Below are 72,089 nucleotides of genomic sequence, written 5' to 3'. Positions count from 1 at the left end.
ATGTTTTAAAAGGTTCTTTAGGGAACCAAAAGTAGTTCTTCTATGGAATCGCTCCAAAGAATCCTTTTTGGTACCCCTAATTTTAAGAGCGTAGGTATTATGAAAAAAAAAAACACACCGTTGTTTTTCCCTCTTTAGTGATCAGGTGATACCCACTCATACCTTTTCTGTCTTCTTCTAAAACAGAACAAACAGCCTGAGGACAAGAAAAAGACAGAATAATTCTTGGTTAGCATCGCCCATGGGACCTTTTCTTGTTGGCTAAACATTCTTTCCAGACTTGTTAAAGCAGGCACCAGATTTTGACAACAGTCTGGCTGGCTTCGAAGTAACACCACAGGAGTTAAGGCTCTTTTCTCCCTGAGTTTACAGTGCACTTTGTCCTGCTCGGGAATTTACTGCTGCGTGCTTCAGTGTGCAACAAGCATTAAAAAAGTAGCTCAGACAAGTGCTGATTTGTGGGGCTAGCTGGGAAGAGAGCATTGTTCTGAAGAAAAAAAAAGAGGACTGGGGGATGGAGAGGCATCTGTTGGAGCGCGGCGACACAATCGGGGACTGTGGCATGAAAGGGCAGGGAAGAGCGGGCCTGTCAGCACATCTAAATAACAATAGCCGCCCAATAGCGGCCTGGAACCCCCGGCTGCCTGGTGGCATTTGGCCAATCTCTCCTCACTCTGCAATTACAAAGAGCGGCGAGCTCTGGGTAATCGCCATTGATCTACTTTAGCTTGGCCCAACTTCATTGATCCAGTTTGGGGAAGACTCCTGGGTAAGAGGGTTAGGGCAGAAGGAAGAGCTCAGAGCTGGAATTCACTGCCTGTGGTACTCTGTCTCTTGGTATGATATCAGCTCTGGAACAGAGCGATGAGTTTGAGGTCTCTCAGCCACTCCTGCGTGGGTGAACACTTTTTTTCGCTCAGTGATTCAGTTGCCAACAAGCCTTGGGCCCTGTTTACACTTGGCTTTAAAATGATTTGTGGATGTTTACATTTAAAAGGCAAATATAACCATATTTTGATCAGAAAGGGTTCAGATTTAACTATCCTGATCCTGATTTAGTCAGGTACTCATAGTGAACAGATTTCTATATACTGTAAACCAGCATTGCCCAGAATGAGCCCTCAGGCCAAAGTTGGCCTGCAGGAACTCAGCCTAAGCCAATGAGAGGACATGCAGTTTTATAAGACATATGGCGTAATTCCATAAAATACAACCTAAAAAATGAAAGCGTACAATCGTCACTGAGTGCAATGCAGAAGTACTAATATATATGTCCCTAACAATTACAAGCTAACACAAACGAGGGGATTTAGAGACCACTGGTCTGAAGAATTTCCTTTTACTGAAAGAAACCATTCTCTACATATCGTTGCTGTCCAGTGAAAAACATGTATCTCCATTCTTTGCCATTTTTACGTTTCTGCATCATTTGAGCTCAGCAGCTGTCCTTCACATTGTGTTAAAATCTCATGATAATTGAACCATTATCATTGGACCAGTATCATTATCAAATGCTCCAAAATTGCTTAGAATAAAATCTCTTTCCATTAACTTACACTGAAAGTAAAGAAGGTTTAGGCCTTCTCCTGTGAAGTTAGTGTTTTGGAGATACTTGTTTTTCTTTGGACAGCGACACTATAGTGGCTGTGTGTGAAAACATAAAGTTAATAAGCTGCTAGGTAGTTGTTGTTGGTGTCCTTTGGTGCTGAGCTACAACATACACTTTGCCCCCCAAGTCAAAAGGTTTGACCTTCCCAGATCCAGAAGCAATGCAAACAGAAGGTGATATTTATATTCATCTGTGAGAGTTCAGCATTTGAGTATAGGGCAGACACCTAAAAATCTCATTTTTCTGCAAATTTTAGTGCACAATTTCTATTTATTTTCAGAGTCTAAAGCTGCATTATGTAAGGAGATTTGGAGACCTCTCTGGTGGAACTGTGTAATTACACACAATATGTAGAAGAACATTTTATAAAATGGGTTGCTCTTCGGACCCCTTCCCCCAGTGGATGAATCTGATAACTGCAAGTGCAAGGAAAGAGAATTCAAAGAGAACTTAGTCAAAACTTGGAGGAAGTGTCTTCTGAGGATAATGCTGATTTTGCTTTTGAGACCTGAACATCAAGCTGAACCTTCTATTTGAGCCTCTGGATGTGATGTTAATACATACGAATATTCATATTCATTTGTGAGATTTCAGCATTTGAATGCTCCCACCTGTAATATGTTTTTTAGTTGTTGGCATATGTATTCTAAAGTAGGCACATGAATGCAAAACCATTAATTGTAAAGTACACATTTTGTGCTTATACATTTATATGCTTCAGCTGTGGCCAGGCAAGGAATCAGATGGTCATTTAGTGGAATAATGCTTCAAAAGCCAATCACCAGGCCCCACTAAACCAACTACTTTTTTGCCTTTATAGTGGCAGGCAGCATAAAACAACCACGCCATGCACGCCCAACATCGATTAGCATAGTTCTGGTTTGATTGCATGCATTTTCTCCTGAATATCATGTTTTTTGAGGCATGGACATTTACTGCCCCCCTAGTTCTGGTGCTGGGCCGGCCCTGGTTGTGTCCATTAAGCGAGTATATATAACTTGTCATCTTTTCGTGCCACCATAGCTGAGAATGGCAACATGTTTTACAATGCAAACACACAACACTACAATGAGATCTATGCAGTAACTGGATACAGAAGCTACATTTGAAAAGTGTAAACATGCAGCTTCTTGACTGGGTGATGATCCGATCACCACGATCAGAGCTGGATGATCAGATGTTAATGCTAAGTGTAAACCAGGCCTTGAAGTGGTTGTTGATCTTCTGTAGTGGTGAGTAAGCAGCTCCAGGCCCTCTGCGTTGGATGAGCCATTCAGGTGGGTATTAGTGAAGTCCAAATTATTTTAAAAATGTGTTTGAAGTCACAGCACGAGCAAGGCACATCGGGTTCATCTACAGGCTGCTTTAACCAGTTATAAGAAGCATTTCCTACACATGAATCACTCTCAAGGGAAAGTTCAACTGCTCACAGTTCAAACTTTTGGGTCAGAATATATTTGACACATTTCTTCTTGCCTCTCAGAGTGATGGATAGCTAATTGCGCTGGAGCTGCCACCTAGTTAGCTTCAATCAAAAACAATAAAATACTCAAGCTTGAGTAAGCCATGGTGGTCTTACATTTTTCTGACAGTTATTTCAGAAGATATCCCACCAGTTTTTCTTTTGCTTCTAATTCTTATCACTCTTCTGTAGGCTAGTCATTAGCAAAGCCTTACAAAGGCTATGATTGCGCACAGCTGGTGAACAAACTACATAGTTCAGCTGAAAGTAGTTCCAGGGACAGATGCTTCTAAGGCTACTACAAGCTAATTACTCTTACTTGATACGGAAACATAATAAATAGCCACAGAGTGTACGAAGTGCTAACCACCCAACTCTTGAGCTGTAGGAAAGTTTATTCCACAGCATGAGAGAAAAGCCAGCCATTTCAGTAGGCCTCTGTTCATTGTGCTAGGCTAAGCACTTCTTCCCCTATCTTCAGGCTGCACGCATAGAGAAAAAGTGGTATTGATGAATTCATCTGACCCTTGGTCATTAAAAAAAAAAGAAAGGATTAATTGCTCAAATCTTGAACTAGTCTTTTAAGGGCTGATGCGCGGCACTGTGAACTCATTGAAAGCTCGCAGGAAGGGTGCTTGAAAGGGCTTTATGGAAAAAGTAATTGTCCATAATTGTCCATTTTGCTTCATAATGTACTGCCTATGCCGGGTGGATTCGGTGTTAAAAGAAGACGAAAATTAGGGCCACCTCACGTTACATAACAAATTAACTTACATTTGGAGAAAACATTTGCGATTCAGATGGAAGAAGTAATTTGATGACAATGGCCTGCCATGCACTTGGCGCTGTGATGTTTCTGCTATGGCTCTTTGGTCTTTTGAAATCTTTCTATCCGATTTATTAGGCGAAGTAGAAGTTTTCACGTTGTTCTTTGTTGGATAACATCCTTTACCATCATCCCAGTGTTTTCACACTGATAATGCTCTGTCTTTACGAGGAATGCTTGGTGACCCAATGTGAAAGGCATGCACTTTTGCCCTAATATGATGCTGTCTCCATACTCACCAATTAAGTGAATAATTAGAATGTAGAGCCCTCATTTGGATGATGACATGCCTGCAAGATAGCTGAAGGAGATTATATGTTGCCTAGCAACATTCCAATCCGTTAACCCCTTCTGCTCTCTGTCTGTTTTTCCTCAGATGAAGGCGTACAGGTTATGCCGCCCCATTTGCATTGCAAATGAATTCGAAACTATAGTTGAGAATCAATTGAATCGCTCAACAATGAACATCACATGAATAAGTTGCATTATAGATTCCTCCGACCTGTGTTCTGCAAGTTAATGGACCGATGCTTAATGATTTAGCGATAGCATTCGCTGTAAACTAACAGATATCAGGTAAACATTTTCACCCTGTAGCAAATACATAAATATGGGTGTCCTTTTCATGCTAGCATACACCTGGCGATACATTCAACTGCATATCATCATGCCATTATTACTATATATAATCATTTCTAAAGCCTAATAGGCACTCCATTTATGCCGAAGTTGTTTACCAGTGGCTTTTCAATCTGTGTAAACATGATGCCCTCACTTTCAGTGCTTTGCGTCATCCTCAGGCCCCGGAGCGCTAATGCATCTCTAGCCAGAGCTGATCCATCCGACAGTGCTAACGGACGAGTAATAAGCTCCCTCCCATTGAGCAGTTTCATGATCTGGGAAGTGATCAGAAAGCTGATATGAACACATGGCTCGTGCTGCGGTAGAAATGTCATCGAGAGATAGCCACGGTCTGAAGGAAGAGATAGTTTTTTATTCCCGGAGCTGCTGCTGACTGGTGAACTCTGCAGGTTGAAGTGCTTCAAGATAGAAAACGATGGAAATGGAAATGCTTGGTAATAACTGAGCAGAAATTTGACTGGTCTTGAAACTGATCTGCACTTTTTAAAAAAGAATTCTTCGCACAATGCCATAAAACAGGGGTCGGCAACATGAGCCACTCTCCTCCTGTTGCAGCTCCAAGGCAGAATTAGAATTAGAAAAAAACATCCTTTGTTGTAAAATAGAGCTCTGCCTATCGTTTTAACAGTTTTAACAATAAATGTTCTTAAACATTGGAGTTGAATGTATAACTGCTGATTCATCGACCTTTAACCCTGAAGGTTGGCACACAGACTGCTGGTCACCATAGCAATGTAGACAACAGTCTCGCCTAGCTAGTAGCTAACAAAAAGGCAAAGAGAAAGATTGAAGATGAAAAACAATAATTTGAAGATGAATGGACTTATTTGCATTTATAATCACTCCAGCTGGTTTCCTGACACGTTTAATCTGCAATGAGTAACTGTCAAACACTCAAAAGCCGTCACGCTGAAGTCAACTTCTTGTTCAAATTTCCCATTCCACCTTAATGGTCCAGCAGTCATATTCTGGCGCCTCAGGCACCGTTTAAGGATGAAATGGGAAAATTCGAACAAGAAGCGTCGAACGTTAAAGGATTTTTTTAATTTTACAAGAAACTGTAATTTTGTAGAAAAGTTTCCTGCTGGAGATGTGAGAAAAGCAGCTATAGCTGAGCTAAAGCTCTGTTTAAAGCTTAAAACAGAGCAAAGTAAGACTGCGTTTTCATTTATATTTTTTAGCATTTACTTGTAAATGACCACATACTGAGACATATTTACAGCCAAGATGGTAAAAGGGACATAAAATGTTGTGGCTCCCAAAGTGGTTTGGTTTTTGTAGAAAGGACAAAATGGCTTTTCTTAACATTTAGGTTGCCGACCCCTGACACAGAAGAATTGCTTTTGGTTCCCTAATGAACCTTTCTTTGGAGAACCATGTTTGAAAAAGAGATTTGTGAGTGTGAAAAACCTTGAAACTTGTGAAAGTTTGAACACCTCCAGTTAAAGAATATTTTGTTGATTTTCTAAGTGAAGATAAAGCTAAAAATCGCAATTTTTAGTAAACAATTTCTATTTATTTTCTGAGTGTAAAGCTGCCCTTTGTAAGGAGACTTGGCAACCTCTCTGATGGAAATGTGTAATTGCACACAATACATAGAAGAACATTTTATAAAATGGGTTGCACTTCGGCCCCCTTCCCCAAGTGGATGAATCTGATAACTGCCAGTGCAAGGAAAGAGAATTCAAAGAGAACTTGGAACTTTGTGAAGGACGTGTCTTCCAATGATGTAAGTGAATTTTATACTATTGTCATCATATCTTCTTCAGCATAATGCTGATTTTGCTTTTGAGACCTAAACATCGAGTGGAACCTTCTTTTTAAGCCTGTGAATGTGATGATAATACATAAAGACGTCTGACATGGTGCGGAAAACTCCCAACTCGACACCTTTGACTTTTAAATTTTTATTTCAGGCTTTACAGAGAGACTCACTAATGTTACACACTTCAAGCGTTCTTCAAGGGTTCTTTAGTAAAGAAAACAGTTCTATAGAACCATGAACACTCAAAGAACCCTTTGCATGATTAAAGAGTTCTTTGCATCATGAAAGCATTCTTCAGATTGATGGAGATTGCTCTATATGGAACCTTTTTGAAAAGGGATCTATATAGCACCAAAAGTGTTCTGCTATTGTTACAATGTTGAGCTTATAATTATAGAGGAAACTTTTTTGGTGCTATATAGTATCCTTTGCAAAATGTATATAGAACCATCTATCGCACATTCTCCATCAATCTGAAGACTGAAGAATACTTTGACCCTGCAAAGAACCCTTCAAGCATGCAAAGGGTTCTTTGAGTGTTCATAGTTCTATATAGAACTGTTCCCTTCACTAAAGAACCTATGGAGAAGTGTTTTTTTTTTTTTTACGAGTGTACTTCTTCAAGTTTTAACAAAACATAGTGCTGCTTTTTCATATTGGGAAAAAAATAAACCAAGATATGCTTTTGCACAGGCCACATTTTATGTTTTATTATTTTTTTATATGTTAAATTTAGCAAATAAACAGTAATTGTGCATTAAAATGTGCAGAAGTGTGTTCTCTGTAGAGGATGTTTCCTTTTCACTTGTGAAGGCTCCTTAAACTTAAAAAGTTCTTCACGCTCACAGATCTCTTTTTCTAACGTGGTCCTTTAGGGAACTAAATGTGGTTCGTCTATGGCAGTAGTTCCAAACCCTGGTCCTGGAGGACCCCCAGCCCTGCACATTTTTGTGCTAAAACACACCCACTTTAACTCAGGAAGGGCTTGTTAATTAGCAGATTTGCAGGGCAGTGGGTCCTCCAGGACCAGAGTTAGGGACCACTGTTCTATTGCAGCACTTTAAGAACCCTGTAGAGCCTCTTTTAAAGAACGTACCCATGCTTGGCAGCTTGACAAATGCATTCTCTTGAAGCAACTGTTGTGAGTTTGGACAAGTTTAACAGAACGTTTATTCAACTTGAATGGATTTAGGTTGGGGCTTGATTTGTTACTAAACATTATAATGTCAAAATGTAATACTGAGCTGGACATGGTGGTGGCTAATAGAATCTAAGGTTGGAAATGACAGATTTGTTAATTAATGTTAGCTTAATTACACAACAGAAAAACTTCATGTGAACTACTCTAACGCTGTGACCTTTCACCTTTCACATGCACATAAAATATTCAAAATTTATGTTCTGATTTCCGTATTATGACAACTGAGTGGTGCACTACAATTACTCATTAGGTTGAATGGGAGTTTTTCCAATGTTCTGTGCAGCTTATTAAACCTCACAACAGAAACCAAGAAAACACATTTGTGACAAATTGACACATCATTTTATTTTCCCATTTGGGGTGTGAAAAGTTGAATTCATGCAAGTCTCTCACTTCCACAGTATTACTAGTGAGAGTCTACCAGTTTCTTAGCGTCAGATCACAACGCGAGTCCAAATGATTCTAAGGCCGCTACTCTTTGCATGGTAGCCTAAGCTCAATATTGTTCCAAGTGCTGCTTTTATAGCCAGGAACTCCCATAAAGGATTCACTGCAGCCAATTTACTTACTGTTTACTTTATGGCTCATTTAACTCGCAGCAGAACCCAAAGCCTCCCTGGAGGATTGCTTCTCTGCTTTACAAAGGCAGAGACATTGCATGGCATCATGGACTGGCGAGGACCTTACTGCACCCCACTCCGATGCACAGCCACAGTAATTTCTAGGATGAATAATGAGTTGTCCTGATATAAAGCCCGATGCTGATAATTCCTCAGCAAGAGGTGACAGTGCTTTCTCCGCCTGAAATTACTTTGGAATGCCTCCATGGCCCCGGGGCCTTAAGGCTGAGCTTTTAAGGCCCCCGTTGTTTAGCTTTTGCGGTTCCACATGGTACGACTGTGGCATTCCATGAGTCTTTTGGCAGCCAGTGGTTGGTTTGTTTTGGGATAAACAAGGCTCTTAGCGAAAGAATGGGAGCTCGGCAAGGTGAGACTGCTCTTGGAATTGGCGCCCCTCAGACGTACGAGCTTTCCCACAATGGAGGAGGGCTGTAGGTGGCCTCGGGTTATCATCACGGCTGCTTTCGGGTGAGTGGAATTCCATGGGGTGGATGGAACGTATGCTGCATTCAGGGCAGGGTTATTGAAGGAGCCTCCAGTACAAAGGATCAATGGCATGACTTTGCATGTCACCCCATTCTCTGGCCTTAATGAGCCATTCTGTCGCCTGAGGGGCACAAAGAGGAGAGAGACAGAGAGGGTAATGGAAGGGACGGCAGGGTTTTCACCAACTTTCCCACAGCCTGAGGTAAGAGAAGTGAGGGTGGACCTCGCTATCTATTTACAATGCGACAGGTCTTGATGAATTTGAAAGGAGATGTCTAAAGATCACAGGGGACGTTATATAGGTGGAGTCCACTAGTTGCCTGATCTTAGTGGCCCAATGCTTATTTGGTAGCTTGAATCTTTTAGTGGCCCAATTTTTAATGGCTTGATTTCATAGCGGCCCAATGGCTAGATAATGGCTTGATCCCTTAGTGGCCAAATACTTCTCTGCTAGTTTGTTGTCTTAGTGGCCCAAAACTTTTCCAGTGGCTTATCTTTAAATGGCCCAATGTTTCTTTACTAGTTTGATCTCTTGAATGCCCAATGCTTCTCTATTGGCCTGATTTTTTAGTAGTCCAAGTGCTCTATGGCAGCTCTGTCCCTTGGTGGCTAAATAATTCTCTAATAACCTGACCTCTCAGGGGCCCGATGCTTCTCCAGTTGCTTGATCTTTTAGCGGCCCAGTAATTCTCCAGTAGTTTTATCTCTTACAGGCCAAATAATTCTCTAACAGCCTGATCTTAGTGGCCCAATGCTTCTCAAGCAGCCTGATGTCTTCATGGCCCAACCAAGTATCTCTTACCCAGAGATCTTTAATTAGCAAATTACACAGCCATTTTTCTTTCAACCCGATTATCTTTGAGTCATGTCTCTCTTGTTGAGCAGTCCCGACTCTCTCTGAGAGGCTTATCTTGGAGCCGGGTCACATGATAGTGCTGTGTGCTCTGCACCTGAGAAGGAAGGCCCACCCAGTGTCCATTCTTTTTTTGTATGCAATGTGATGAGAGATTAGAAGTAGATGAGTGAGTGGTGTGTGCGCACGGGTGAGTGAGTGAGCATGTGTAGAGGAGTAATCAGGCCGATTAGCTGCCATTGTTTGCTTGTTGTTTGCCCAGCTGCATCTTGTGCTATGAAGCATAGTTTTCCAGCTCAGTTTGTCCAAAACCTCTTTTTTGACATTTGCAATTTGAAGTTATAATGTTAACAGCACAGATAGTTAGATATTAGCGATTTCATTCATTGATGAGAGTCAAAAACACAAATGTGATATCCTATGAATGTGATATTCTATTGCCACTGAGGTGGAATGAAATGGAAAGTGCAATCTTGTCTTTTAAATGATATGATGAATCTTGTTTAATATTAGTAAGGGCATGAACTTTAGTGCTACATAACATTTCAATATTTTGGACCATTTCTATTGGTCTATTTGCCATGTGGTGTTCACACAATGCAGTTTACAGTAACTTTAGAACAGTATTCACCATTGTAGTCCTAGGGGGTCCAAGCACCACACGGTCTTTCCCTGCATTAGTATCACAGTTTAAGCCCATGAAGGACTAGATAATGAGCTAGTGAGTTGAATTTGCTGTGTTGGAGCAGATATCCAGAGAAGCGATTTCATTCATTGATGAGAGTCAAAAACACAAATGTGATATCTATTAATGTGATATTCTATTGCCACCGTGGTGGAATGAAATGGAAAGTGCAATTCAATGACAGAATTGTAATCGAGCATCAGTTACATATAAAATTCTGCTTTACTGTTTTCTGGGTTATTTTGGGCTTAGAGTTTATTTGAACAAGTTAACATCACATTTGCCACATCTCAACCGCCACTTAAGCTTTTTGGCTGCTTAAAATCTTCTTTTCCAAAGAGCTACACATGAAGTGGACAAACCAGATGAGTTGATTACAGCAAGAAATAACGATATTCACAGAAGGACCAACATGAGCAACAACAGTTAGTGGAGAGAAGAGGCTGCATAATGACTATTTCAGCTGAATTAGGACATAATTGGGGAAACCACTGAATGAGCCCTGCAACAGATGTTCAACATGGCAGTGACTGCAATGGCGTAACCCAGTTTTATGCTGAGGAAATTTAACGTAGAATGGTTTCTGGTGAAATTCTTGCTTTGTTTTAGTTATTACAACTTGTTCTGTCCAATGTATCACTTGGTGTCATATGAGGCTAATTTACATCACCTATTGATGAACTATAGAATTTGAAAGAATGCAGTAAAAAAAGTCTGAACTAAGAACTCTTATGTAAGATTTAATGAGAATCTAAAACCAAATCACATTTTTACACACTTTAATGTGTTTCTGAGTGAAATGCAATATCAGGGAGGGTCTCTGAGTTAGCAGATCGTTTTCTCTCGATGATGGGGTGGTGGTGGTGGGACAGGTAGGTTAAATATGGAATATGGTATTACTTGTTAATAACACCACCTCCCCCCAACTGGTACATGGTGACATAATCAAAATCAGAAAATGAAACTTGTCTTTTAAATGATATGATGAATCATGTTTAATATTAGTAAGGACATGAACTTTAGTGCTACATATTATTCCAATATTTTGGACCATTTCTATTGGTCCTTTTGTCATGTTATGTTCACACAATGCGTTTTACAGTAACTTTAGAACAGTATTCGCCATTCTATTCCTAGGGGTCCAAGCACCACATGGTCTTTCCCTGGTTCAACGAATGAAGGAATAGATAATGAGCTAGTGAGTTAAATTTGCTGTGTTGGAGCAGAGGTCAGGGAAAGCATTAAACTGTGCAGTGGACCTGAGTGAACTGGGACAGAGGAATGTCAGTTTCAAAAATTAGCATCCTATTTGAATAACACTGCTCTAATGGCAGTAGGGACCACCATTAACTTACTCCCAAAATGAAACAAAACCAAATATCAAACCATTTCCTGACTGATTAAATCAAGTGTTTAAAGAACAGTATGTCCACTCCATACCTAACCAGTAGGGTTGGTGTTATATGATTATCCATCACAATGTGCTGCAGTTGATTTTCTCTTTATAATGATTATATATCTGTGCATAATCTATTAAGCACAGCATTTTGAAGTTCACACCCCATAGCTGATGCATAATGTAGAAGTTCAAACCTAATAACACTCAGCATTAGTACCAATCCTTATGACAAAACCCAGCTTGTGCACACATAATGAGATGAACAGTAGGACACCAAGTGCTCTTTTAATTATGTATCTTTTTTTATAATATATTATGCGTAAGTAGATCATTTGGTCCAATACTGAACCTAGGCCAAGCTTCACGGCTATACATTCTCTGTTTTGAATCATATGTGAACTTACAAAGAACTTCCTCAACGTTTGCAGTAACGGTTGTGGAAATGGGGAAGATGTTTATGGTAATGTGGAGGATTTAAGTCCATGTGAGTGACAGTCTAATGATTTGTTGACGCAGCCAACAAAATAACTTACTATTTTCATTGATCTTGTTATTGACTTATTGTAAATAGCTATTGATCTTATTTCACCAAATCCTGACACAAGAGACTGGATCCAATAGACTGGTTTTTAGAAAAATCTAAACTTGAGTGCATATATTTCATTATGAACATTAGCAGGAACACTTTATTTATTATACTATAATCATGCCATAAAGATGTCATCGCACATGTCTGTCAAGACAGACATATTCAGTCATCTAACAGCGTCACTTTACCATTACTCTTCATTTTCATGACAGTTATCATGTGAGATGTTATGACAGCTTATGTCACATGCTAATTTTTGCTAAGTGTACTCCAAGTGTTAGCATCACAAAGGCAATCTTTCATGGCAATAAATGGTAATCTAACATGGCACTGTTTTACTACTGAACAAAATCTGGCATGACGACTCATGACATCATATGACATATGTTAATAACATGGTTATGTCAATGCTATGAAGAAGGGTTCAGGTAAAGCATTATCTCATTAGCCTACATACTGATTTAAAGGCAACCTGAAATCAAAATTGAAAGATTTTGAAAATTTTTTTTAAAGAAATGTGTCAGCTGGATGCTGGACCCACAGCTGACTCCCTAGACCCTCTTAGCTACATGCCATGACATTCAGTGAGCACAACAAAGAAGGTCAAGTAAAAAAAGTACACAGCACTGACATTGTAGTTCTAATTATAGTTTAAATGTGTAAATAAGGTCTTTCTATGCCATTTTTACATATTTATGTAGCTTATCAACATAATTCGAAGCAAAAATACGAAATGTTTGTGTTTTTGTGAAAACAATTAGAGAGACTATTGACTTTTTAGCTTAGGAGCTCCAGTTCTAACTTAAAGAAGCAAAATTTTGACACTAAACATGTATCTGCTAATTGACTGCATATGGGGTAACTGGAAAATCACTAAAATCAGGTAAACTATTCCTTAAACATGTTTCCCCCCCATTTATGTTGCCATTTCAGAGATGCAAGGTTTTGTCACGACAGCGACAACATGGTCGTCACATTGCTAAGGTATGTATTGGTGCACGGCAAGAAAATGGGTGTCATCTGTTTTCCCTCTCAAGCAGAATCTTGGTGCTGTACGTGTCCCATTTATATGACTGCAGTAAATTATTCATCAGAGGAGAAGCAGTTTTGCAAAGATGCCCTGAAATGACAATTTATGTGACTGGGTTAATTGTACGGGACAATGCACTCTCGCGCTTTCCATCTCCTTCACAAACACCCACCGTAATGCTGTAAACACCAAACGAGCCTGTTTGTCTATACCTGCACATGTTTATCTTCTCTCGCATGCAAAATGAAACAGACTAAACCAGGTCATCGTTTTGATATTGCACAAATGGGAATCTTTGGCCATAATCTCGATTAGAGAACGCAATGTCCAAAGCATTAAAAATTCATGCCACTTCTCATGCAAGCGGCATTCTCCGACTGGGAATTTGGTGATGTTTATTAATTGGGAGAAAGAAAGTTTTCATCGTTTTATTTTAAACTCCAATAATCTCTGACCTTAGGGAGTTGGCTCAGCTGTGCATGCAGACTTCATAAACTAGAAAGTTCTTCTTTTGTAAGAAACACATAAATTCAGCATAGAAGTACCTCACCCGACCTTGCAAAAGGAATCCTGGGGAGTGTTATGAAAGGTGATTTTATATGATTTTCCAATCAATTGAGTATTCTATAGAGTGCATGTCAGCCCAATTTAAAGCATTCTGATTATAAACACCGATGAGGCATAACATTATGACCACCTCCTTGTTTCTACACTCATTGTCCATTTTATCAGCTCCACTTACTATATAGGTGCACTTTGTAGTTCTACAATTACAGACTGTAGTCCATCTGTTTCTCTGTATACTTTGTTAGCCCCCTTTTACCCTGTTCTTCAGTGGTCAGGACCCCCATGAACCCTCACAGAGCAGGTACTATTTGTTACCAATGTAGCCACAAGTGCAAATGTACTTTGTGGCTGCAATAATATGGTACAATGTTGTTTAGACACATCTAGGCCACTTGTAGTACAGTACTCTGAAAAAAAACCCTTCTTATTTAATTTGTAGTCAAAACAGCCATTAAGTGCAATTTATTCATTTTTCAATGTCAAGAAAAAAAGCAGAAAACATTTAACAGAAAATTACAGAGACGCCTCAACAACTAAACAGACTTGCTCTGAGTTTTTCAAAGAAATCTTCAGGGATATTTTTCTTAGTTAAGTTTTAGAAGTTGGTTGAATTTTCTGTTTTTCAGGGTTCAACTAATCCCAAACATATGGAATAATGTTGAGATCTGGACTCTGGGTGGTCAGTCCACTGATATCTGAACACAACTGCTATCTAATGGGGACAGTTTTGGTGGTCTACCCGATCTTGAACAGACTTAATGAATCCCATTTTCTCTGTATCTTTTAATGTTTTTGAACTTCAGAGTTTTTTCACTTGCTCACTTTTGACTTTCATTTTAATCCTCATGCAAGTGGATTATCTTATATCTAATCTCTTTTGAAACATCTGATATTTGAAAATGAATAACTTGTATCTAATGGTCGTTTTGACTGGAAATTAATTCAATTAAAGTGTTGGTGTTTGACTTTTGGACAGCACTGCATTCCCACACAATTTAAAGATTTAATTCTGTTTATGTATATTAGTTACATTATAGAAATTTCAGACTCATTTGTTGATAACTGGCGGTACCAATGTGTCCACAAGTGCAAATCTCCTTTGTGGCTGGGACACTACATGGTACAACATTGTCTAGACACCTCGGCCACCTGCTGAGCCACTTTCTCGTGTTTGCGCATGACCGAATGCGTAGTATATTGTTATGGATTACATGGTTTGCTGGTTTACTGATTGTCGCTATAAAAGAAGCTCATGTTGAATGAGTAGCAAAACAGCAAGAAACAATTCGGCTTTTGGTTCATACACTGGCTAATATGATAAATCTTTGAAGCAAGAAATCACGGTGCTCCCTTTGCGGATGACCACTGTGTTCTGAAACCAATAAAAGCTAAACACGTAAAAACCAGCTGGAAGCAAATTCCTGTTGCGCGAGTGCCGTATTTGTCTTTTCGCATAATGCCATGTGCGCATCCTCCTGCGGTGCAGAAATAATATTCACACTTAATTCCATATGGACCTGCGCTGAAGATATGAACAGCTGAGCTTCTGCGTGATGCTGCCTTATATAGTGCTATGTGTCTTCTGTCTTTGGCATAATAATTCGGCAACCCAAATGTTAAGAAGAGCCACTTTGTCCTCTCAACAAAAATAAAACCACAAGATTTTGTGTCCATTTTACCATCTTGGCTGTAAATATGCTTTAATATGTGCTAATGTACTAGTATATGCTAAAAATTAGAATATAAACAAAAATCCAGCTATATCCAGCTAAAATATAGTCGCTTTTCTCACATCTCTTGCAGGAAACGTTTCCTCAAAAACAGTTTTTTTGTAAAATGTCTCTCGACATTCAACATTTTAAGAAGCTGAAGTCGCTTCTCATTCACCAGCTTCTTGTTCGAAATTTCACATTCCACCTTAAATGGTGCCTGAGGCGCCAGACTATAACTGCTACACCATTTAAGGTGGAACAGAAAAATTTGAACAAGAAGCTGGCGAATGAGAAGCTGACTTCAGCTGACTTTTAGTGTTTGACAGGTTCTCGATGCAGATTAAACATATCAGGAAACCAGTTGGAGTGATTATAAATGCAAATAAGTCCATTTGTCTTCAAATTATCGATGTTCGTCTTAAATCTTTCTCTTTGCCGTTTTGTTAGCTACTAGCTAGGCGAGACTGTTGTCTGCATTGCTATAGCGACCAGCAGTCCGCGCGCCAACCTTCAGGGTTTAAGGGTGAATTAGCAATTATACACAGTTATACAACTCAAGCGTTTAAGACTATTTATGGTTAAAACTCTGTTGGAATGATCAGCAGAGCTTTGTTTTATTGCAAAGGATGATTATTTTATTTTTTTCTAAAAATCTAATTTTGGAGCTAAAGCCGTCAAAAAGCCGCATGCAGCTCCAGAGCCGACCCCTGATCTAGATGCGTGTTTAAAGATAATGGAGAGTAACAAAGCTACTTTAGGCTACTTTTATCATTAATGTTCATGACTGTTCGCTGAATTATTCTCCATTTGGCATTGATGCATCTATTGGTACTGAGTTATAGTCATTTGCAAAAGTTTGAACACCCCCAGTTGTATTACATGTTTGTTAATTTTCCAAGTGAAAATAAGTTAACACATCCTTTACAGGGAACATATCACTTTTCTGCAAATTTTAGTGCACAATTTTTATTGATTTGCTGATTTTAACAAATTAGAAGAAAAACATCTAAAATATAAAATGTGCCAAAACCTTTGCACAGGCCACATTTTGTGTCTTTTACCCCAATATGTTAAATTCAGCTAATAACCAGTGATTGTGCATTAAAATGTGCACAAATGTGCACTTAAACATTTGCACATGACTGCATGTGCACACATGATTTAAACCAAATTAAACCCCATTCTTACTTGCTAACTTATAAATAGTCCCAAAAATGCATGCACATGTACAAACCACGCAATGCAACTCACACTTCTTTTGAGCAACATGTTCAGCTGAAAGAGCCGAATCCCAAGAAGCTCACAATGTCATTGTTTTTTTGGGGTTTTTTTTCGTCCTTGTCGTCATTTTTAATACCTTAAGTGAAAAAGCAAATAGGATTTGAAGCCCTGCGAACATGAATGCTCTCCGGGACTTTGCTTTGTCACTTTACGTTAGCCACACTCAAATGGATTTCCTCTAACATATAACAGTGCTGAGCTGCACGTTGTATACCTCCATGGAGTCACTTGATTATTTCACTGCTCTGTAACACAGAAAAGCAGTGTTCACTACTCTATACGTGCTGTACCGGTTAGATCCAAAACTGCTGAATGCAATTCAGTTTCAGGTGGTGATAAATACACTGCCTGTCAAAATTTTAGAGACACCAAGCCCTTCCAAACAGTTTTAATACAAATGTTGCTTTTCTTTTGCACAATTTCTGCGAATATTCAGTCACTGAAATATAAGCAAACTCATTCCGAGCAGTTTGACTGTGAAGCAGTTCACTGTAGAGACATTTACTGACTCTATCTGCAACACAAGCATAGTCATTTCACTTGTTACCAAAAATGACCACTGAACCTACACGTTTTATGATCTTTTTTGTTTGTATGTAATGTTGATTGTAAAATAGTAGTAAATCTGAAAGAACTATTAAACTACAAAAACTATCTACAAATAGTTGGTTCTTCCAGGGTTCCTTAGTAAACCATCTCATGGTTAAATGGTTCTTTGCATGGTGAAATTGTTCTTCAGATAGTTGGAGAATGTGTTGTGTATGTTTTGAAAAAAGTTCTATATAGCACCCAAAAGGGTTCTGCTATTGTTATAATCTCAAGCTTGTAACGATGGAAGAACCCTTTTTGGTGCTGTATAGAACCATTTTTTTTAAAAAGGTTCTATATAGAACACATTCTCCATCAATCTGAACAACAACTTTATGTGATCATGGAATTCCCCTTTCATATATTTTCATATATTTTTTTTTAAGGGAAAGCAATATCACCCCATTTTATCCCCTTGTTATGTTTGTAAACGCTCAAGCCTTTCAGGAGTTTAAAGCAGCTTTGGGCCAAAAGAGTTTAACAATAGTTTGGAAAAGAAATCATTGAGTGCGTTTACATGCACCGATAACTGCAGAAAGTCTGATTTTTTCAGTAATCTGATCAATGTGTTTATACGCACTTGAGTAATCAGGTAATGGGGAAACTTCAGGTCTGCATGAGTCAGACAGTAATCAGATTTATGCTTTGCAACTGGCCAATAAAATCACAGAAGAAGACATGACGTAAACGTGAACAATAATAGTGAAAATCTGGCAGAGAACTCCATCAATCTGGAGAACTCTTTCATGATCCAAAGAACCCTTTAATCATGCAAGGGTTCTTTGAGTGTTCATGGTTCCATATAGAACCATTTTCTTTACTAAAGAACCCTTGAAGCACCATCTTTTTTAAGAGTGTAGGTTTTACTAACATCTGAGTGACAAATTACTCCAAATCAAAAACCGCCAAATTGAGTCTCGGCCTAGGAAAGGAGTATTTTGTCCATTGGTCTTTCTCTTGAATGTCGTTTTCATGGCAGTGGAGAATCAGAAATCCCACACTCATCAATCAGCTGTCCACAATCTCAGATTGCTTCCTGTAAATAGGATCTTAGACACTGTTGGGGACATTTGACCTTATTAAAGTTTGGCCTTATTGATCTCTAGTCACCCCAGGCTTTCTTTTAGAAGGTACCCAGAAATGGTTGGATATTGCTTGTAATATACCAGTCTGGGGAAGTCCACCTGAGTGCTGGAGAGTTTTAGCTCCTGCAGAAACTCTGATGCTGATATATTCCTTAAAGGGCCCATATTCTACATTTTTAAACGCATTTTAAATTTTTTCCAACTGAGGTCCTTATTTGCACCAAAAACAGTAATAATTTATTTTTACATGATAATAAAGAATGAAACAGGATGTTTTTGTTACTGTGCTTTTAAGAACTTTTAAGCTTTTAAGTGCCTGACTTCTACGATACGGTGGTGAATTTTTAGACGTTATAATTAGCCGTTTTAAGCACACAACTAAAAATCTGTCAAAATTAGAATTGTGTCAAATAGAGAGTAATACTTTCACTATAGCATTAAATCAGACTTGTAAGATCAATTATATCTTGATTCTCTCTTACATGTGATACACCACAGGATTCAGTGCTTTAACTGATATTGTTATTGTAGTTATTAGCTACGCTCTGTCAATATTAGCCTTCAATTACTTCTAACATTTCAGATACTGACATTAATGAGTTGAGAAATCTAAAAAAAACTACCTCAGATCTCTCAAAAAAACTCACCTCCTTAGTCACTAAACGTACCAAAGATAATCTGTAGGGCCCTTATCAAGGAAAGCAAACTTAAAAAAAAATAATAATAATAATAATAATAATCATAATAATAATAGGGCTTGATAATGTACATAAACACTGTTTAAAAAAAACATATGAGTTCATACAGTGCATATATGAAAAGTAAGCTGCCAATGTTGAATTAATTATTTTTGTAATGTCACAGGAACCGATGCATTTACTTACAAAGGCATTTATATACATCAATTCGGCCTATAGCATTTTAGCCCTGTCCATTCACGCTGAAGTTAAACTATGCACGATTTTTACATAGTTAAATGGTTTATGTAAACAAAGTCATTCAGAGAGGTTTGGTGTGAAAAACTCTGTTCTAGAGACATTTACAGAGTCAGAATTGTTCACAGTGGTGGTGATAGGAACCAGACGTCCACCTGTAAAAGCTCCCTCAGAGAAAGTTATTACTTTATATGATTATGAAGATGCTGCCGCTGTCTAAGATCTTGTTTTACAATAGGTTTGTGATGATGTTCTGATCTGAAACACATTTTAATCAACTTATTTTAATCCATTTATGGTGGAGGGATACATGAACGGTGTTCTTGGGGCACAATATTCCCCCAAAGTAAACTTATTTTTTCAGATTTATGACCACCATCATCTACATATAAAAACATAAAGACACATGTCGGTTCACTGGTGGTTGCAAATAAAATGGCTATATTTGTGTTGTAGTCATGGCGACCCCTGGTTCCTTTCACCACCACTGTAAAGAACTCTGAGTCTGTACGTTTCTCTACAATGAATCATTTCAAATCAAACTACACTGAGTGCCTTTGTTTACATCTGAATGACTGAATTATACAGGAATTTTGAAAAATCGGTGGAGTTCCCCTTTAATAAGGACCGTTTCGGTGGCTTTTTGAATGAGACGCGAACAGGTCAGCGAATCAGAACAGAGGTCATTTGCATATATCAGTCTTAAAGGCACAGCACCAAAAACAGCCTGGTAAGGACAGTTGGAAAATGGTCTGGTTAAACGGAATTTTGGTACATAAAAGCCACACAAACGGGGGTCTAAAAGGAAAAAATACAAGAAAATGCAGATGTTCCCTTTAACATTTATATATGCACTTTAATGGGTTGAAAATATTAGTCTCAAACATGTAAAAAATCAAGCGCCTAGTCGTTTCACTCAAACCCAGCCAGCTCGTTTACAATCTGATTTCAGACAAACCTGCAAACCTACACGAGCGCCTGAGTGGGCGGAGTGAGGGAGAAACCCCCGCCTCTTCGCCCCTCAGAGGGGCCGAGTGACTTCACGGTATATTCAAAGCCCAGCTGCCTCGGTTAGCATTAGCCTGCTGGCGGAGGAGCTGAAAAGCTGAGGAATTACTCTGTAAGAAAAAAACTCACAGTTTATCAGAATAAGCTCCGGTGCGTTGGCGAGCGCAGGACGGGGCTCTGCTCGTGTAAACCACGTCATGTGACTGTCCTGATTTTGCAGCGTTTAGTTTCTTTTTTCTTTTTTTGTCTCCTTTAATTTGGTTTTCTTCGTCATATACAGTCAAAGTAGGACTTGTAATCGAGCAGTCAAGCGCTCCCTGACTTTCTGTGAACGGTGGATTTGCTCTCTGGTGGAAAAAGAAAGTGCTGCAGAAAAAAAAAAGCCAACGGAGTTAAGGCAGTGAAATTGAAAGAAGGCTACCTCAAGAAAACCACGGTGACGGTCACGGCACTGTCGACACGTTTTTACTCGTCGCTGGATGTTTTATCTCGCAGAGAGGACACGCAGAAGGGATGTTTATCAAGTTTGAGGAACGGTTAGTCCATTTTTTTCCATCTCCTGAAAACGTCGTGAATGTTGTGAGAAGGAAACGTCTTTGACTTGTGTTAGCCCTCCAGATTTACGTTCCACTCTTGGCTCGACTAGTCCAGACTGAAGACTCAGTGAAAGTGCTCGGTTTTTCGTAGCTTTAGACGGAGGAGAGAAAACTGAAGGAGAGGAGGGCGAGTTGAGGTTGTTTCGCCTCCCCTCAGTCGGATACACGAGCTGTGTTAGCAGCGGTAGTGTCGGGCAGGGAGGTGTGAAAGAAAGCGACAACAGCGTCTTAGCCCGACAGACATAAATATAGAAACTGTTCTAGCTAAAATGTGAGTCCGGACGATATGGGGGGGATGAGGTAAGAAGCTGAGTTACTACACCGGGCTTGTGCTTTACTCTTGTGGCCAGCGTGGTATCTGTTGTCTTTATTTAGCTTTCAAGCCAGCTGTCTCTCTCTCTGCTCGATGTCTGTCCGCTAGCGAAGCTAGCTAGCACCGCAAAGCTCAGCCCAGGTTCACGAACAGAACAGGTGTTACGTTAGCACGTTAGCTAGCTTGACGAGCCGACGACGCGGTTTTAAAACCGCCGTTTGGAAGATTGTTGTCGTCTGTTTTGAACCGTGTCATTGTAGGGTACACACACTATTCTGCTAGTGTCCCTGTGGCGAGGCTGAATTTGGGTTCGAATTTTCCGTTCCACCTTAAACGGTGCAGCAGTTGCGCCTGTATTTAAGGTGGAACGGAGGACAACTTCAGTCTCGCGTGCTGAAATTAACGTTAGCTGGCTATGAGGTGTAATCATGTCTCGTCTATACGTTAACCTAGCTAGCCGTGTGGGCGACCCGGGTTGAGGTCAATCGCCCGGTAATGTCAGTTATCTAGCCGAGTTATGAGATTTGAAATCAGTGAAACGGTTTGAAATAACAACGTCGGCCAAGCTCGAGCAAACGGCGTTCAAACGGCTGGGTGAGTTATTAACGTTATAAAGTTGATTTTCTCGTCAGGTTAGCTACTTTTAGTCAGCAGTGTAGCGTTAGCAAGGTTAGTCAACGTACTGTTGGCTAACTTGGTCGTCTCCTCGCTGTCCAGAAACATTCCTTGATACGCTTCGTGTGTTGTTTTTTCCTCTTTTTGTTTCTCTTCTGCGTCGGTGTAACGTTAAATGCGTTCAAATGCGCCCGCTTGAGACTTCTAACCTAGGTTAGCGTTTCCAGCCTGCGTGGTAGCGCCCTTTCCCGTTTTTGGCTTGACATTTAGATATTTTACGGTCGGAGCAGTGGCCTGTGAGACGAGTATGTCAGTGTCAGTGAGAGGAGGAACAGCATAATCGGGGGCTACTTAGTCCAAACTGATCGGAGAGCCCAGCCTTAACGTCCGTAAGCTATGTGACAACGGCTCCAATTCAAATCGTAAGTGAGAGTTACCACAGTAGTCCGTAGTGTTGACGCGGACGGAGCGGTTTGTTTGCTTATTATTGTTATTATTGTTGTTTTCAGTGTTTATCATGTTTATCACGTCCGGCTCTCCATGGAGACGTTTTTAAAACCCCTTTTCTTGTGAGGCGAGGCAGCAGCAGCCTCTTCCGAGTAAACGGGTGTCCTTAAATCTGCTAGCTAAATGTCACCGCGCTGATTTAGTTGTTGCTGGCAAGTTGGCGGAAGGTTGGTGCTTTCAGCGCTGTCCTCTTGTATGAATGACTTGAATTATTCGCTGTGAACTCGTTAGCCTTCATTTTTTTTCGTGTGGGAGCGAACAAGCCTTGGGGAGACTGAAGAACGCATCGGGAACAAGTGTTTTAATCAGATAGGCCGACGTTTTTGAGATGCTAATGCAGATCCGCGCGTCTTCAGCTCTTCCTATGTTCTTCGCTTGCTTTGCATTTGTTCGGATTAACAAAAGTGAAAGTCTCTGTTTTGAATGTACGAGTGTTGTCTGTCACTTAACATCTTCGACCTGCTAGGCCCAGATGTGTTAATTACAGTAAAAAGAAATACTCTGAGTAAGATCACCTCTTAATCTTATTTACTTTTCCCGTAGGTGGTTAAGTTCAACTCTCAGTGATTTCAGATTGAGCATTTTTCTCCTGTGTCTCAAATCTTCTGTGAAACAACCTTGGATTTTCTAAATATTATATAATTACACGTTATGTTAACTGTTGTAGGTATAATACTATCTGTTAGCTTCTCGGATTGGAAGTAAGCCTGATCCTGGCCTACACAGCATTTTCAATAGAGATTCCCATTGAAAACAACAAATATAGTGCAAGAATATATCCCTGATTAAATCCCTGTCTGGGAACCCGACCCTTTATGCTATAAAACATACAACTCTCTGCTACATCTCAGAAATCTTTCATCAGTTCATCGGGTTAGAAGAAGACGCTCTTACAAAACATCCTCCAATTGCTTTTAATAATCTCCTCTTTTCTTCTAATTTAGGAGAAAGAATCCTGAAATCTCTGATCCTTCATTTGTACAGTATTGAAATCTGCTTTATTTCACTTGAGACAAAGTAAAGCTCTTAAGAAAGACATTTTTCCAATGTAATGGATACTGTAACTGGAGGAAGAAACCATTGAGAAGAGCAGCATCTATTGTTTTATGCCACTGCCTGTAGGCGACGTTGGCCTGGCCTGCATGTTACTGTGCAGTGGTTCTGTCTTGGCATGTAGGCTGCTCTATGTTGGCATGCACACGGGCTATTTTCTGCCAACTCCCTCTTCCCCCTCAGGGGAAAAACTAGAGGAGGTGGGATAAAATTAGAAGACAGGCATAAGTTTCCTAATGTCTTCTTCTTTTCTCCCTCCTGCGCTCAGGTCTATGACGCCACTCCAGATTGTGTTTCACATATTGAACATGCTTTCTCAGTTGCTTAAAATGCCCTGCACAGGTTGTATTCTTTGGCATGGGCTGCTTCATGCACCAACACCCCAACAAGCTGTTAAAGGTAGTGAATGAGCCTAATTTGCCTCTGGTGTCCTCAGTATAATTACAACGGTGGGGGTGTGTGTGTGTTGGGGGGGGATATATTGTTGTAGCTCTTGAAACTGTCGCCTTGCAAGGCTGTTTTGGTGTATTGTATTGTAGTATATATTTAGTGATATTGATTGTTTTTGTCCTGAGAGCCACCGTCTTCTCTCTGTAATTGCATGCTCGTTCATGGTTTTCCCTTTTTATTTCTATTAGCTCTGTGATGCATTTGGCATCTAGCACCAAATTATGAATCAGCCCAGTTGTGTGAAATGATACCATATAGTATCAACAGTAAGATATAGCCTGCTGTTAATTTCTTAATTCCCTCACGTTATGTGAGAAATTCAGTGATTCAGCGAAAATTGATATGCATGCACTTTTTCCCCTTGTGATGTGTAGCCTCTTTCCATTCAGCTCTGATAGTGACACACCGTTCGACTAGCACACAGCTTGAGGCAATGCAAGGGAACGGATAGGCTAAAGACGATCATTATTTGCAGCTGCATCATCACACTGTATTTATTATGCCACAGTGTGGTTTGTAAGAGTTTGGGCTGTCAGTTTTTCTCGTTTTGGCCAGGAACTCCACCACACTGGATTTGAAATTAAACAGTGGCTGTGAGCTGAAAGTGCAGCTTTAATTAATGGATATTTAGGTCTGTATTAGGTGGAGCGTATAGGAATCGTGAGCCTTGTATACCTAGACCTCCCATTTTCAGACGTTACTAGTTAGACAGAATAACAATTGTAAATAAATTTTATTTTTGGTTGAAGTTTGTTTTATAGTCAGCGCCTACCAGAAGTCTGTGGCATATAGACATCACCAAGTGCTGGATGTCTTTCCTGGTGCTTCTAATGCAGCCATTTTCTGTTCCTGCTTGTTGAAGGGGGCCTTGCCTTTTTGTTTTGTGTTCAGTAACTGTACTGCTGCTCAGTAAAGGTGTAATAATTAAAATACAGTATTGGAAAAATTTAAAAGCTTGAAATTCAAAACTGTATGCATCCCTTGTATGCAAGGTCTCTGATTTACTGTCTTTCATAGGAACCAGTCAGTGATCAAACTAGGCATCTGCTTCTGTCCTGTCAATATTCATATAGTGTTTAAACAATATCAGATGCTTTGTTTTATAAGATCACCATTTTGCACGGACATGCGACCTAGCAATCTTTAGTTGTGAAAAGTTCATATTTTTCAGAGCCCAACCAAACGGTGGAGTGTGTGTGTGTGTGTGTGTGTGTGTGTGTGTGTGTGTGTGTGTGTGTGTGTGGCAACATTTTTACACAAAATATCAAAACCATTTACTGCTCAGTGTGTTCAGGTCATGTGACTGAATTCACCAGGTCAGGCCATTCCACTTTGGTCCTGAAAACTCCTTTGTTGCCTTAGTAGTAGTTTTGTGGCATTGTCCTGCTGCAAGATGAAGTACCATCCACTGATTGGTTGAGGCAGTTTGTTGGGCCTAAGCAGTGAGGATACTTCAGGATTTATCATACTGCTACCATCAGCGATCACGTCATCAGTAAAGGCATGTCCAGTTTCACTGCCTATGCCACTGTGTTTCAGATGAAGTGGTTTGCTTTGAGTCAGCCTTTTCTTTCCCTTCTTCCTTCATGCTTTCTTCATTCCATCACTCTGGCCTTCCCTTTTTCTCTTTGAGTCTTATCAGTGGTTCGCATTTTGTGGTGAACCTTATGTTCTTGCTGTTGTGTTTGTTTCTAAATGGTAATCTTTGACTCATGTTTTTGAGGTTTTCCTTTTAAGTCCTTTTAAGAGTGATGTCATTTTTGCTCATCCATAACTGTTTTCTTCTTGGTTGTTTGCCATTGCTAAGTTTTCCCACTTAATGGGTCGAACAGATAACTGTAGACACAGTCAGATTAGTGTTTGTGTATTGGCACGTCTAGAATCAACTTCAGCTTTTGTTAGCTTTGTTGTGTATAAAATAATGATACAGCAGAGCTGGCTAAAAATTAACTGAGTGTTCATTTAGTTGTGGTTCCCCAAACAGGAAGATGTTGAGTTAAATCTGACTTACTAGAATTTTACCTGTCTTTTTCCTTGTCGACCACACTATATTTCAGGTGCTAAACATTAAATGAATAATTGCTACTGTGGTGCCTATTTCCCATAGAAAATAAAAATATTTAGTATTAGTTTGAGTGGGCCAATTTATTACATGCATAGCTTCCAAGTGAACATTTTATTGTACAGTTGATCTGACTCAGAAGCATACGATGCAATGCAGGAGGGTGTTGGCAGTCAGTGACCCTTTTATTTTTTTATTTATTTATTTATTTTTTTCCCCAAAGAGATCCAATGTTAGCCATGTGGCTTTGCCTCACTTGCTTTTAAAAATAGAAAGAAAAAACAATGAGCCACTATTTCCTGCAGGTGACATATGAGCTAGTTTTGTGATGGCATGCCACAGCCGTAAGTCTTCAATGTAGCATGAACCCACAGAAATTAAGTCCTTCAACTCAGATTATCATTTTGACCTAGAGGCAAGGTCCTCTAAAATTCCATAGCCGGGCAGCGTACTTCCGCACGGAGTCATATCCACCTCCACTTAACGCAGCTTTCTTGTATCGTAATCAAACGTGTAAGCTGGGTTCATGATTGGATTTGAGATTAGACGGCGCGGGTGGGCAAACACAAGTTGCGGTGCGTGGCGGTATCTGCGTGCTCGCAGCATTAGAAGCTCTTTCTTCACGCACATAGCTCTTGTTTATTTTCCTGTGAGCAGCTCCAGCCTTTTGAGGCACTGTCTGCTGCAGCACAGCAGTGTGCAGTAGTTCACACTTCAATTGCAGCCTAACCTAGATTTCTGTAGTAGTGCTTGTAAATAACCCGAGGTTCTGTTTTTATAGGAAAGGGAGGAGGGGCAGAAGCATCTCATCCTATATACTGTATGATCACATAATAGCTGCATCATCTGCAGGCTTTGAATGGGTTAAGAATGACATGTATGTTGACAAAAGGATGCACATGTTGGAGAACTGGGTATATAATAATGTGCTGGCCTACTTCATTACTAAATGCAGGGATTTTACCCGTTGTTTCTCGAAGGATACAGAAGATACACAATAGAAACTCCAAAACAAGGATAAAACTAAGAAAATAAAAATAAAAATTTTAGTACAAATGCATTTCTTTGAGATGCTAGTGGTAGGAACCGTATGTCTAAAGGGTTTAATGCCTCTTTTTAAATGTTGGGAGGAGGCATATACCTGGCATAGTATGACAAAATAGTCCCCAAAGAAAGCTTATTTTTTCAGATTTTCCACTGTTTTACCATAATCATTACATTTAAAAAGTGAAGACAATTCATAGGTTCACTGGTCATTTTGGATGGTAAATAAAGTGGCAGTGTTTGCGTTGTAGACAACTTGACCCCTGGTTCCTGTCACCACCTTTGTAGGAAAGGAAATCTGAGTCTGTGATTTTCACTACAGTTAATCATTTCACAACAGAACATTCTGAATGACTTGGTTTACATCTCAGTGATTTATATTGAGATTTTGAAAATTTGATAATTTCCCTTTAAATTCATACTTTAAACCATCAGCTAGCAAGTTGTGAGAGTAGTTTTGTCTCTTAGTTACGGGTATAATAGTCTAAGAAATGGCACAAATTGTCAGTGTCCATTCCAAGGGAAGAAAGCATGTATTGAAGAGACTGATGCTTGCAAACAACGGAAGAAGGACCGGCCAAGATTGCTAAAATCATTTAATAAATGCCTAATATATACCAAAGAACTCGTAGTGCCTCCTTTAGACTCCTTGACCAAGAATGAAGTCAAAACGCATATGATTTTCTTCCCTTTGCACGGCCACTGTATGTAGCCTGTTAAGGACAAACTCTGCTCTTAGTCTGTTGCTTTGGAACAAACATGGCTTTGTGTTTAAGATCGCAACGTTTGTTTGCTCTGGTGTTCATGAATTGGTTCAGCCACCCACCTTTGGAGAAATCTTATCCTAATTGTTTGGAATTATCCACTCTGCGCTGCCTTGTGGAATACCCAGGCCTGTAATGGGCAAAAATTAGCTGTGTAATTGGTTAAACCGAACCAGTGTTAGCAGTAACAGCTGTACTGTTGGCCTTGGATGGGGAGAGGAAGAGCTACAAACTCCTACCCTAAGACTTTGTGCAGCGTCAGAAGCTATTCTGCTTTTGTCCGAACCTGAGCTTTGACATTTTGAAAGAAAAACAGCTGTGAGTAGACATATGACCTTGCTGTTTCGCCTCCGTGAAGCATTCCCGCAATGCTGTGATAAAACCGCCTTTCAGTAGCTAGAATGCCAGGCTCGGTGTAGGAAAGATCGCCTTGGTCTCACCCACTGAATTTTTCTCTCTGTCCTGAACTGAATGTTTATTTCTATAGCGTCAGTGGAAATGGACTAAATATTGGTAGAGTCTAGAGAAGGTCTTATTCACTGGCTCTCTGCAGTAGGTTTATTGTAGCTCTGTATATTAGCGATATGCTGTAGACTGTGGAAGACCTAATGCAACCAACTGATTTACTGGCTTTTTTCCTACCTAGCCCCTCATATCTAGAAATGGCTGTTTGCTCTATAATGGTCCTGTTTCAGTTAGGCTGCTCTGATTTGAGACCACCACTGTGGACAGTGCCAATTAATGTTTGTCTGATCCAGTTTGTGTTCAGCAGCCTCATGAATGAAGAAGGTTTTCCCCTCCCTCTTCTTTTTACCCCCCCACCTCCAGCTCAACCAGGTTGAGGTGCTCTTTGACCTCCCTGCAAATTGCCCAGGTTTTCCTGAAGTGAGAGAGTGTCTGTTGTGATCTATCTGGAGTGCACTGGAGAAGGATAATTGTTGAGTTGCCTACGCTGAGCTCAGTGAACCGATAAACCCCAAAGCCTCCACTGCTGCTGCCCCCTATACTCGGAGAGTGAAAGAAAAGGACCACCTGCAATTACTTAACAGATTAGGCTAGTGAACAGCAGGGGAAAGTGAGGGTGGTCATTCAGGGGAATGTCATTTGGATTCAGAGCTGCCCATTCATACCCACCTGTTCTCTCACAAAGGAAGTAGTCATATGAATGGCATGTGGTTTCATGTGGGCTCCTTTCAAAATTACCTTAGAGGAAATGATTTGCAGAGTGCTTGGGTTAATTGATAACCTATTAACCTAAAGATTAGGTTTCCTTTTTTTTAAACCACATTTGAATGCAAATATAGGGTTTACAGAACTGTCTGGATTTTGTCTTAAATACATTTGCCCTAAAGATTAGGCTACTAGCCTGTTAATCATCAGTTTTCTGAAGGGTGATGTAAATGATTTGGAAAGTCACGTCCTCACAAAGAAAGGAAAACATTAAGAACGCTAAGCCCTGCTAAACAGATTCTAAAGGTCTTCTTATCTTTACAGATAAAGAAAATAACAGTCTAGACTGTTGTCCCTCTGCAAACTCCTTGACCCGATTGCACCTCGATATCCTTTGAGCTCTGTGTCCTTGACACTGATCTGTGTTTGAATTTCATTTCAGACGTAAATGTAGTTTAGCACCCTGTGAGACATTTTTGCTATTGTCTTTTGTTTCATAGAAGATTATCTCAAAAAAAAAATTAACGACTAGCTTTAATGTTGAAATCCTGCTTTTGAAGTGGCACTGCGAAATGCAAGTCTCTTAGAAATATGACTTTGATGTGTTCTGTGCAGGCTTGGGTCTCCTGGTGTGGTATTTTATTGGCAATTAAACTCAACAATTCAGATTGAAAAGTGAACAAGACGTTTGGGTTTAAAATTCAGAGCATGTAACTAGCCTATGTATTGGCCACTCCTGGCGAATGCGAAAGCTGTCAGTTTAATTTTTTGAGTGTGGCACTGCTATGCAGAGACGTTCCTCTCAGACAAATGCTCATACGGCAACGTGTGGAAAATTATACAAGGAATTATTCAGAGTGCTGATGGAGGCTTTTACAACCAAGCCCCTTCTGACTCTGAACAGAGGGACCTGCACTCTTAATGACTACCTCAAGAAAATGTAGATTACCCATAGGAATTGCCCTGCTCACTTGTCAGGTCTGGGTTGTTGTGTGTAATACAGAGTTAAAGTAAATTTTCTTCGTTCTGTCTTTTCACTAATAATTATGGTGAGACCCTTTTTTGCCATTAATTTCCTTCAATCTGGATCACTGGGTACAGATACAGGACATTCTTCTGACCTTTCATCAGTGTACCTCAGCAGACAAATGGCTGATCGTGCTTGCTTCAGCCTTAGGCTTCCTAGGACTAATTATGAATGAAAGTGGGAACTGGGAGTGCTCATAAAGTCGAAGAACTTGTATTGTTTCCAGGCTGATGCAGCTCACTGTGCTCTGGGAGACGGGGAGAACCGAGTGGCGTTATTAGCCTAGAAGAGGTAATCATTAGATAGGGCTCATCTACCCTGGCAGCCCTCAAAATGTTAAACAACCTTGACATGGAAATCTTTCCGGCTGGAGAGCGTACCAGCCATTCACACAGCCTGTCGGAGACACGATGCTGGTTACAGATAAGGCCTGTTGTAGAGACAGAGAGAGAATTGGAGAGAGAGAGAGAGAGAGAGGGTGGTGGTGGTAGACCAGGTTATGTGTTTGACGCCGGCAAACAATGAAATCTTCCACCTGGCCCTCAGCTCTGAGAGCGCTGACCCAGTAAATACGGCAGGGAAACGAGGGAACCAGAGAGCATGGCTGTGCTACTTCTCACAGTTAAACACCAACGGCTGCTTTTCACACTGACCAGTGGCTTTGCATCTGAACGGGGGGTATTGTTCCTGTTGTTGGAGATCTTTAAGCTCCTCAGTTCATCCCAGCTCACTGCCCACACTCGTTTACGCAATTGCAAATCTCTGATTCACAATAGCTACAATTCTTGATTGTGATTGTCTGGGTATTGATGTCATGCATCATGGAATTGCACAAAGTTTAAAAAATCATCTTTTATTTGTTCTGTTTTGTTCAAAATTGTTGATGAAAATAAGATGAATTTTCTCTACAGAAGGTGGAAATAATCTAAAGCTGACATTTCTTGTATGTGTAACGTCCTCTCCCAACAGCATATCATGAAAAAATTTTAATTCTTGAACGTGGGACGAAACCTTTTGTATGCAGAATACACAAATGAGACTTACACAAACTGCCTACACAATAGCGGCATACGGACAATGAAACAAGAAGCTTGTATTGAGACTTTTACTTGTTAAAATGTCCTATTTTCTTTATTTTGGCCCTGAAATTATTTCAAACTTCACCAAAAATTATTATAAATCAAATATATTATAATCAGTTACACCTTTCCAAAATTGATTCACATGGTGTATCAATGCATTTTTACATCCCTGTTCAGTCACAGTCAAACCACAGTGTTAACCAATGTCTAGATCTTTTAAGGACTGTGAGGACCGGCAAGTGCCACAGAGTGGGTGAAGATCAAGTAAAGGCTTCACCTCGAACATTGAGGTGCATTACAGGAACACATTGCGGTTTGTCATCGTGGGATAGTGCTAGATGTACATGTCTGTGTAACAATGAGAAGACACCGCTGCTTTGGTTGAGGGATTTAAGCTGGGTGCACGCTGCAAGATGGCTCTTCCGATTTTATGCCCGATTTCCCTCTTCTGACAAATCTTCAGGATCGGGCTGAAAATCTCTTCTCGAAGGCTCAATCGGGGCTGACGGCGGGAGCAGATTATCTTCTAGCATGAGACCTTTTACGAGTCAGTCCTAAACTTTGCTGGCAACTTACAGACAGGCATTCTGATTTGGTTTGATTTCGATTTTTATGAGAGTGTCAGCTGAGGTGGTGTAGTGCGAGATGGTCAGAGACACTTTCGGAGATCAGCTCTGCTCACCTGTCTGGTGCAAGGTACCCCTCTGGTGCTCTATTATTGATGATTTGAAGGGCCTAAATACTATTCCCACTCATGACGTGTGGATTCATTCACCAAAAACAGTGGTAGTTTATTTTTACATGATGATTTTCCAGCCTCTCTTTATCCTTTTGAATATAACACGCTGGTTTTGTCACTCTTAAAGACTAATATATCTGAACAACCTGTGTTCTTATTGGCCGTCCTGTGTGGTGCCTCATTTAGAAAGCAGTCCGGGCTGAAGTGCTCCTTATAACTTCATTGTGAAATGTGCTGGTTTTCGCAACGTCACAAAAATTAGTTAATTAAAACAGACTGTTTTGCAGCTTAGCTTCATTATATGGATTGTATAGATTGGTATAGATTGGTGTTTTAACGAGTGGTGGAAATTTAGTTTTCCATGATATGGACCCTAGATTAGCTAATTGTTTCATCGTTTTGAAATGTGAATGATGTTTGGGTGGCTTGGATAAACTGTGGAGCATGTATTCCAGGGAAGGGCGGAAAAAAGGGTGTGGTGGGTTTCAGACTTCAAGCAAGTGTCCATTGATTCTTGGCACTGCAAAAAGCTTTCATGGAAATACAGCTGCATTTGTCCACAGTGTAGCTGGTGAATGATGTATGATGGCAAACAACATGCAGTCTTATCAGTGATGCATACTTATACCAGCAAATGTGGATCCACATCACTGTCCCATTGTAAGCTACAATTTGTCAGCTATTTGCCATGTTGGAGCTCTGTAATTTGCCACTGCTTTCAAGTCTGGAGTGGAAACCTGTGGTTTTAGCATAGTACTATACACTTCGAGCAGTTGGAGCGTTTCTGTTTTGGAATCACCTGGAGCCGACTCCCACAAAGGGAACTGGAATTTTCCTCCTGAATGGCCACAACGTTTCAGTGTAGAATTGGACTGTATTTAACATCTGGAAGTATTTTTCATTCAGTGTTTGATTTAATGAGACATATTTCCCTTCGAGCACACGTGAGCTCGCCTGTATTGTCGTCTTAGTGTCTTAGAGACTGTAATAACTTCTCCTAGCGTCTGTATCCTTGAGGGTGTATTCTAATCAGCTTTGTGTTCGACCACAGGCTTCCTCCCCTCTACTAACAGGTGGCTTTATTGTCTTTTATTGTCTAAACTTAACACCTTACACAGTGTAGCCTAAGTTTACGCCATGTAACGAGTTTGTTGATGTCTACTGTGCATGTTTGAACTGTTTATTGACTCAGGTCTTCGGTCCAAGATGGGCTCAACAGATGTGTTTCTGTTTAGCAAGTTAACATGTGCTTTGTAATTTTTACCTCCGTGGAGCCATCTGGTTCTCAGCGAGGATGGTTTGGGAGGGGGGCGACTAGGGGGATGGCCTACATGCCGTACTCAGCACATGGAATCCACCTTTTCTTTTTGAAGCGTAGCGGTGCTCTCACACCAGAGCATCGTGGCTTTGATACGTGTGTGTCGAACACACAGAGAGTGAAAATAGATTTGCTTCCTTCCACAGTACTGTGGTTTGTTCTGAGCAAACATTGATCTTCTTTGAAGTGCTGTCTTTCAGCCCCAGTCTTTCTGTGGCATAGCGTCGTGTCCTCTTCGCACCCCCACTTTCAACACCACGCACACACCACACGCAAAGCATGCATGCGCTTTGTCGGAAATAGTAGACTGTAGTTAAGAAGACTGTATTGTGGCCTTTTTTGTGTGTGCGTTCCATGCCCAGCAGGACTTTGAGAGAAAGGGGGTGGCGCTATCTCTTCCTTGGCTGATGTACACGCACTGAATGCAATTGTCATCCCCTTGCCCCAAGAAAATATGACAAGCTGCTTTCCCTCTGCAGATTAGTGACCCGGCACCCTGTTCTGCTCCTAGCAATGTCATTGCTTTTATGACTGTCATGATTATTTGATTAAACTCAATAATACAGTTTTTAGAAATTACTGATTAAAAAGGGACGAACATTTTGCGTGATAATACATATTTAAGGCTACATTCACACAGCAGGTTAGAATGACCCAAATCTGTTTTATTTTGTTTGCCAAATTTGATTTTTTGAAACATCCCAGATGTTTCGGTTTCGTCTTAGCCAGCATCAAATAGAAGCTAGAGAGAAGTTCGGAGTTCGAGCTCGCTGTAAAAGAGTATGTTATTCGGCCAAGGCCACTTTTTTTGGTTTGTGTATTTGCTTTCTTTAAACTTAGCTTTCAGACTTTTGACTTTTCTTTGACACTGCAGCCTCGTTCTTCTACGGCTGCATTCAGCCATTTTTTTTTTCTAATAATTAGGATTTTAATTTTGTTTGTATAGTTACATCACCCAAATAATTTAATTTTGTTTGTATAGTTACATCACCCAAAATTTTTGAGGTCTCAGCAGTGTCACATAAATAAAATCATCAGATCTGTGCCACTTTCACCGACTGTGTGACTAAAACCTGAATGATCCTATTGGTCCCTCTCACAGTGAGTCTGATGGGTAGGGATTGACGAATATAATCATGATACTTCAACATTTTCTTGATACACAATTTGCTTCACAGTATTTATTTTATTTACAGTATTTGCTAGTTTGATAAATTGGGACAGATGGCGAAAAACAGTAGTGCTACATTTATTCAAAACAAATTTTCACATGGTGAACTGAATCAAACCCATTAAACAGGCCTGATTATGCTGCCTATGTAATGAAACATGCTGTTGATCTGTGTTGTGCAGGCAGTATCTACGGTATGATCAGTAAAGCACATTGTGACGATTTTTCATGACTATGGACAAACACTTGTTCAACCAATGCTGTCGTTTTAGAAAAAAAGTTTAAGCCCTTAAAATCTCAGGCTTATTACATACTAAGACTTATTATTCAGTGACTACAGGGACTTCAACGCAAACTAGCTGAGCTATTCTTAGGTTATAGAATTGTGCAATAATGGGGTTAGCTTTCATTTCATGTCCAATAAACAACAGTTTTATTTGAAGAGGTGAATATCATTCATGTTTTTTGATTTGTATGCTTGAGGATGGTGTGTGGATGCCAGTGGCTTTTGAGAGCTACTGAGATACATTAAACAACATCTAATTGCAGACTAATGGCGGTTTGTTATCAGTCAGCTGAATTTGCCAAAATTTGTATCCATAATCTGACAGTGATGGGTTTTGTCATATTTCCCAGCCTTGTGATAGACACACCCATTTATATGCGTTATTTGCCACAAAGGAGGAAAGGGTGATGAAAAATATGGCCTGTGCAAAAGTTATGGCACATTTTTATATTTCAAATATGTTAAACTCAGCAAATAAATAAACTGTAAGCCTATTTTAATTGGTTGGCTTCTTTTAGCTATAATTACTGAGTTTATCATTAAAATAATCTGAAATTAATCTATTACTAATATGATCAGTACTGAAAGCCTTAGTTGCTGTACATGAGACTCACCCTCGTCTCTCCTTTCTCAGGCTTCCAGATTAGTGTCTCGAATGCAGGGGACGTCAAAAAACAGAGTTTTGCCGCTCCTGCCTTTAACACGCTGGCATCGTCTCAGACTGAGCTCAACTGCTCATTCACAAGATCAGGGATTCACTCTCTCTGCAGCCGCTTGGTACAGATCCAACGTGTGTGTGTGTGTGTGTGTGTGTGTGTGTGTGTGTGTGTGTGTGTGTGTGTGTGTCTGTGAGGGAGTCCATCTTACGATTAAAACAGGGAGCCTCTAGTCTGAGCGAGATTTTCCTTGCTGATAATTTCAGGGTGTGATTGAGGATGTGTTTGTCCTGGATATTAGAGTCATTGAATGTAGGTGTACCTTTAAATTTTTTTTTACCTCCTCAGTATATTAACCACTGGAATATATTGCTTTTTGCATCATTCATTTTTGCAGAATTTTTTATTTTATTTATTTTTTTTATATTATTATCTAGATAAGGTGTCTCCTGCTGTCTGATGCTCTTTTTTCATTTATTTATTTATTTATTTTTTGCTGTGACCTTGGCTGGGACTATTTTTGTCTAGATATGTGGTACAGAAAGAGCTGTGGTTTGGTGGGGGTGCAGTGGGGGCAGGCCAGGTTATTTATAGACCCATCGATGATAAGGAAGTGAGATGAGACTTCAGCGACACCAGTCTGGAGTCGTGGTGATACAGAGTGTATATCACGGCTGGTTCATCTACCAGTCTATCTATCTACATGGAACACATGTCTCTGCACCTATTTCTTAGGCTGGACAGTTCCCTGAAACGCCCCAGGCTGTACTGAATAACTGGCACGTAAAGCATGCTTGTAGGTTAGCAGGTGTTTGTTTTTTTTGCAAAGCTAAAAGGGAGAGATTACCATGACATGAAGGTTGTTTGTCATGACTGGTGGCAGCTAGGGTGGGCTGCATTAGGCAGCAGTTGGGGTGTGTCTGTGGCTGTGATGATATGTTAGCAGCCCTGGTGTGCCAGCTGTCTCTCCCTCCACATGTCTGTCTGCAACATGGATGAGCTGATGGTGGTCTTTGCTGAGTATTGCACACCCCTGACAAAACGCACAAGAGCAGCAGGCTTAGACTTTATCCCAGTGTGCTTTTCAGTAGTGCCGGATGGTGTTGATACAATTCAATGATGTTTTTCCCCATATCACAGCATCAGATGATATTTTAGTTTGCATTGGAAAAGTTAATGAGCTAATTTGTCCTGAATACTCACAAACAACTGGTAAAGCTTCTTGCAATTGGATTGTTTGGTTTGTTCTGCTTTTCTTAAATTGACATCAAAGGGAATCTTATCCAGTATTGAAACAGAAACGAGGCAAAAAAGCATATTTCCTAAAGGAAACGTATGATTTAGGTTTTATCTACGGGTTGGCAATGTAGTAAAATTGTAACATCACAGTACTTCAAGACATTGTCACAACACCCAAATTTCTTCATTTTCTGTGAGGTTTAATGAGTTGGAACAGACAATAGTGGCACATTTGGGGGAAAAATACTCTCAAACTGTGAGCACAATGACTTTTACTCAGTGTTTCACACACTGCACTGGACTAAATCTTGTCAAACAGGCCTAATTATGCTCTCTTTATAACAGCATGCCGTGGGTTAATGTTCTTTAAGTACTGGCGATATTGATGATATCCTCAGAAAAGAACATTGTCAGGTAATATAATGTAATTTGGCACTGTAACGATAAATGCTGTCATATTGCTCAGCCCTCATTTTATGTACTTTGAACAGTTATCATAAATCAATTTGAAGCACCCAAATGACATTTTGCTGAACGGCAGCTTTTGTAGGGTAACATGACCCCTACAAAACATTTCGTGACAACTGACATAAACCTGCATAACTTTTTATGAAAACGTATTCCAGGAAGCATTAGTTGTCAAGACTGCTGTAGTCCATTCTGACCATGTTTCACCTCAGCAAGTGTTATAAGTGAAGGAATAAGCCTTTGTAAATGTCCATATAGGTTTGTCATTTATCATGTAAGGCTTATGTTGGTGTTGTGTAGCGTTATGAACACTGCCCTCAATAAAGTCACCATTGTTTTGTTTTCTATCATTATTCCCAAAACTAAAAATCACTCCAATATTATGATATAGACAGTGTATCACCCAGCTCTGCTCTTCAGTGGAAGCCAAATTGCCATTACTTTCAGAAGTGCTTAGTGTTTGTTTTGATGATGGGCTATTTCTGGATAACTGCGAGTTGAATGCAGCTCATCAGACATAATTAGAAAGGTCACAGCGTGTGTCTTGTTCATAGCTGGCCAAGATGTGCTTGGAGGTAAGTGTGATTTATTTTGACAAGATGTCGAGAAAGGGAACTTAGGGAGACAAGTCGGTATATTTTTGTCTTTCAGCCATCTCCTGATTTTGCCTTGGAAAGGTTTTTTAAACCACAGTTTTTCGAGAAGGTTTAAGAATATTATTTAAGGGCTCTCCTTGTAAGATGACCGCCAAGATCTCCGTATCCCCCGGGGCAGTCGTTTAGTTATTTCAAGAAACATTTGGACGACTGGCAAAGCAGTTTAGCTTTTAAATCTACTAAGCCCAGGCTACTGCCTGGATGTAGCTGTTCCTATTTGTCTGCTCAGACCTCATCCCTGATCCCGGCTCGTTTTCCTTAATAATTTCCAGTGTCCTAATCTGGCCAAGATGTCAGACTCTGTAACAACATCCTCTTAATAAGCACCCTGGAGAGTCAGGTCTGGATGAAAATGTAAAAGTTTCTAATTTTAGTCAAATGTAATTATCCCAGATACCTACAGATTCCAGGGGGTTTAACAATAATTGCATTTTTCCCTCGTCTCTGTATTAATACCCCTCCCCCCCCTCAGTCAGTGTTGCAGTGATATAATTACAGAGATCTGAGGAGGTTCGGCAGAGGAACATAGTCAAGCCCCATATGAGCTGTAACTCTTCTTCAGAAAAGAGCTGACGACTGAGTTTACAGAACTCTGATCGAAGTGGACACGTGTTCTGCTGTGTTTGGGAAGTAATGCTGTTCCCAGGATTGTTTCCCTGTGGTTCATTTAGCTTTGCCTTGAATTAAAATGCCTTTGCGGGGCTTCTAGTGCTTCTACTGCCCCTTTATTATTATAAACATGTTTATGACAAGATCTCCAGGCTGGCTATTGTATTTCATTTATTTATTTGTTTTTTGATTTGTTCCTAACAAGCTTAGTGTTCACGAATGCCATGAAGGAATGTGTGGGTTTGTGTAGTTGCAACCTAATCTATTTGGAGATGAACTTTTTAATATTTGCTTCAGCCCACGGGTGGGCTTTGTAACTCAAGATCTTGGGAGTCTGTGTAATAAACCATGGGAGAGTAAAAGCTTCCCATTGTTGTTGGTATGCGTGCGGGGTCGAGACGGCCACCACACCCCTTACTCAAGTATCACCATATCCACCAGGTCCCTTGGTTCATGTTTGCTCTGTAGGCATGTGTGGACCTGCATGTTTGCAAGGGCACTTTCAATTTAAAAAGGGACTGGGCGTGATTTTTTCCGGCCCACGCTGGTTTGGCTCTGCAGAGTCCTGCCATATTTGTTGTTTCTTTCTGTTATTTCATCATAGGTAGAGGGTAATGGATACTCACATAGTGTTCTGCTTCCTGTTTAATCTCGCCACTACCAAGCCGGTCACATGTTCCAGATCTGCTTTGTCAGACATGACACATACGACCATATGTGCAGCCGTTTTGTGCAATGAAAGCCTGTTACTCCATAATACAGTTGCAGGAAAGCAGCTATTTTTGCTTTTAATCTACTCTTCTTCTAAAATAACATGATTTCTCATTGCAGTTGTCACTTTTACTCTGATATGTAAAGAGCACAATGTAGGAAAACAGAATATGTGAATTTGTTTTAGTTGTCTCACAATCTACAATTATGAGCAAGCGAACCTACAAAAAGAAATATACTTTACATGTTAGTAGCTGTTTTTGTTACTTTACTGAAAATAAATCATCCCCTATTAATGTCAGTTGCATTCTAAATGTGTGTGTGTGTGTGTGTGTGTGTGTGTGTGTGTGTGTGTGTGTGTGTGTGTGTGTGCTTCCTTGAAAAGTATTTTAGTGTATCCAACGATAAAGGCAACATGAAGCTTCTTTTAAATACCGATAGAAGACAGGGTAGCGCACAGGGTTCCACATGCTGACCCATTTTATTATGGCCAATATGGCCTTGCATGCATACCGGCTACCCAGTGGGTAGATTGTAATGAGATAATGTGAAAAAAGCCCCAAATCTGTTCCCAAGGCTACATTAGATAAAACAAGGTTAAAACAAGGCTAAGGTTGATAAGATAAGGTTGGGAGTCTGACCCAAAAATCTGAGTCCTTCTTGCAGCAAATATTCTGGTTTAAGACTTTGCCTGCTTGTCGCCTCGGTCCTGCACGCTGTCGCCAGGCTGGTCAAGCATGTCCAGTCAAGAATGCGACCGTTTTAGCCACCCTATATCCTCTTGTCTTCATGCCTCGTCGTTGCCATTAATAGAAGGATCAGTGGCGTCTGCAGGGGGTGGGTTTGAGGCAGAGAAGGGCAACCGTGAGCTGACCAGGGCTCAGGCGAAAGCAAGGTTTCTCATTGGCCGTTGGAGGTGTTCCAGGGCGACGAACATCCGGGGCAGAGCGTGCACACGTTCGCCGCACCGTTAACAGCTCTGTCACAGAGTCATTAATCACTGCCGTTCTCTCTTCCAGTGCAAGAGCCGCTCAGCTTCGCGCTTGCCAAATTAGGAGTGTGGTGACAACCCCTGACCCAGCTAAGGGTGTAGACCACACTCGGGAAGAGAAGGTCAACTAGAAAGAATAGCAACAGTTTTCATATTATTAGTTTCATCAGTAAAGGCCTGTCACTGTCTTTGTTTGGTAGCAGTTTCTTTATTTAATGTTGCAGCGTGTGGCTTACTGCAGTGGAACGCCCCAGCCTACAGAGAAGGGGGGGGGAATGTGGCTGACAGCATGGCACTCAATTAAGTAGGCTATGTCACTGCTGATGAATCTTGACCTGTCTTGAATGCTGCATCTTATGAAAGAATCAGGCTATGCTGTTCTCCACACTACTTATTTTTTTTTTTCAAAAGAGAGAAACATCATTAATAAATGAGAGAGAGAGCAACTGCTGCTGTTCCCCTGGAATTCTTGTAGATTTGAGCTTTGTTTAGATTGTGTACTTGAAATTCCCCAATGACTGCTGCTATTGTCCACTTAAGGCAGGAAACAGGTCCCTTGGGTTGACTAACATGGGCTAATTCACTTTTGACGTTGTCAGTTAAATGTTAATGCTGTAGTTTTTAGCATCCATGTTGCTTGTAACTGTCATAATGCTCAGTATGTGCAATCCTCCACTCAAAGTCAGTGTCTAGATGAGCAGTAGCCATTGCAAATTGTTTTTGGAATAAACAAGATGGCAACAGTCTGATACCCAGTATGGCTATCAGGCTGATATCAGCAGAAAACTCTGGATTTCATATTAGAGGAGTAAAAAACAATGAATCTTATCAAATCCTGTAACAAATCCATCTTTAAGTAGCACACGCTTAGACTGTGTGATGTGGTGGTGTTAGCTGTGTGGGAGTGTTATCTTGCTAACTTCAGATGTTGCCCATATGTGTATTATATTTGTCTGTACCTGAACACCCTCAGAATGTGTCTGTGCCCTTAAAAACTAATTGAGAAAATGCTAAGTAAAGTTACTTTTGCAAATAATACATTTTTAATAAATGCTGCCCTGATGCAGCTCTGATAAAAATTAACGTCTAATAATTGGTTTTAGGTCATCATAATGTCCTAAGTGCCAAGTGGGTCCCTGCCCAGTTTTATCATCCTTTTTCACCTTTTCAGCATTTTAAAAGCAATTTCATTAATTAAAAAATGTAAAATATGGAGAGCGGTGATAATGTCTGTCTTGCTGGGTGTATGCTTTTAAAATAAACTGCCACGCATGCATACATTTCTGTCCAGTTAAGCGTAGGCTTTGGGTCAGGTTTTAGTTGTGCTTGTTCCATATATACACTGTTGTAACTCAACAGCAGATCATGTGTGGCCATGTTCACAACACAACCAAGCCTGAAGTCATTTACATTCTTAGCAAAGTGTTCTGAACCTTCTCTAAACGTTGAACTTCACTAGATTTATTTTCCAAAGGAATATATGTGACGTTACTTCTTCAGTGCCGTTTAATGACTTGAGTGGGTGCTGTTTTATTTATAAATTGCACTCTACAATTTGATCATTCAAATGAGGGCTCAGTCATGAGTGCATTTTTGTCTTTTAACTGTGAGGCAGATGTTGCTGCAGTAATAGCAGTGGGATTTGTGTGCAGGGAACATATTTTCATATATATTTTTTCTGTTGCTTGCCTGACACATTTCGAAGGCCATGCATTCTTAGGAGCAAGTGTTATCAGAAAGGATGTAGGCATTTTTTGCACAAGCCTGCTTGAACAATTTGCGCGCGAACACTCTGTTTGCTGCAGTTTAGTCCAAGATTAAACATTGTTCCTCTCCAATTACCGATGCTAGTTCTTTTGCGTGTTTAACAAGTCTAGGAATAATGATGAATTAAGAGTCAAAGCACTTTCTTTTCTTCGGTAGCATCTAATGGGGAGAAAGTGTGCCTGGATTTGTTCAACAAGGCATTTCTTGCTCGCCTCCATTTTCCTGAAATGAAGGCTCTGAGCTTCACTGGTCCAGTGACTCTCTCTGAGTGGAATGCGTTTGTAGACAGAGAGTGACTCACTCTCTGCCTTTATAATCCCGTCCAATGGCGCGAGCCCTCCCGAAAGCCTTACGGACAAAGGGTGTCGCAGCGGTGCCAGGAGGAAAAGAGTTTGCAGCCTGCCAGGGCTCCTGCTTCCAGCAGCCGTCTTTCCAGACCTTGCCCCCTAAAATCTTCCTTCCTCCCTCCTAAATCTTAATCTCCCAGCGGACGGCTTCAGTCCCCTAACACAATGGCCCTCTGTAGTAACATGCAGCGCAGAGCCTGCTTTGGGCCTCCTTATTCCTTCTGTGTTTTTGATGAAATGACTTTCTTCTCTGCTGAGTGAGGAAGGTATCAGAAGGCGCTCTTCTGAGGCGGATCGGGTTGTGTTTGACTACTGAAAGGCTGCCAGCGAGCCCAGCGGCGCTACTCTTCTGACCAGCTACAGCCTCTTGTGCCAGGCTGATCAAGAGAGGAATGTAGTGATGGGTGCCTTTTCCCTTTGCCTTTTGTGAGTAGCCCTCACTTCTTGAGTGCTGAAAGGATGTCTTTATCCGCAACCGGAGATGGGTTTAAACTCCTTTTATGTACTTCCAATTCCATCAGGCTTATTGTTAATGCTGAAAACTAGGGCTGTTGAGAAAGGGGGGGAGGTTAAGGTAAAAAGGTCCATAGTAGTTACTGTACCACTACCCAACACTGTCAATCTTGTAATGCCTGATAGGACTCAAGTTTCCAGGTGGAGAAAATAAAGGTGACCAGTTTTCAGCAAGAATGTTCCAGCAACCATCACCACCCAGCCCCCCCACCAACCCCCCACCCCCTTCTCTTTTCACTCTGTTTAAGTGTTATTTGTTAATCAATAGACTTGGTGGTCTGTTTTTCAATCAGACACTCTTGCTGAATCACAGTGAGTGACAAGGGCGTTTGTAGAATTTAAGTAAACATTTTAAATTGACTGAGCCGCCTTGTTTTCTCTGGTGCGGACAGTTTTTATTGGACTCTACCATTCAACTTCTCTTTGCCCAACCTCTTTTGAGGGAAGGGCTGGGCTGGTCAGGCTTAGTGCCTCTGTCTCCCCACACAGAGGTCCGCCCTAGTGCAGTGTCTTCTGCCGCTTGTCTGTAGACTACACTAGTGTGATAAGTTTGTCTTTTGCTGCCTTAATGAAGATTTTCTGAATAGGAGAAACTTGTACTTCATTTTTTGTTTGCAGGGTATCTGTTCCTCCTTATTTGTGGTTAAACATGTTGTTGAATACCTCGGAAAGTAAATAGCTGACTTGTTACACTAATCTGTCATGAGGTTTGTCATTGTAATGTTAGCAAATGAGTACAGAACCTGATGGTGTTGATTGTTAACCAGTGATCAGTGACTTGGTGCTCATTGTCATGGAATGGTTTGGCAAGCAGCGAGTGGGGTTCAAATCTGCCCAGGATCACACTGCAGGGATAGTAGATCGTCCTTAGCTCTGCGAACTATTATGGTACTCTGTTATGCTGTTATTCAGTCAATCATGTTCCATCAGCTCTTAATCTGGAACCTCCACAGGGTTCCTAAACGTGAAAAACACGGTTGTTATTCCACACAGCTTCCCAGTAGTAATCCTGTTTTTCTTCCGTTCATATCTCTTTGATTCCACAACACACAAAACCTGCCTTGTGCAGGTGTCTGGTTGCAGGCTAACAAGAACCAGACTTCAAAGATGGACAAATTGATTATTTTATCTTGGTCAGAACTAACAGGCTTTCTGGCATCGAGAATGAAACGCCACAAGGTATCAGTGGGGTGAGCTTGGTGTACAGGACTGTTGTTTTCTTTAGTGCACTAAAGAAGCTCTCCTCTGTTCTCGCTGGGGATGAACATCTCCAGGAGCGTGAGAGCCAGCTCTTCTCTCATCTCCCTCTCTGCCTCGTTCATAGGCTGAACCCCAGCCAAAGTGGCATTGAGGGGAGGGCCTCTGGGGAAATCAGCTGTATTGTTTGGAGCTCTATCACCCCCTTCAAACGCATAAACTGTGCTGCCCACCCTCCTCCTTTTATACCACTCCTTCTCTTTTTCTGAGCACCCCCACTCTCATGAAAGGACCTGTATGAATAACAAACTTCTAGAGTTCAGCGGTCTCTCTCTGCCCCCCCATGAGACAATGGAGGGGGAAAAAGCGTGCGTTCATCCCCACCACCCCTTTAGAAGTGCTTCAGTCGCTTGGTCACTGTGGACTGACCCCCCTGTCTTAACACATTTCTGTCCACACTTAGGAGGCCTGCTGGTCGACTCGGTGCAAAGGGTGCTTTTTCAGGGGACATGTTTGGTAATGGCTGAGTGAGTTTGCCGGACCAGAGAGAGAAAGCTGTGAATGTTAATCAGATTAGGCTTATCCACCTGTGTGAACAGTGTGTGTGGAGCCAACAGAAAGTGTGTGTGTGTGTGTGTGTGTGGGAGGGGGAGTGGAATAAGGAATCGCCCAGGCTGAATGCAAGTTGCAGAACCATTATTGTGCATGCTGTTTAGATTCCTCAACTAGACATTTGCAGTGTCTCCTTTGGTATTGAAATGCACACTAATGAATTCCCTTCTCTTTTAACAGGTCTCAGCGGCAACCTCTAACAATGGGATTTCAGAACTACTGAAGAGACTGTGACAAAAGACGAGGGAAGAGGGCAAGCGAGGAGAACAAAAGGAGAGGGTTGCGGGGGAGCTGGAGGCGGTTTTGAAAAAGGAATCAGTTCTTTCGGGCCCACTGGGGGGTGTGCATGCTGCCCCCTCAACTGGACATCCTCTTTTGTGCCAGCGCAAGAAAACAAAAGCAAGTATGCCCAATAAACTGAGAGAGTTCCGGGATGCGGGCTGCTGCATGCCGAGGCTTGGGGGCAGGACTACGGCGCTTCTCCTGCTGACAGTAATGCTTGCAGGGGCCCAGGCACATTGGCCCCAGGGGCCCATGGAGGTTCTGGGGGACATTTCTGGGCAGTTGGAGGCTTCCATGCACTCCTCAGTACTTTCCGGTTTCCAGGAAGCGGAAGTGGTGGCGGCCGCGGCGTCACAACCCAGCAGCCTCCCCGACTCAGCAGCGGTGGTGGGACGAGTGTTCCAAATGCGAATCCCCACCAAAGCCAAGGACTCCAGTTGCACAGTTAAGGTGGGACAGTTTTCTCCACTCAGTTATATGTCTGCCTCTGAAATAGGTTGCAAATTTATGCAAGAGAATTTATCCACAGTTATTCATCCCCCTTTTTGCCATTTTGCATATCAGACACTTCTGCATTAGGCTACGTTTCCCAGCAAGCGTACTTAGTGGGAGAAGTGACATTGCCTCTAGCGCTGCTTCACGAAACTTATTCCGTGCTTCCCCTTCTGAGTGAAGGCCCTTAAAAGACAGCGGCCCCTGTAATAACAGAACACCACTTATAAACCACACAAGTTTCGTGTGCACCAAGGGCCAGGGCTCTCAAAGAACTGACACACCCACACTGCATGCAGATTAGTTTCATAAAGCAGGATTTTTCAGTTAACTTTAGCCCATAGTGAGAGTATGTCCAATAGAACTGTACATCTTAGGTTTGTCTGGCTAACTGAGCAATCCTTTTCAGTAAAATGTCTTCCAGCGCTTTGTTTTGCTCTGCAAACGCTTATTGTTTGTTTAAAATGCACTCTGCCTGCTGAGAGGACTTGGTGTTCTTTTCAGTACATTATCACTACCAGAGGAGACTGCCTGTCTGCTGCCTTGGTAGATTGAGGCTGTGTACTATGTACACAAGCATACAAGCATTTTATTTATTCCCCCACCCCTCACCTGACAGTGCAACTTGTTAAATCAGTGTACCAACTTTTAATTAGGTTGGTATTATTCAATGCAATATATATGTAGTGGTTGAAAACATTTACCCTACCCATTTGGTCATCTTAACAACTACCCAAAAGTTCCTGGTCATTTTTCCTCCCTCTTTTCAACTGGTCCATGTCAACTGTTGTTAAAAGCATGACCCCAGCACATATCTCATCATTGTGTTCCTCTGTCCCATGTCAGTGTTAGGAGACTCTCCCATGCCTGCCGTGTAATCCTATATTCACAGGATCATTTCTGCCCTGTCAAGCGCATTTTTAAGTTGGAACCACAAGCCCTTTTGTGCACATTCGGAAAATCTCCTCTGACAGCTGTGCGAAAGAGTGCTAAGACCCAACACTGTGCAGGGTACAGCTGTTGTCTCCAGTTTCCCACCCAAACTAATTCTGCTTTGCCATTCTCACCTTCAGTAAAGTGAATTAGGGTTCCACAGGCATTGAGTGCTGTGCAAAGCACAAAGAAATTCTTTTTTTTCCACAATTCAGAGTATCAGGGTAGGCTAAACAAAGGACAGTTTAATGAAACCTGCTTTGATTGACAGTCATTTTGTCAATTATTATTACAATGGTATTACAATTTTGCCCGTTTTTCTGTGCTCTTCAGATATGAATAGCTATTTAAGTTGACCCTTTGTGTAGTCCTATATAATAGGCCATAAGGATGATAAATAGTGACAGATGTTTCTGTTATTGTTGTCTGTCTCTTTTTTTTTTTTCTTTCTTTCTTCTTTCGAAAGAAACGCTCAGTGAATTTCTTGTGCCCCCCCCTCCACCCCACGTCTGTATTCCACTCCTCCTGTGCCTTCATATTCGCCTGTGACGGCAGGATCCTTCTTCATTCCCCGGCCCCTCCCTTTTTCAACACAAAGACTGGTGCTGAAATCTAATTAGCCTTGGCCGTGTGGTAGCGGAAAGCTCAGTATTTCTGCTGCCCAGACGCAAAAAAAAAGACTTGGAAATGTGAGTCATCCTATGTTTATGGTCAAGTATGAAATGCACCAAGTTAGACCCGTTAAGTTAAGGGGTTCTTCCCTATGTTTTTTTGTTGTGATAGCCCGTGCATAGCAACCAGCTTTGTGGTGCCGGTGTCGTATGGCAGGCTAGCATTACCAAATGCACCAGTGCTCTTTGAAGAATATTTCTATAACTCTGACAAGCCTGTCATTTTCAGAACTGGTTTTGTTGACCTACAGCCTTTTACTCAAACACAGACATTGTAGAAATGGTATGGGGAGAGGAGAATAACCCACATTTTGTGTGTAAGGCTACCAGTACACATGCTCATATGTTCCCTGTGTGTCCACAAGAGTGCAGTGCTGAGAGCTGAATGTTTAAGAAGTGTCTGCCCTTGGCTGTGCTTCCTTCAGCAGAGCTCTGTGGATATAACCTCGTGCCTTCGTTTTGCTCATTATTTTGTTATTTAGGCTATCCCATCTAGTTACCCCATATGGGTCACAGCCTATTTAAAAACTAATTTATTTGTATGCAGTCTTTCACCCTCTCTCCTTAGTCATATCGTGTACAGTGAGATGTTCGCCTACGCAGGCCAAGCGCCTATTCTGAGTGCTGATGTTAGTTTAGTGTCATGCCGAGGTTTGAACAGAGCTTACCAGTCATCCGGCCTGTCTCACGGCTGCCAGGGTATATGTTTTTCTTTACTTCTTTTGCTCTCTCTCTTGCCTAAACTTGCCGTTTTCACAACTGGCAACAGAGACTGACATTCTTTCCCCGCTGAATACAAATTTAGTGCTTTAACTGCACAGAAACAAAATTTTCTCTCCCTGAGATGCTTTATTACTTTGCTTTTGTGGAGAAATGCCAGGACACAGGAGTGACCGTCATTTGATGACCAGGGTTTACCTTTATAGAGCTAACAGAAATAGGAATGTGGAAGCCATTTAGGCCTATTTGGATTTCATATATGCAGAACATATATGTAGTGAGGACACTCAGGTGACCTTAGAAGACCCCAGTTCAGCAGTCTGGTCAATGAGTTTTTAGTTTAAGCGTGGGTTACTTTGAACATTCACACTTTCATCATCTGTGTCCAAGATGTAGCCTTGCATGTCTACCCCCAAAATCCGTTTATTATTTTTCCATTTTTTTTCCTGAGTGTAGGTGTATTCATGCACCACAGTGCGTGATTTTTTATATACGTTTTTAACAGTAAAAAATAAGCTGGAAGACCACTTCCTTATAAACAGTTGCTTGTCCGAACCGAAGGGGTCCAACCTTCATGAAATTTTCCAGTGGAAAGGCTCTGCTCTGCCAATTCCCCCTGTGTCTCCTCAGTCTCCATTTCACCCTCATATCTCAAAGACATGCCTAAGCCTACTCCTTCAAAACTATGAATCTTATCTTTTCAGCTGTCTTCACACCACAACAATAGGGCCTTTTTTCTTGTGGGCTCCTCCACAAGTACATGCTAACAATGGGCCCCTTTCTTCATCTTTCACGGAGGAGTTTTCATTTCTTTCCTTTTAATTCCTTCATGTCGGGGGAGCGTTCCATTCTTCTCCTCCATCTTCACTTGATGGAGATATGGAAGCCTCTCAGGAGATCACAGGCTTGTCCTGTGGTTTAGTTTGTTAAGGTGTGTATGCTCCCTTTATACTGGAGGACAGAGAGTCGATAGTTTTATGAGGCTACCTCACCAGTATACACTGCCCCCACTGCATCATCATGGCAAGCTTGTCACATGTGCTGAAATCAGAAAATGGAAGCCCATAAGGGAACACAGGCATTTTGTGTTGTTGGTTGATGCTTATCCTGCATCTCGTTTCTTTTTCTCTACTTTTTCTTTTAATTCAAGAAAGACTTGCCTTTGGCAGAGACGTCGCTTTCTTTAGAGTGGGTTGTATGAATCATCAGTATGGAAACTATGGTAGCTTAAATGTCAGTGAGTTTAGGGATTTGGCAGTGTGTTTTATGCTGATGTCTTGGTTTCAGGAGCCACAGTAAGGGCTAATACTAAACTTTATATGTAGAACCTAAGGACACATTTAAACTTAAGGACACAGACACAGTAACTTTGTGCTACAAACTCAATGTTTCATGCCACTGTTGAACAGACTTCTCAAGTTTTCCTCAAAGCAGCAATCGCATACAGTGGGGGCAAAAGCAGAATAAATAGCAATCTCAGTCTTGGTCCGTTTTGTAATGGACTGTAAACAATAACTCCCCGCTTTCCTGGATTTGATAGCTGTGTCTATTCTATTTTTAATCCTTCTAAATAGCACCTGTTCAGGGCTTGAACCTCTTTCAGTGCTGCAGTTTTGGTGTTTTAAGTACACTATTCATCAACTGGATTATGGATCAGCCTATAATTAGACTCCTACGTGAATTATTAACATCTTTCTAAGTGAACAAATTGGTAGGTAGTCATTGGTGTGCACTGATGAGAAAACAGCATTTAGGATCACAAAAGATTAAGAAAAAATTGCCCTCTAAAAGGCAAGGTACTGAAGGGTGTGGAAAAGGAGGGTTTGCTTCTCAAACCTCAAAAGCTTAGGGAAAGGAATAAAAAGCCCAGCTGCCACATCCAGAGCTCCCCCAGTGACTGCAGTGTACTGGTTAGAGCATTAATGATCTGTCTCGGGAGCATCGTCTCTACATTATTTATCAACCAGGATTTATTAGCCATCAGTTAAAGGGACTGCAGGCAGATATATAAGATATATTTTTAGATTTGTAGTCCAGTTTGTTTATTTTAATGTATCACTTTCTATTGATTCATTATTACACATTCCTTACTGCCAGGGTTCACTGAACATCTCTCCAGCATAACAGTGTAACTGGTGAAGTCCTTCTTATTTGAGAGAACAGTAGTGCATCTTATTTAAATAACACATCATTAATTTGTATTTCAAAACCTTACAAATGTAAGATGTAGCCTAACAACACTTCTCATGTCTCAGTGTCACCGAACGAAGGCATTGTCCATAAGCCAAACATTTTACTCAACCAGACAGCTGCCTTGAGTAGTTAGAATTTTGTGATGTTTTTGTTTTTTATTTTATTAATATTTGTTAACATTTTTCAATCTAAAAATTGCCTTTTCTTCTGGGATTGTTTTCTGCCTCACTGTTAAACAAATTCTGATTTGTAAGTGGTATCATAAGTGGGGAAACTTTTCTGTTTTAGGATCCGAAATGTGGAACTCCTTTTTGATCTGATGATGACTGACCTTTTTATCATGAAGTTTTGCTTTTTTTATTTTTTATTTTCCTTATGCTTGTTCTATTTTGCACAATTTCTGTGAAGCACCTTGACCTGCAATTTTATAAATGAAAGATTTAGTAGTAGTAGTATCAACAGCAGTAATAATATCTGACCATTCTAATTTTGAGGTATTTCAAGATCAACCTAGTTTAATCTTAGTACAGTTTAAATGCAGATGAATTGGTATACTAATATTTATGTGTATATTTTTCTTTCCAGGTTACTGAGGCAGGCAAAGATACACTACCAGCATGGTTGCATTGGGAACCAGTGAGCAGCACCCTTCAAGGACTTCCTCTGGAGGTAGACAAGGGTGTCCATTACATATCCATCTCCATTACAGATGCAAGTCATGTGTCCCAGAGCCCTGATGTATTCTCCATCGAGGTTCATCCAGAGGAACATGCTGACACTGATCCCATTCAGTTAGCAGCCCAATCAGCCAGCAATGATTCTCAGCCTTTTGTCTGTGGCAATGAAGAGCCTGTTACTGTGCTCACAGTCATTTTGGATGCAGATCTTACCAAGATGAGCTCCAAGCAGAGAGTGGAGCTTTTGGCAAAGATGAAAAAGTTCTCTGGTGTGGGGCTCCAGCACATGAGGATCTTACCTGTTGTCAACAATCGCTTGTTTGATATGTCAGCTTTTATGGCTGGACCAGGAAATGCCAAAAAGGTGGTAGAAAATGGTGCTCTTTTGTCCTGGAAACTAGGCTGTGCCCTGGATCAAAGCAACATTCCCAACATCAGCAGTGTTCAGATTCCAGCAAAGGAAGGGACAATGTCTGCACAGCTGGGATACCCTGTTGTAGGATGGCACATTGCTAACAAGAAGCCTCATGCACCTAAAAGGGTCCGGCGGCAGCTAAACAACACCCCTACACCTGTCCCCTCTTTGCTTCCTCCAACAACGTACCCTGAGCCAACCACCCGCATTGTGCCTACACCTACATCACCATCATTTGGACCGACCTCAGACAGCTCTGCACCGCCTGTCCGGGGCCCTGTACCATGGCCTGTAAGACCCACACAACGTACCAGAGATCCAATTGCCCACACCCCCACAATGGGGCCCCCTCAGCCCACAAAAATTATGGACACCACCAGTACAATTGCTATCCAGCCCACGATGACCAGGCCAGTATATGTTGGTCCTTCTGTAACTCCACCAACACCAACCACAAGGAAACCAACAAAGAGGCCCAAGAAACCCAAGACTACCCCCGTGTCAAGAGAGCCTAAGACCACCACGGCCAAGCCTCCCAGACGCCCACCTCCCTCAGTTGTTTTCCCTGACAGCAATGTGAGACCGGAGTTGCGGAACCCAATTGATCAGGTAAAGGCATACATTGGCACATACTTTGAGGTGAAGATTCCATCAGACACATTCTTTGACAAAGAGGATGGTACAACAGACAAATTAAGACTAACCCTGAGGAAGAACAGTGAAGTTGTTGGAGAGGACTCTTGGATTCAGTTCAATAGCACTAGCCAGTTGCTTTATGGATTACCAGACTGGCAGCATGAGGGTAAACATGAGTACTTTATGCAGGCAACTGACAAAGGTGGTCTCTACACAACAGATGCTTTTGAGGTCCGTGTCAATCGTTTCGGAAACAATGTTAAGCCGCCAGTTCTTTTTGCTGCTCGGTTCCAAGGGGAACCTCGTTCTGTTACCAATGATATCCACAAGAAGATACTTCTCGTCAAGAAGCTGGCCTATTCATTTGGTGATCGCAATTCTAGTTCAATTACGCTGAGAAACATCACCAAGGGGTCCATTGTAGTGGAGTGGACCAACAACAGCCTCCCGCAACACCCGTGCCCCAAGGAGCAGATCCAGGCAATGAGTCGAAGGATCTCTGATGCTGAAGGCAGGCCTTCACCAATATTCAGCAATGCCATGGATCCAGACTTCAGACCCATAAACATCACCATCAAAGGAATGGAAAGCTGTCGCAGCTACATGTTTGTTCCACCAGCTGAAATCTCAGACCCAGTTACAACTACTGTTACTCCCACTTTGGGAGCGGGACGACAGAGCACTGATGATGTTTATCTTCACACGGTCATACCAGCTGTGGTCGTTGCAGCAATTCTGTTGATTGCAGGCATCATTGCCATGATTTGTTATCGTAAGAAGCGCAAGGGGAAGCTTACCATTGAAGATCAGGCAACTTTCATCAAGAAAGGAGTGCCCATCATCTTCGCTGATGAACTTGACGATTCTAAGCCGCCTCCATCATCTAGCATGCCTCTTATCCTTCAAGAGGAGAAACCTCCTCTTCCCCCACCTGAGTACCCCAACATGGCCAGTCCAGAGACAACACCTCTGAACCAGGACCTTTTGGGTGAGTACACAGGCCTACAAGATGAGGACCCTAATGCCCCTCCTTACAAGCCTCCACCCCCCTTCTCTACCCCCATGGAGGGTAAGGGGTCCCGCCCCAAGAACATGACCCCGTACAGATCCCCACCTCCATACGTGCCGCCCTAATGTTTGTTGATCCCTCCGGTTGTGGAGGACAGGGAACTTGTGCAGTTCCAACTCCATTGTTGTCTCTTTGCATTTTTGGATGTTGGAGGGGCTCTGCGGTTTGGGACATTGCGTTGGGAGGGTTGGGACGATTTCGTTAAAAAAAAACCTGGACTTTTGAGGGAAGGTGTGTGGGTAGGGATGGGGGATGTAACTAGGTAGTCTGCAAAGGACACCAAGAGCAACCTCAGCCCCTGACTACTCTGGCTACTGCTGAACAGGTGGGAGATGTGCGCCCTCCAATCCTAGCGCTTTTGTGTCTAGATGGGCTTTTTTTGTTGTTTTATCATTTATATTTCTTTTCGACTGACTTCAGAATCAAACTACTTGCCTAACAGCACTCTTTTTATCTTCTGAACTCCTTGTTTTTGAATAATACATAAAGACAATAAGTAAACTGACTGCAGGTGCAAGTGTTTCGTAGGGACATTCTATGAATGAGGAGAAAACATGACCTAGAGGAACTTGAACAGCCATGCAGACAATTGCAGGCTGTTTTGATTCAATACAGTTTGCCTTTTAACATTAATTATTCTGTTTTTATTCCTTAATCACACGTCTAGTGAAGATGAGCGTAACAAGCCGTAGCCAAAAAGCTCGAGTGAGATGGAACCTTTTTGTAAATTTGAAGGTTGTACTGCTAGAAATTGTTTTTATTATTTTTTTTTTATTATTTTTTTTTTTTATGGTGTCAAAGTAACACTAAAATAACCTGTAGAAAAGCTGTTTTTCACCCCTAAGCGATTGTCATATGATGAGTATATTCTGGCTGATTTGTTTTCGTATCCTCTTCCCCTCCTGTCCCTATGGTGATTCATGCTAGGCCTGAACAGGTAATCACAGATATGAAGATGTCTTATTGTACTGTCTACTTTTTGATATGCATCACTGGTAACTGTTTATAGTGAAGACACCTTGTGATCTAATTTGAATGAGACATGATGTGGCCTGTGCCCTTTCAAGAAAACATTTCAAAAAGGCAAAGTCAGAATAAATGCATCTTACAGTAGGCATTTAGCACCAGTCAGAACCAATCTTAATAAGTCAGTTTGCTCAAATGATTTGAGAGGCTCACAGTCTAGGCTAGGCTTTCAAATAATATTGTTTTGTTTGTATTTTTTTTTTGTTTGTTTTTGTTTTTTGGTTTTTTTTTATTTTAATGATTATGTATGCCTTGGATTGACTCAAAATAACTGAAAATAAAGACTGAAGATTTTGATAACGAACCATCCTCTAAACATTTATTAAATGTAACGGTCATACTATATTTGCAGTTGAATGCCATTTTTTGCCTTGGTGGTAATGCAGCAAGTGTCTTCTGTAAATAATATTCCTGCCTGTGGATATAATTGTATTTATAGTCCAAGAAGTGTGTACATCAGATATTGGGGGAGACGGGTGGGGGAGGGTGGGGGGGGGGTAGAGACTCCTGCAGTTTGTTTTAGAAGAGGGGTAATTATTTTTTTATGTAGTGACTCTCTTGATCTTACATTTATGGAGGAGGGGAAAATATCAAATTATATTATTAAAATTACGTATAGTGATATTCACAACCCAGAAGTTTCAGTTTAGGGGGGGGAGGCCAGGAAGGAAGAGGTAGGTGTAGAGAAGGTTTTGGTGTCATTAAACAAAATAATCAGAAAAAAAATAAATAAATAAAAAAAAAAGGTTGATGAAATCTCAGTCTAATTTTTATAAAGTTTTTTGATACAGCCTCAAAATTGTTTTATTAAAACAATAAATAAGTAAATAAATAAATAAATGAATAGTGCATTGCGATTTGTAAAAGCTTAGCCTAGGCAATTTATTTATCATAGCGTGTTTGTCCTCATGGGTCTCCTGGTTTTTATTTTATTTTATTTTTTTTTCGTCTTGGTTTTTTTTTATTTTGACATTTTTTGGGGGGGGGCTGAAAATGGAAGGTGTGGCTAAACGCAATCATAAATCAAACATCACCCTTTGTAATCATTGCCATTTTGATTTGATTTTGTATTGTTTTACTGCTTCATGCCTCATTTTTTTCAGCTTTGGTTCTGTGTTTTGTTTTGTTTTGAAGAAGTGACCCTTTGCAATAATGTAAGGTACAGCACCATTATGACTAACGTGCTCAGATGAACAATGTATTAGAGACTTTGCAGGGACCTTAGACCCCGGTAAAGTCTAATGGGTAACTCCTCAAACCTGTATGACCTGATTATCTTGGTGTGAGCTATTTTAGTTCTAAAGCTTTAATGACACATTATATGTAGCCTAGATTGATTTTAATGGATTTGCTTTTGTTGTAATCAACTTTCAGAATGCTTCCGTATGCTAATCCCGCTTCATCTGTTTGAAATTCACTGGTTTGTTTTAAGTTTGTATTTCTAAGTTGAATCACATTAGCTGGTTAATGTGTCCTTCATGCTATGACTCGCCAGTGGGGCCTACTGAGCTACAACGGGATGAATTATATTTAGCACCTTTTGCTTTGATCAGTAACAAAAAGAAATATTAGAATTTTAGCACATTTGGTTCTGTATGTTATTCTGTTGATGAATGCAGTCAGAAGAAATTGTATGTATCTTGCAAACATCGTCATCATCTCTCTACCTCCTTGGGCTAATCAGTAAGTTACAATTGTTGCCCAAGAACGTTAAACATGAATCAAAAAGTAGAGTTGCTTTTTGAGATTTAGAGTGTAGTGGTATTTTCCGTTTGCCTTTTTTGTGGCCTTTTAAAAAAAAAAAAGTTAATTTAATACATTTCATTAAAATCACTCACTGTACAGATGAATCCGGTGTAGTCGAGCTGTCTGTCCACTCTCATAAATGTTACCTGACTGGGGGAAACGTTTTTAGATGAAAAACCAAAGATGTAAAATGTGAAATGGAGGTCACAAACTAACAATGATCTGTTCTTTTTACATGCTACTCATACTCATTTTTCCTCAGTATCACAAGGGATAGCACAAACCGTATAGAACTAATGCATTAGTGTAAATATCCCTGTTGTCAAAGACAGTGGATTATGGCATAAACCACATTTTTTGAGCCTCCTGGACAGTTTTATTTCTCACTAACCTGGCATTGGTGTTGTCTGCTCAAACCATGCATGTGTCTTCTCAGTCTAATGACTGTAGCGTTGTATTTTTCGGTTGGCTTTTGGGATCATTTTTTGTTTTCGTGTAAAATGGCAAAGGAAACGAATCTATATAACTGGAAAAATCAACCTGTCCATGGTAACACTGTTGATTACAGCTGGGTTGATCAAAAGGTTCTATTAATAACAGTAAGACGATGTTTTAATCTGTATATGCATTGAAATGTATTCAGGGAAAAAGACTGGTTATTGCATTTGTTTTCCCTGCTTCTTCTCATTCTTGTTTGAAGCTCATTTTTTTGCCCCAGTTTTTTTGGTCCGTGTCAAGTAAGGCGGGGTTCTTTTACTGTAATGCTCATTTTTGGCTCGCTCAGAGTTGAGTTAACTTAATTTTAACACCTGGGTTGCGTGGGAGGCTTGGACCTAGTACATAACTAAGCACCAGAGATAATGGAGAACAATAATCATTGAAGTAGAAAGCAGAACCGGGGAGCTTGTTCACACTTTGTGAAGCCTGACAATTACAGCTAATTACTGCAGCTTACAATCTAGATGAGAGGGTCGAATAAATGCTTGAGTAATACAGAGAATGCATACAAAATGCATTTGTTTTCTTTCTGTGTTCAATAGCATTGATTAATTTATGCCACTAGACACTGTATGTTGGAATCTTGTATTAAAAAAAAAAAGTGTTTTCACCAAAGACGTGTGTCTCGTTGTTGGTTACCTGCAGCTTAATGATATGACTGTATTATTAGTCTGGCAGTATAACGATATTTGTTGTTACATCACCTACACGTTTCTCCCAGTATATGATGGATGTCATCAGTACTTTTAGACACAGAATAACAAATATACACCCTTAAAAAAAGATGGTTACTTTACTAAATAAAATGGTTCTATATAGCGGCATTAACACACACAGAACGCTTTGCATGATTAAAGGGTTCTTTGCATCGTGAAATGGTTCTTTAGACTGATGGAGAATGTCTTGTTCACGCCTCTCTATAGAACCTTTTGTGAAAAGGGTTCTATATAGTATCAAGAGTTCTTCTGTTATGATGTCAAGTTTGTAACAGTGGAAGAACCCTTCTTTTTAAAACCATCTTCAGCATATTCTCCATCAATCTTTGCACCGTGAAGGGGTTCTTTGAGTGTTCATGGTTCTATATAGACCCATCTTTATTAAAGAACCCTCAAAGAATTTTTTAAGTGTGTATCATAGAGACCAGCAGCCAGTTGCACCAGCTGAACGTAGGTTGGATCATAAGTTGGGGTATAAAGTCCATCCTAAACCTTACGTTGAGAGTAGTTAGTCTAAAACTAGTGACGCACAATTTTGGTTGCACCACAGACACGGTACATCTTAGCTAGTAGAGCGTAAAGTGATCGTAGATAAAAACGCTGTAACACAGAATGAGAGAAGAATGAGAGAATGTGTAAATCTAGTTATAACCTAAAGCTACATTGAAACTATGTTACTTGGTTCAACCGGTTAAATACTAGTAGCTCATAGTTGAATGTAGACTGTGAGCCACTTGAACGTAGTGGCAGTTTACATTCAAACTAGGCTTCGATTGAACTTGCATTCAGCTGGTGCAACTGGCTGCAGGTCCAATAATACAGAGCTGGTTAACGTGAAAGTATGTGCTTTGAAGTCAGATGTCAGCCCATTATAGTATCATCTTGATTTGTGTTGGTAACACTGCTGAATGACCGTGTTCATAAGGCTACATGATACATAGGCCTTTCATGACAACTGTGACAAGCCTACATAAACATCTTATCAAGGCTTCTTTTGTCAGTTTTCCATGTCATTTCACCTCAGTAAGTGTTGTTAGGTTATTCCAACTGACCATTGTTGGAATAAGCCTGTATAAGGTTTATGTAGGAGTCATGTAGCCTTACGAATTCTGCATTTTAGTTCAGTTGTTTGGCCTATTTTGACTCCTTTTCTCAGTAGCCATACGAAGCCGTTTCCACCTGTTCTGAAACTCCCTAAGTTGTACTATATGTGCATTTTTTTTTCTTCAATAACATTAATGGAATATATTGGAATAATGTATGAGTTACAAAACTAGAAGTTAGCTGGATTTTTATCTTTGCAAACAAACATTTTTGTGTTTAAATGCTATTGTTTATTGCGGCAGCTGTACACAGCGTTTTTATTGATTTGTTTATTTATTTTAAATTAAGAAAGCTGCAGTTGTGCTGCCTATTTTATCTCAGCCCTGCCATCTTTGTGTGGCGGTCTGGATTGTTTTCGCAGCAGGGGGCTCTCACTACTCCCCTTTCTCTCCTCATTGCTCACTAGCAGCTCAACTCAGTCGTAAAAGAGAGCCAACAGTTTCCTAATGAATCTGATAAGAGTGACAGGGATATATATTATATTTGATCATGTTAATGAAAATGATGAAAGTGGCCACTAGAGGGCCAGCCGAAAGGGGTTAAATGTGGCATTAGTGTGTTGGTCATTTTGTCCATTTCAGCTTGTGTCAGAAAAGCTGAAATATGATAGATTGTGTATTATGTCGCTATATTTTGGCAAGCCCCTCCCCCACCCTTACTTGACCTAATATACCATCTTTGCGTTTAAAGCAACTCTCCTTTAAAAGGCTGCTGAGAATGGATATAAACTTGCTATACAGTAGCCTTCTCCCTCAGAGTACCTAACGCATCAACTTTTCTCATCTTGAAAGTGTGCAGATCCCCAGATGAGATCAAACCTTCACCATAGCTGCCTCTAAACCCCTGAACAGTAGGGGAGCTCAGGCTGGGCTTTGCCTTTCTTTTACTTTCATACACCACAAATAAGATCTCCTCTATTTACCCCTCAAAGGAGCTGATTAACATTATACCTGTGCGTTTGCTTTCTCTGGATGGTAAAATGGGGAAGTTGAGTAGGCCGGGTGTCTCTTTTTGACAAACGGAGCAAAGATAAAAGCCACTGGCACTCTTTGTTGTGAACATGAATGTAGGGTATTTTTTTTCCTTTCCCTTTTTGGCCAGTATCATAGGTGTTAAGAGCCTGCTCTGTCAAACAGATCTTGCATATACTTCAGAGGCATTTGAAACCGGAATGTCTGATGAACAGAACTCCAGGGTAACTCTGGAGAATTCATAGACTCAAAGGCAAAAGTCATGGGAGCGACCTAACTTAATTGAGCTGCTTCTTCAGCAGTTTTGTCTTGTTGGCTCGTCACCGCTGGGACCTACGTGCCAACCTGGGTAACTTAAGGCAACCAGACGATTTCAACTGTTAAGTCTTTTCTTTTGTGGTTTTGCAGCGTTTTCTCTGTGGCTTTTGGTGCAAGGCACCACCCCCACCGGTTTGAATGTCCTTGCAATAGTTTACAGATCATAGCGCTAGTCCTCAATGCATATGATGATTAAAGGCGAGCTGTCTTTTAGCAGTCCCCCACTGAAACTCACAGATGGCCCTGTTTCCTGAGTGCAGTGTTTACTTAGCCACAAGTATTAGGATGAATGAGCTTTACTTCCAAGCTTACAGTACACAACAGGGGGATTGTGCAGAAACTGGCCATGCTTACTTTTAAATTTGTCTTTTTCCCGTTTTGCGGCTGTTTTCCCAGAGCCATATTAAGCGTAAGCCTAGACTAAGAAGAACTGCCGGTCTTAATTCTCAAAGGAGACTGAAATTTAGTCCGAGATTAGGCCTAATCCCTGTCTGAGAGATCTGCGCATGATGCTATTGGTCTGCTGAAAGATATCAATATTCCAATTTCAGCAGCAGTGTATTTCTAGCTTCAGATCACTTACCAAATATGACTTGCTTGCTTAACATGTTCTGTACATCGAAGCTTGACTCACTTGGGACCAGTTTCCTAGACCCTGGTAAAGACTAAACCTAGACTAAAAAGATTTTCATGGTGAATCTGTGCAATTCAGTCCAATTTAGTCCGAGACTTTATCCATGTGTGAGGAATATACCTGAGGGGTATCCCATCGCACACCTGGAAATCAACCCTCCTACAGAGTCTTGAGCTGAAAGGTTGGAACTGCCAACTACAGTGACTGCCTAGGCTTCGGGAAGTAAAGCCTGTTAAACTTCTCTAAAATGCCTGCTAGGAAACTGAGTTCATGCCCTAGAAATGACAGCCTCAATAGGGGACACTTAAACAAACTAGGCAATAACGTCTCTTTCTTCTCCACTTCCTTTGTTCCTCTGAAGACATTCCAAGGCTAAATAAAAGATAGCAGCGCTTTTCATTTGATGTGGAGCTGCCGAGTACACAGCTGTCAACATCAAGTAGAGTATCTTTGGCTCCACGCGATGGTGGAGGCGGGATTTATTTTAAGGCGCCACTGGCGCAACATGATTGAAATCCAGAGCGGGGTTCCTCAGGGTTATAGTATGGGCCTTGTTCCGAGTGTACTCGCTTGCTTTTGCTGACGCTTCACATGTGCTACATGTTGGACGACAGACTTGTTTCCATCTACTTCAGTAGTTAAGGGTCTGCAGGCCATCTGTGTCGCCTTGAAAATGGTTTTTGGCTTGTGTAAGTTAGAGGTCGTGACAATGCATGTTGAATACGTGGCAGTAGTCCTGCCAAAGTTCCTGTGTATACGAAACTGTGAAGACATTGTACAGAGTTTGCAAAGCAACATAAGGTGCCCAGCATGCTTTTGGAGACCTACCATGCCAATGAATTTATATTCCAACCAAAATCTAAGTCACCAGATGTCTAATCAAGGTCTTATAGGGCACCTGGATGTTGTTAGAGCCAAAATTGTTAGATTGGGATCGAACGTTAACTGATCTCCAAGAGCAGATTTGGGCAGCAGTAGAATAACCTATAATTTGAAAGCTTGTGATGTAATGTTATATTCAGTTTTAGGGCCAAATGGAGCTAATTTAGCGCCCAACTGTTATCTCAAAGGGAATGACTGATGCTAATCACTAATACAGTCTTACTTTGGTGTATTGATCCACTATTTGGTTACTTAAGATGTCTTCTTATTAAATAATAGAAAATAGTCCGGAAAAAAAAAGTGTGAACGAGGTTAATGGAAGGACCTGAATATCATTTGGAGAACATCTTTGGGAATGCGTAGACATGTCTCCATCCGTTATGTGCCATAAACGTGGAAGGCAAATGCAAATCAAATCCGTAATAAATGAAATTGAGGTTTATAGCTGATGCTGTTTGATTTAGGGGCAGGATCTGTGTAAAGGCCCTCACTACATAAAGAGGGAGAAGAAATGTGTGGTGATTTAAAAAAGAATTAACAGGCTCACGGTCCTTTTCCAGCGCTCTCTCATTCCTTTTGATATGTGGAGTCTAACTGAGCACCACGTTCCTTAATGGCTGAGAATTGCTTTCAACTCTACCCTCAGATTGCGTTTGCAGCGGCGAGAGTGCTTGGCCCTGTTTTTCCCGCTGGAAAGAAAAAAAAAAGACAAGCATTTTCCCGTTCTGTGCTTGACATTTGAAGACCAGCCTTTGTATCGTATCTTCTCGGATGATCATATCCTGAGATCATATCAACCATTTTGTAGACATTCACCGCCTCTTTCTAGGCCTAGAATCGCAATGAAAGTTACCATGACCACTGAAGACCTTTCGTAGTTCTGTAGTCGGCATCTTGGCCATATTTGGAATTCCAGGTCTGAGCAGTTTTTGTCTATGGATAAAGTATGAATTCCCTTTCAAACATTCCAAACCCAATACATACTGCCATTTGTACCTTTTCCCCCTGAATGTCACTGGACCCTCTAAATTACGAGGTGATATATTAGGACATATTAGGACAAACCTAATATGAATATTACTAAAGTCCTTACAGGAAAGTCTGTTCAACAGCCATCTTGCCAGTGCTACTGGGCAATTATTTCCAGTTGTACCAGACTGGAAATAACCAAAACCAACACCAAAAGCCATTAAAATACATTTAGAAATCACTGATAAAATCTGACTAAAACAGCATAAACAGTTTGCAGCATTTGGCTAAAATAACACACAAAAAAACAGTTCTTCAGCTTGTTCTCCACAACGAAGGGGGCTGGGGGCTTTTCCCACTTGCGGCCTTAACAGCAAGCTCATTGGCTCATTTTATTGAGAGGTGGGACTTCCCCATAAACAGGTGCCATGTCAAAGTCAAAGTGAACTTTGTCATTCAGACTATACAACAAGAAGTACACAGCAGAACAAGATTGCATTTCTCCAACTCTAATGTACAAATTATACATAAATATAACAAAGGCAAATGCACATAGACATAAAACATATATATATATAGGGTAAAAAAAAGCATTAAAAAGTATTGCACATTGCATGTCATATTGCACGTCAACCATTATGAGCTTTCCCATTCATATTTCAACCAGTGAACCATATCCTCCTTATAATGCCTCTGACATTACATGCAAGCTAACACTGTGGCACTTTGAACAAGACTGGCAACCTCACCAATATACCCCAAGCAAAACAGCTAGCTTTGTCAAATATAGGTTTAGCCTACATCTTTGGCAGTTAACCTGCAATTCACAGTAGCGTTAACTTGCTTGTACCTTTATTTATATTTTTAGTGGTAAATGACCTTGTAAATAAGATGATCCAGTAACATTTGGGGGGGGGAAATGTACAGTACTGTGCAAAAGTCAGAGAGCACTTTTTTAATTTAATCTCCAGTCAAAACAGCCGTTAAGTACAAGTTCAGCCTTAGAAGTCAGTTGTATTTTTTGCTTCACACAATCCAAATAATCCCAGTGATGTTGAGGTCTGGACTCTGGGGTGGTCAGTCCATTGTTCTCAGAACACCAGCAGCTTTGTTGTTTCATATGCAAATTTTCTTTTTTGCCTGTTTCTTTTTTTCAGTAAGAGCTTTTTCACAGCCACACATCCTTTCAGGCTCAGTGCTGAGTTGTTGTCTCACAGTGGAAGGATGGACAGAAAACCTGTAAATGTTTTCAGATCTGAAGCAGGAGTGAGTTTTGATGGCCTACCAGTTTCTGGCTTTTCATCATTTTTTTAACTCCAGCACTGGAAACTCCTGTTTTTTTCCACTAGTTGTCCTCTGATTTCACCCCTTCCTTATGTAACTTGATTATCTTATGTTTGATTACCTCATAAATACCTTCTGAAAAATAGTTGTTTTGACTGGTAATTAACTAAATAAATGGTGGTCTCTGACTTTTGCACCATACCGTCCAAAGGACAAAGCAGAATTTCTTTGCTCATCACAGATTTCCAAAAAAACGCCGCTCTTTTTTTCCCCCAAAAGAAAAGCTGCTTAGATCCGAAGTTCCTAATACAGAGATCTGTGGTCCTGGCATGTAATCCATTTATGTGAAGGATATCAGACTGTCCAAAATGACCTCAGATTATAGGAATACATTGTTCTCCTCTGTTTGATGTTCTCCTTGAGACTATTCACCAGCACAGGTGTCTGCATTTCACCGTGCAGACTTAGAACTGTGTGTGCTGAAGTGCCAACTTTTGGGATGATCTCATACGCATGATGAAACTCTTTCTCTTTTTCGTGTCACAGGCTAGCTGGATCCCATTATTTTGTACTTGTTGAGTGCCTGCCGTTATTTCTGGCCCATTAGCCAACCATAAGGGACTGTTCTATGACCACAGATGTGCTTTTTTCTGCCGTCTCACCATCAGCATGGCGTTTTAGCCTCATTTTTTAAGCCTTCCCCTCAAAATTAGAGGACGGGAGGAAGAAAGGCCTGGTCGTCCCGTGCTACAGTGTCCCACAAAGCTGTAAGACAGCAAAATGGAGCCAATCCGAAGCCACAAAACATTCCGTTTTCCCCCGAGTGATCCAAATCCACGAATGGCTGGTTAATTCAACCTCCTCCAAATGTTTGTACTCACACAAATCGTCAGAAGCACCTCTTCTGGACTTAATAAGACGGCGAACGGCGGCGTAAATCTCGTCGGCCATGTGGGGAATTAATGCAGTGTTGATAACCCCATAATGGCCCTTCAGTGTGATCATGGCTATTAGAAGCAGCTTTTCGCCAGGCTGCTTAACACATACTGTATTATTGGATCATTGCAGTCGCGGGCTGGATGACACTCGTGCTATCTTTTTCATTAACGCGGCCACATAAATCCTCGTGTGCTCTTGTCAGACGCTCACAAAAGCCCTCCAAATGTCATTCCCTTCTAATGAAGCCTTTTATGTAAATACTTGCACATTTTTGTTTTGGTGCGGTCCACCTACAGTATGGTGATTGAGAGGAAAATTAAAACCGGGAAAAAAAAATAAAAGCCCGCGAGCATAAGAGAGCGTCTGCTCGAATGGAAAATGTATCAGGATAACGAATTTGGCATGTCACAGTGCCTAATGTGTCTCATTCTCCAAACAAATTACTAAACGCAGACTGTCGGTCGAATCATTAAACATTGTGTATTAATGCTAACCAAATGCGCTTCTTTGGCATACTCTTACACATCGCTCGCCACGTCAGTTTGGTTGTTAGAGGATCAAGGCCTTATACGGACTTCATAAGCAGGATGTGAAATTTTAATTGACATGTCGGGCTTACGCAAGACCATCGCCAGATCCCGTAATACCTGCATCCAGTCGATACTAATGAAAGGGACTCAAATATTTAAGCAGTAGTGAGTCATAGATGTTTGACTACATACGGCCTTTGAGTACCACTTATCACTCCATTGTAACATTTCATAAAACGAGAACAAAATGGACATGAGTGTCTTCTGTGAAGCCAATTAGAATCAGGGACAGATATCTGTAATTAGTTGTTTTGACTACCTTTTCTTAGGCTTTGTTCACACAGCAGGTAAAAGTGGCCCATATCTGGTCATTTTCTTCATGTGTGATACAGATGTGTTGTCTGTGTGGCAGTGTGAACAGCTAAAAACGTGTTAAATCGGTTAAATTTTCTATTCCAATTTGGGACCCTTTCATATGTGGTACTGAAATCCGATGTGTATCCGATCTGCGGCAAGGTGACTCAGACTGAACAGCCAGATTGGAATTCAAACAACTTTTACGTCATTCCAACTCTGCATTCGTCATAATTTCGCGCTGCTGAGACCTCAAACATTTAGGCTGATGTTTCTGTACCAAAAAATTAAGAGACTTATCCAAAACCCTCCGTGTTCGAAAAGATTTTGAAAGAAATGGCCAAATGCGGCCGTAGGAGAACGAGGCTGCAGCGTCAAAGAAAAGTCAGGACACGAACCAAAGAAGTGACCGTGGCCGAATAACGTGCCTTTTTGCGGCAAACTCGAACACATTCTGGGTGATGAGTCCAGCTGTCAGTCAATAAAGCTTCATGATGGCTCCTGTGACGCTGGTGATGATGAAACTGAAAGCTCTGGGAGCGACTGGCGTTTGTTGGCAGTTGTGATTGTTTACTTCTAGATGAGCCACGTGAAGCAATGTAAAGCGTTGTTCTTTTGCACATGTGAGTCACTTTAGGAGCTGATCTGTTCAGACAGATGTCACATATAAGTCACATTTAAAAGATGTTGTGAACAGCCAAACAAAATCAGATTTGGGCCACGTTTACCTACTGTTTGAACATAGCTTTAAACCCTGTTCCCTAAATTATCAGTATGTGTTTAAAATGGTACTTCGTACTTTCAAACCCAATTCCAGAAAGGTTGGGACAGTATGTGCAATGCTTACAAAAACAGAAAGCAGTCATTGGTAAATTCTTTTGACCTGTATTAAATTGAAAACAGTACAACACAACATGTGATGTTTTACCTTTTTGTAAATATATTCTCATTGAAAGTTGAGGCAGGAACATGTTACCACTGTTACATCACCTTTCCTTTTTACCAACACTTAATAACAGTTTGAGGGCTGAAGGCATCAGTATTGAAAGCTGATTTATCAGCAGTCTTCTGTTATACAAGTCTTCAGAAGTGCAACCATACAAGACATTAATTTTCATGTTTTGAGCTTAATTATGCACCATAATTTTAATGGAAGGCTTCTGCGCTGCAGGCAGGCCAGTCTACCACTCGCACTCTCAGATTACGCTGCCATGCTGTTGTACTGTGTAAAATGTGGCTTGGGGTTGTCATATAGAAATAAGCATGGACGACCCTGAAAAAGACGTCATCTAGAAGGCAGCATATGTTGCTCCAAAATGTGTTCAGTGTTAATAGTTTCTATATAGATGTGTAAGTTACCCACTAATATCTCACCCCACTTGACAGACACTGGCTTTAAAACTTTACACTGGTAACAATCTGATTGGTCCTGTTCTTCTTTGACCCAGATAACATCACATCCATTATTTCCATGTACAATCTAAAAGTTTGACTTGTCAGACCATAATACCTTCCTACTCTGCACCATAAACTCTTTACATGTTTTTTTTTAAATAGCAATTTTATCTAGTAAAAGCATCTTATTGCACTGCCAGATGATTTTACTTGCATATCATATCTCAAAATGAGATTGAGATAATCCCATAATGAAATAAGATGATTTCACTTGCCAAAGTATAATTTTTGCAGTGCATTACAGTAATGAGTCTCCTATCTCTCCACATCCTCCAGGGGTTTCTTAGTCCTCTCTTAATGGACTCTCCTCTTTAGCTCACCCCACAGATTTTCAGTGGGGTTTAGATTCGGATGACAAAAGCTTGATTTTGTGGTCATTAAGCCATTTTTGTGTAGATTTTCTTAAGTTTTAAATTACTGTCCTGCGAGAAGATCCAACCATGACCCAGCTTTAGCTTTTCGGCAGCCAGTCTCCTGGTACTTTATGGAATCCATGTAACACGGTTCTTCACCAAAACATTACAGATCCTCTAAGATACATAACTGTTGAGATATGGCTTTTGTCTGTGTAGCATTCTTTCTTTTTTATATATCTGTCTGTTGCCAAAAAGCTCTATTTAAGTCTCATCCGTGCAGCGAACCCAGTCAAAGTTCCAATGACATCTAGTAAACTCCAGGTGTTTACATTTGTGGTTAGATGAAAGAAAAGTCTGTATCTGGCACAACTTCCAAAGAATTTGCATGGCGTCTGGTAGTACAGGCCAACATGCTACAGTCTTCACCAAACCTCCATTTGTGAGCCTTGGAGAAACATTTTTCTCTTTAACATCTTCCACACTTGGTGTAGGGGCAAGATGTCTGCTTCCAAAAAGGTTCACCACAGCTCGGGCTGTTTTAAACTTCTTATTTATTGTCTTAACAGGGGCTATTCAGTGGCCATTTTCAGGTGTGCAGCTATTTTTATTAATAGTCATTGCATGATTTATAAATGTCAACACACTTCATTTAATTTGTGCATTCTGAAATCTTAACCAAGTTTCCAGAACACTCAGGTGGACTTTAAAGTAGTGAAATCCACAGGTGTTTCTGTCCATCCTTCCACTGTTAGAAGATGACTTAGTGCTATGGGTCTGGAAGGATGTGTAGCTGTCAAGACGCCCTCATTGACAAAAGGAAATAGACAAAAAGAAGGGAATTTGAAAATCAAAGAAGCTGCTGGTGTTCTCAAAACACTGGACTGACCACCCCAGAGTCCAGACCTCAACATCACTGTGTCTGGGATTACTTGAATCATGAGAAGCAGAAAATACAACTTCTACGACTGAACTTGGTATGGAAAAAATATCCTTTTTTTTAAAAAAACGGAAATGCAGGATGGACACACTAAATGTTATGCAATGCTATACTATGTATATACATACATTATATATGTTTTTTGTGTATATTCTTTACCAGTGGACCAGGCGTGATTTATTTATACATACATACATCCATGTGGCTTGTTTTTCTGATGCACAGACAGCAGAACAAACTCAATTCCATCATGAAAGTCAGTCAGCTTTTTCTAAACAAAGCTGGCAAGGATGCTTTTTGCTGTCAGTGAACTTTCATGTGTCGTCCTTATGGCAGGAAGTTGGTGATGATGTTGCTAAGGAGACGTGTGTGTGTGCGTATTGGAGCCGGAGAGACCTTGACAGCGCGCTCAACACTTCAGAACGGCGCTTCCCCTTACAGCTGCTGCTCTCTCTCTCTCTCTCTGTCTCTCTTTCTGTCTCTCGCTCTCTTGCCACCTCACTCTGTGTCATTATTTCACCTTGGAATTTGCGAAGGACAGTCGGGCGGTCACGTGGCCTATCAGTCACTCATCATTTTCTATCTGCAGCAGGTAATTTGGAGGGAGGCTTTCACCATGAACCTATCCATGCAAGGAAAGATGAGATTCTCTCTCTCTCTCTCTCTCTCTCTTCTCTCTCTCTCTCTCTCTCTCTCTCTCTCTCTCTCTCTCTCTCTCCTTCTTTAGCATCTGGCGCTCTGATTGCCAGCGGAGAGCAAGGAAAAGCCCGGAGGAGCTGCCGTTCTTCCACAGCTTTTGACAGACAACATTTTTGTGTCTTGACATACTGTAGCATATGACTGCCATCTTCATACATCGCCGGGCTCATAAACCAGGTTGTATTTTGACACCGTGTTCCTGATGATTGACTCCACATTGCTGTAAGTGCAGCACAACCGTTAGATTATGTAAAAAAAAATGTTAATTTGCGGGTTGTGTACTTTTCTTTACACTCATATCATTGCCGTAATAGGAAAACTGTCTCCAAAATGGCAAAATTAAAGGGAGAAATGTTCTTAACATAATAGCCAAGAGTACCTGAACACCCAACTCTAGCCGAATCCATTTACAACTGGTTGAGTTATGCGTAATAAAAGCTTCTACGTGCACTCCTGCGAGCACTCCTGTTTATTTTTATGCCAGCGTCCACCGAGAGAGGCACAATTAGGCATTTTGCTTTGTTTATGAGCCACATCTGGGGCTGTAATCAGGGAAATGCTGCAGTCTAATACGGCTCCTGGGTACCCGGCCCACCAAGCTGATGTGTTTAAAGGAGCTCCGTTCTCTCCTATTAGAAGAATTTAGAGGTAAAGTGCTATAGTGAAATGCGTCAATGCAGCTTTGTCCCTATATATATGTTCAGCATTACAGAAGTGATAGCTCAGCCAAAAACCATGTTCTCCTTACTGCAAATGTAGCAGATCAGCCAAGAAACATTTGGTATCTGAAGTTCTCTGAAGTAATGGTGAGAAGGAATGCACCAATTAGCATTGTGCAACTTGCTAAATCATGTAGTTCATTCAAACCAGGTGTAAATGTTGCATATCTAAGAAACTTGCACAACAACTGCAGCTTTCTTCATACCTAACAACACAAACGCTTTTATAAATGTTGATTTATGGCATCCAGTAGCGCTGCGACTCAGAACTAACGTGAACTCAGCAGCTAATGTTGCATCAATAAGCACATCTGTACTGCTAAGAAAGGCTCAGTCACAGCAGGTAGAGCAGAGCAACTGCTCACAAAAAATACTGAAGAGCGTTCACACAGATGAGCAGATAGGTAATCAGAACTGAACTGACAAAATCACGACAGCTGGGGCTAGCTTAGCTTAGATATCAGACATCACTCTGTCTGCGTATGGGTGGAGCAGCTTAGTGCGGCTTTCCGGCACGTAGCATAGAAGCGACACACTTCGGCCCAATCCTGTTTCTTATTTTTAGGCCTACTCTTTGTTCTCGAGTGTCGCCCCGCCGCTTAGAGTTCCAAGGGTTAGTGGTTGAAACCTTCCCTACGAAATGGGACAAATGAAAAAGAACATTACTTCATTAACAGGCTACTAGCGCTGCTCTGTAGGCGACTCTGCCAGTCTGCAGTGAAAGCAGAGGAGGGTGAAGTTCAACAACCTCACTGTTGGTCTGTTTAGGCACTTAGGGAATCATTTGCCTTAAAAAAGGGGGGATAAGACAGTTATTTGTTATTGCCCACCCCTAATTCTTGGTGATATGAAGCTGAAGTCAGCTATTCGCCAGCTTCTTGTTTGAATTTTCTTGTTCCAAATTTAGCTAGCTAGCTACTGAGACATCAGCATACTACTCATGATTTTCTTTGCTTGTAATGAATAAAAAGACAATGATACATTGAAACAACATTAAACTGAGATAATACAATGGTTATCGTAATTTTTAACACAGAAAATCCTGACAATTGTGAGTTTCTTTGTTCTCTTGTTCAGCCATCTTGGCAGTTTTTCCTTTTTTCTCATAACACTCTGTTTGGATTGTGCCTCTGAAAAACGTCTGTTTGGAGGGTCATGTAGCCTTAACACTTCACCAAACCCCTCTATCTCAACAAAAATCGGGACACCCTACCCCTAAAATGGAGGGGTAGGGATAAGTAGTGGGGGCAAGGGGTGAAATGGGATTGGGCCTTCATTTTAAAAGCACAGATTTACATGTTTGGTGTCAAAATAATGCGGTGATTGGACAAATCTGTGAGCTCTGGCAAATTTTGCGAGGATTGGTTCAATTTGAGTGAGTTTGTGCGATTGCAGGACTTCTGCAGGGTCTGAAAGGCTTATTTTAACAAGCGTCAGTTGTCAAAAAGGCTACATTTGTCCATTTTGATGTCATTTTACCAGTTTTACGACAACGGACACTTGCTGGAATCAACCTTTGTACATGCAAAAATTAATGCGTAAGTTTGGGCACCCCAAATGACACCTTTTTATTGGTTTCCTAAGTGAAAAGTTTCCAGAGAATACACTTCTGTACATTTTAATGCACAATTACTTTGCTGAATGTAACATATTATGGAAAAAGAGCATAAAATGTGGCCTGTGAATAAGTTATGGCACACTTTATGGTTTTTTTTTTATGTTTAATATATTAAACTGAGCAAATAAATAAAAATTGTGCACAAAAATGAGCAGAATTTATTTTACCGGGGTGTTTAAACTTTTACAACAACTGTAAATGTCTACATAGGTGTATGTCAGTTGCCAAGAAAAGACTTATGTTGGTGTTGTGTGGCCTCATGAATGCTGCCCTACACTAAAGTGTGACCAGTGGGTTTAAGCAAATGTGCCCGAGAGTAGGATTTTGAAAAACGTGGCAGCTTGAAACATCCAGCATCGGTGTGACCCATTTCAATCAGCAGCGTCCTCTAACGAAACCAAATCGTCAAGTGAGACAGGGCAGCCGCTCTTGATTAAGACAGCAGTGTGTCTGCAGATTACATTTGACTCGGCCGCTCTCTCACTTTGCTACCTGTTTCTCTTTTCCCATTCGATTCTTCCTTCTCTTGCCATTCGTGGCACATCGGCGCATCAAAGCTTGATTGAGCGAAAACTCCCCTGCACATGTCTGCCTCGATTAGCATTCCAAGCTGACATTACACGATGTGTTGGAAATATCACATCCTGTTCATTTGTATGTTGATAAAACGGAGTCTCCCGGCACCTGACCGTATTTGTAAATGCTATCCTTTTGACATTTCCGAATGCCAGGCAACAGTTTCTCCGCGCATGTGCCCGAGCCTCCTGCTGTACGTCTTCGGGGATTGGCTGGTGTTTGTTCACACCTTCCGATAAGATTTTATTACCCTTCCCGATGTGAAAACTTACAGATAACAGTTTTGCATTTCAACCGTTGTGGCTAAGAATTCTGCCTTTTCATAACGTTCCTGAAATCGCAGGCCGCTCACACGCAATGACGGTGTTTTCGATTTTCAAAGTGTTTCTTGATCATAAGATCATAGAGACACAACACACAAGATGAAAGGGCTATTTGATCAAGTCGGTCATTACGTACCTCTTATTTGTACATTAATAAAGACTCCTCTGGAACAGCTGGACCCTCGGTGAATGTGAAAGCAAAGCTGGAGTTGCATATTTGTCCACTTCACATCAAGATGGTAATAGTGGAGGACTGAAAGGTCAGAGATACTCTAATAAACGACTCCTCTGCTGTTACAACACAGTCAAACATTTCATGTGACTCCTTATCGTGTCATTTCATCTTGATTGTCAATCTGCATAAAGTTCCTGATAGAATGGCGGGATAATTGCTATCTGTCCCCGCTGTCAGTGCAGAACTAATTGGCCCTGATGAGTTCGCTGGCTGTTATCAAGACATGACGCCACGAGTAGAGCTGAGAAAGACTGAGCAACTGAGGGGCAAAAAAAAAAAGCTTATTTGCTGAACTAGCAGCATATTCAAGCACATCAGAACGGTTAAAGATTATAAAGCTTCTGTAATATAGGTTTACTAACTTGCCGGCTGGTTGTGTTTGAAAAAAGTAGCATTTTTTGTCTTGATTATGGTAAATATTCAGTTATACGATGAACAACACTGCCCACCAGAAGTTTAGAGACACCTAGCTTTGCTTTTGTTTGTTTGTTTGTTTGTTTGTTTGTTTGTTTGCTTTTAAGAGCCCATATCTTGATTTTGGAAAACAGCATTTTTACTTAATGTTTAGCAATAAAGTTTGATGTAGTGTGCAACATTGTTAAAGTATCAAAACTCATTCATCCAGTCCAAATCAGTCCATACAGTCCAAATATGGAAACTAAGCTGTGAAAATAGCGCAATTTGAATTCATTGTTGAGAAAACCATCGCATTTCAACCATTGTGGCTACAATACAGCAGTTTAGCTCCATCCATTCACACTGAAGTTACAATGAGTGTTTCAGCCCAGACTGCTTTTTAAATGAGG

The 72,089-nt window shown here is 40.8% G+C and overlaps 1 protein-coding gene across 3 annotated transcripts; it reads left to right on the top strand.

The window, feature by feature from the left end:
• The first annotated feature begins 20,399 nt into the window (after positions 1–20,399).
• On the top strand, positions 20,400–52,606 carry dag1 (dystroglycan 1). Of its 3 annotated transcripts, none has more exons than XM_036559298.1 (3): positions 20,400–20,879; positions 44,487–45,038; positions 50,183–52,606. In XM_036559298.1, exons 2-3 carry the CDS (start codon positions 44,712–44,714, stop codon positions 52,457–52,459), a joined length of 2,604 nt encoding a protein of 867 aa, XP_036415191.1. In that variant the 5' UTR covers positions 20,400–20,879; positions 44,487–44,711; the 3' UTR covers positions 52,460–52,606. The 3 variants fall into 3 exon arrangements, with proteins under 3 accessions (XP_036415191.1, XP_036415192.1, XP_036415193.1); XM_036559299.1 differs by lacking the exon at positions 20,400–20,879 and adding an exon at positions 20,897–21,239; XM_036559300.1 differs by lacking the exon at positions 20,400–20,879 and adding an exon at positions 21,857–22,289.
• Positions 52,607–72,089: the final 19,483 nt, after the last annotated feature.

Source organism: Colossoma macropomum, unplaced genomic scaffold (genome assembly GCF_904425465.1).
Source record: "Colossoma macropomum unplaced genomic scaffold, Colossoma_macropomum, whole genome shotgun sequence".
Taxonomy (NCBI): Eukaryota; Metazoa; Chordata; class Actinopteri; order Characiformes; family Serrasalmidae; genus Colossoma; species Colossoma macropomum.
The sequence above is the reverse complement of the archived record's forward strand: the minus strand, read 5'-3'. Positions and strand labels throughout refer to the sequence as shown.

Bases quoted from the DNA above. Each gene is read 5' to 3' on its own strand.
- dag1 (XM_036559298.1), top strand. From the start codon at position 44,712: ATGCCCAATAAACTGAGAGAGTTCCGGGATGCGGGCTGCTGCATGCCG. The intron at 45,039-50,182 runs GTGGGACAGTTT...TTTTCTTTCCAG, and splicing joins ACTCCAGTTGCACAGTTAAG to GTTACTGAGGCAGGCAAAGA.